Source organism: Phoca vitulina, unplaced genomic scaffold (assembly GCF_004348235.1).
Source record: "Phoca vitulina isolate PV1807 unplaced genomic scaffold, GSC_HSeal_1.0 scaffold6, whole genome shotgun sequence".
In the NCBI taxonomy this organism is placed as follows: Eukaryota; Metazoa; Chordata; class Mammalia; order Carnivora; family Phocidae; genus Phoca; species Phoca vitulina.
In genome coordinates, this window is record NW_022589709.1 from 68,219,723 (window position 1) to 68,291,811 (window position 72,089).

The window sequence follows — 72,089 nt, forward strand, 5'->3', positions numbered from 1 at the left end:
TGCACACATACACACATAACCATCAAGGACTACTGTTTTCACTCACTTGTTCAACAAATGTTTATCGATCATCCTCTGTGTGTCAGGAACTAAAATTGGAGCAGTAAGCCAGACAAGCAAATTTCTTGCCTTCCTGGATGTGACAGTGTAATGGGATAAAGGGAGAATGAACAGGTAAGCAAAGAAAAGAACAAGTGGTAGGTAAGTGGTAAGAAGCAAACAGGGTTTGTGATAGGGAACAAGGGGATTGGGAGTATAGTCAGACTTGGAAAGAAACTTGGACTTGGCTACTTCCGTGATTCATGAGTTCAGAGCTACTGCATTCATCAGGTCTTTTTATTCCATATTTTTGATGCTTTGAGATCGTGGGACCTTGCTGACCTTAGAGGTACAGCCTTTCCCAGGCTTAGCTAATTCCTAGAGATAGCACATAATTTACTTGGGAGTGCCCCTTTCATATGCAAACCAACTAACCTAGAGCCCATATGCCAACCACCTCCTTTATGGAACACATACTCTGAGCCACTATACCCCTACCCTAATCACCCAGGGCCAGGTACCAGACAACTAGAGACAGCCCCTACATCCCAGAACCAACAGAGATTATTCAAACTAGCCAATCCTAAACCTGCTTACCCTGACTCATCCATCCCTTCCAAAAGAAGCAGTAAAGGCTCATGCCCACTTCACCCACAACACACACACCCCACCCCATCACCCTTCTGACAGATCTCATTCTTCCCTTGTGCTCCTACCCCCTGTGATGTGGCAAGGGGAATCTGTGAATGTAACAAACTGTCTTTCCAATGGCAGTCATCTCCTGATCTGTTGGCCTGAAAAATAATAAAACCTATATTTTAGAAGAGGAATCAAGTCTTTTCTTATGCCTTTGTGATGTTAATGTTACTGTCTTTCTTGCAGTGTAATTATTCAATTAATGTTTTCTCTGCCAGTACTAATTTGTAAACATCCTGAGGGGCTTTATTTTGTTCACATTTGTATCCTAACACAGAGGCTTATGCACTTGATAATATTATTGGGAACTGCTAATCAATGCCAGGCAGTACACTTTGCATATAGTATCTACTTCATCCTCACAAAACCCCTGACCCTAAGAGCTTTTATCCCACTTTACAAATGAGAAGTCTGAAGCCAGAAGCAATGAATTAATTGCCAAGATTACTTAGATAATAAATAATGCAACCAGAATTTAAGTCCTTCCTCTTCTGATTTGTATTTCTTTACTTTTAAACACTTAATATGCATTTCCAGTAAGCATTGGTAAAATGAATTAATTCAATAAGATAAATAAAATGAAAAAGGAGTAAGTGCCAGTGTTTCTAAGTTAATTTGGGATGTGCTTTTTGAATGAATTTTTTGTGTGGAGATTAAATTTATAATCAGGAATGGAAATTCCATTAGTCATTCAACAATGATTTACTAAGCATGTTTAGTATTTCTGGCTCTGTGGTAGATGTTAGGAATACAGCAGGAGCAAAAACAGGAATGACTCTTGCCTCATTTTAATTATATCAAAGAAAACTGTTAGAAGCAAGTCAGTGAGTCTTTTTTTTTTTTTCCTCTATAAGAGGAAGTTATAAGGAAGGCAACTGAATGGCAATGCAAGACACTGATCAGGAAAAAGAAAAGAATCAGCGTGATATTTCATTTAACACGCTTCCTTCTAGCTGCAGAGGAGACTGTCATTGGGAAGTTACGCTGGAAATGTCAGACTAGAGCTTGTTATTTTCTCTCTTCTACTTGCAACGATAGGATGGTCAAACGTACCCTAAACTGAAGGCCACATAAGAGGGGGAAATAGTCTTAAAATTTGTCTTTAAAAACACAACCACTCTTAGGGACGCCTGGGTGGCTCAGTCAGTTAAGTGTCTGCCTTTGGCTCAGGTCATGATCTTGGGGTCCTGGGATCAAGCTCTGTGCTAGGCTCCTTGCTTGGTGGGGAGTCTGCTTCTCCCTCTGCCCCTCCCCCCTGCTCAGGCTCTCTCTTTCTCTCTCTCAAATAAATAAATAAAATCTTTAAAAAGCACACACATACACAACCACATAAAATGTAATCAAATGTCACAGCCCAGTATGTCAACCTCGTAAAGACTGGAGAAAAGCAAAAAATCTGTTCCTGGCTCCCTTCCATATTGATTTGAATCAGATTCAGTGAAAATCAGTCAGTCCCTTGTCATTTGAGGCTAACTTTTAGCTCCTTTCTAGGCACTGCAGGGAACCCCAAATGGAATGTGAGCTCAGGATGATGAAACACAGGAAGTAATGGGTAAACCAAGACCAACTTGAAGCAAAATGCGGGGAGCATCAGAAGGGGAGAGAAGTAATGGGTCCAGGGGTTGATTTTTCAATGGAGACTTCATGAATTTAAGTGGTTCTTAAATTCAAAGATATGAATAAACAGAGAAGATAAGAAATAAAACTATAATTTGCAATGTTTTATTTTAGAAAGCAACAAAGACAATTAGATGGGCCAAAAAGAATGAAGTGTGGACAGTGTCTCTTTTACCTTTCCACACCTAGCACTGTTCATTCACAGTGCCTGACCAAGGCAGATTTCAAACAAAAGTTTAGTTTGCAATCAAACAATGAGTTGGGTCATGAGTTCGATGAGAAGGTATGGCTAGAAAAGACTAAATGCTGATTGCCTGAATGAGACTAGCACTTGATCCAGCAAGACTTTTTTTTTTTTCTTTCGAAGTATAATTGACATACGACATATATTAACTTCATGTGTACAACATAATCATTCAGTATTTGTATATACTGCAAAATGATCAGCACAATTAAGTGTAGTTAACATCCATCACCATACAGTGATAGAATTTTTCTCTTGTGATGAAAACTTGTAATATTTATTCTCTTAGCAAATTTAAATATGCAATAGAATATTATTACTATAGCAGCCATGCTGTACATGACATGTGCATGCCTTACTTTATAGCTGGAAGTTTGTACCTGTTGACTCTCTTCACCCATTTTGCCCACCCTCATCCCACACCTCTGGCAACCACCAATCTGTCAATCTGTTCTCTATATCAATGAGCTTGGTTTTGTTTCTTTTTTAAAAAGATTGCATATAGAACTGGGATCATACAGAATTTGTCTTTCTCTGTCTGGGTTACTTCATTTAGCCTAATGCCCTCAATCTGTCTATGTTGCTGCAAATGGCAGGATTTCCTTCTTTTTATGGCTGAATAATATTCCATTCTATCTACACACCATATTTTCTTTATCCATTCATCTGATGGGCACTTAGGTTGTTTTCAAATTTTGGTTATTGTAAATAATGCCGCTATGAACATGGGGGTATATACATCTTTTTGAGTTAGTGCCTTCATTTTCCTTGGATAAATACCCATAAGTGGAATTGCTGGATCATATGGTGGTTCTATTTTCAATTTTTTAAGGAAGCTTCGTACTGTTTTACATAGTGGCTGCACCAATTTACATTCCCACCAACAGTGCTCCAGGGTGGGTGCCCTTCTCTCCACATTCTCACCAATACTTGTTATTTCTCATCTTTTTGATAGTAGCCAGATGTGAGGTGGTATGTCTTTGTGGTTTGGATTTGCATTTCTCTGATGATTAATGATGTTGAGCATCTTTTCATGTACTTGTTGGCCATCTGTATGTCTTCTTTGGAAAAATGTCTAATCAAATCCTCTGCCCATTTTTTAATTGGATTGTTTGGGGGTGTTTTTGGTATCACGTTGAATGAGTTCTTTATATATTTTTGATATTAACCATTTATCAGATAAATGATTTGTAAATATCTTCTCTCATTCAGTAGGCTGCCCCTTCTTTTTGTTGTTGGTTTCCTTTGCTGTACAAAAAGCTTTTCATCTGATGCAGTCCCACTTGTTTATTTTTGCTTTTGTTGCTTATCTGGCAAGACTTGATCAATAGTGAGAAATATGGATTCTTATGCAGAGGGAAATCTGGTCATAAGAGTTAATAAGCAGATTAGTGGAAAGGGAGGCAGAAAGATCTCTTAGTGACCAGGAGGACTCTGGGCTCAGATGACCACATACTCCCAATCTATGGCCCACTCCCACATTCATAGTTAATGTCACTCTCTTTTTAGAGGACCAGGAGAGCATCTGCTACACTTTACTTCCAGCAAAAATGTCAAGCCCTCACAGAAGATAGCTCTTCAATGTCCAGCATGCATTTCCACACCATGATCTTATCCTAAATCTTGCCTTCCAAAAAAAAAGTCTTGCCTTTCAACTGCTCTTTATAGAAGAATGACTTCACCATGGTACCCCGGCAACCTTGCAGAGATCCACTCAGGCAAAGGGTCAAACTGTAGCTTATGTGAGTCTTGGGAACACCTGTGATTCTCTTAGAACCTGAACCTGAGAGGTGGGGGCCTGCTGGAGCTACTATGAGGTCATCTCCCACTCACCCTTCCATCTCCCCTGGAAGGCTGTCTTAAGACATTCCTCATCACCTCCCAGGTTCCGTGAGGTCTAAGACTTCCTGTTCTACACCACTCAGAAAAGAGCTGCAGAATACAAAACCAAAACCTCTTTGCTATAGTCTAGAATGGACACTCAAGCAAGAGGATACCTCACAAATCATGAGGTAGTCATCCAACCCCTTCTTGTCTGGTGTCATCCTTTTTGCTGTATGGGACAAAGAGGACAGGGAGCTGACACTTTTGGTTTATTCTTCTCTTTGCTCTCTATGTAAGTGACAAACTGCCTGATCTAAAAGCGGTTCCTGTCTCTTTAGCAGTTGAATCAATCAGGCTTAGCCTTGGGCCACCTGGGTGGCTCAGTGGGTTAAGTGTCTGACTTTTGATCTCAGCTTAGGTCTTGATCTCAGGCTTGTGAGCTCAAGCCCTGCATCAGGCTCTACTTAAAACAAAACAGGCTTAGCCTTGCCTTGTCTTAAATGTGTGTGCTTGACACCCTTCCAAAACACAGCCAAATAGCATGTACACCGTGTGGGTGCGACTTGGAGAGGAACAGGAAAATTTCACGGTGCACTGCCAAGTTTAGGTCCTCACTCAGCATCTCAGCTATTAAACTATGACTCTACTGACCAGCAGTACAGTTTGAAGTGGCATTTTTACTAAGGTGTGTGGGCCCCTGGCAAGTCTCATACAAATGTGCACAATAGATGATGTTTTCTCAACAGTGTCTCCACCTTCTCCAAATCTTTCCAGTGTTGCAACTGCTCTTTTGTTCCTTGAATGCCCTTATTCTTCCTTTAGTGATTAAGAGCACAGGTCCTGGGGCTAGCTGTTTTTGGATTCCTGTCCTAGCTCCTCCATTGAGGAAGTTATGTTATCTCTCTAGGTGTCAGTTTTATCAACTTAGGAAATGAAGCCAACAAAATGAGTTCCTTATGGGATTGTTAAAAAGAGTAATAAGTTAACGCATACAAAATGCTTATAAAAATTAGTACTTCAGAATGGGCACTCAATATATGTTAGATATTACTATTAACATCACCACCACCCCCCCCCACCATCATCCTCACCACCTCTCCATGTCTTTTAGTTTTCCAGCCTCTTAACCATAACCTCAAACACAGCAGCCACCATGACCAACAACTTCATGAACAATACTCATGTATTTAATTTTGAGTGATGTTTAGAAGATTTACAATCTTCTTTAAGGAATTCCATATTTCTTTAGCTTGCTACAAAGAATAGAAGGGGGAGGAGAATAGATAATCACTGTATCTTGTAAACAAATGAGGGAGGTTTTTTTGGTATACGGTTTTGAATTTGAGACAATTTCAGACTTGCAGAAAAGATCTGAGTACAGTAAAAAAAAATTTTTTTCAGAACCATTTGAGAGTAAACTGTTGACCTGATGCTCTCTCACTTACAAATATTAGTGCATACAAGCAAAGACATTCTCCAACATGACCATAATCAGGAATTTAACATTTATACCTTGCCACCATCTAAGAGTTAGATCCAATTCAAATTTCATCAGTTGTCTGAGTGTGTCCCCAACATTCCTTTGGGTGTGTCCCCAACATTCCTTGTGCACTGCCTTGCTTTCTGGCACTACTTTATTTATTTATTTTAAGATTTTATTTATTTATTTGACAGAACAAGCAGGGGGAGTGGCAGGCAGAGGGAGAGGGAGAAGCAGGCTCCCCACAGAGCAAGGGAAGCCCAATGCGGACTTGATCCCAGGACCCTGGGATCATGACCTTAGCCAAAGGCAGTCGCTTAACCAACTAAGCCACCCAGGTGCCTGAAAAAGGACCATTTTAAAATATGCCAGAGCAATTTGTTCTTAACAAGGCATGCCCTTCGGGGAAACTATTTAACCAGAGCCTAACCAACTGGGGTATTATCAGAGCCTAACTGATGTGGGGAAGAGAAATACCCAGCTACAGGCCATTTAGCCATCCCGTCCCATCTAAGTGGGGAGAACAAAAACCAAGAAACATTTGTGAAGTTCACAGTCCAGAGGCATAGGCTCACTAGGACTGAGACCTAATCATAGGGCAGAGAACACTTTCCCTCCCTGACTCCTCACCACCCACATTACTGAAGGCCAATTTACAACAGTCCCTTTTACCTAGTACATCATATCTGGGTATCAAAAAAAAAAAAAAAAAGAAAAATTATAAGGCAGCCAAAGGCAAAAAACACAATGGGAAGAGATGGAGCAAGCATCAGAACCAGACATGGAAGTGATGTTGGAATTATTAGACCAGGAATTTAAAACAAGTATGATTAATATGCTCAGAGCTCTAATAGATAAGGCAGACAGCATGCAAGAAGGGCAATATAAGCAGAGAGGTGGAACTCCTAAGAAAGAACCAAAAAGAAATACGAGAGATAAAAAAAAAAACCCACTATAACAAAAATGAAGAATGCTTTTGATAGGCTTATGAGTAGACTGCCCATGGCTTAGGATAGACACTCTGAACTAATGGATATAGTAATACAATCCCTGAAAACTGAAAAGAAAGAGAATGAAGACTGAAAAACAACACAGAATATCCCAGGTATAACATGCATGTAATGGGAATACCAGAAGGAGAAGAAAGAGGAAGAAACAGAAGAAATATTTGAAACAATGACTAAGAATGTCCCCAAATTAATGTCAGACACCAAACCATGGATCCAGAATGCTCAGAGGACACCATGTAGGATGAATGCCAAAAAACCCCTACATCTATGCATAACATTTTAAAGAAAGAAAGAAAATCAAAGATAAAGAAAAAATCCTGAAAGAAGCCAGAGGAAAAATACCACCTTCCCTATAGAGAAACAAAGATAAAAATTACATCCGACTTCTCAGAAACCATGCAAGCAAGAAGAGAGTGGAATGCAATAATTAAAGTGTTGGGAGAAAAATCCCACCAACCTAAAATTCTGTACTTTGTGAAATATCCTTCATGAGTGAAAGAAAAAGACTTCTTTAGATAAACAAAAATTGAGGAAATTTGTTGCCAGTAGACCTGCCTTGTAAAAAGTGTTTTCAAATAGTACTTTGGAGAGAAGGAAAATAATATAGGTCAGGAACTTGGCCTTCCTTACATAAAGTAAGGAGGAGTATCAAGGGATAGGTGAAGGCAAAATAAAAACCTGTATTATTTTTATTCTTAATTATCTAACAAGTAACAGTTCAAAATAATAATAGCAACCATGTATTTGATTATGCATATTTATGTACATGTATATATTATACATGTATTTATTTATGCTTATATATGAGTGGAATGAATGACAGCAATGACACAAGGAACGGGAGGGAGGAGTTGGGATTATTTTGTTATTATAAGGTATTCACACTACCCATGAAGTCATGAAGTGGTGTAGTGTTATTTGAAAGTGGACTTAATCTTAAATGTATATTGCAAACTCTTAAGACAACCACTAAAAAAAGTTTTAAAAGTGTAACTGATATGCTAAGAAATGAGAGAAAACAGAGTCATACAAAATGTTCAGTTAAAATCCCAAAAAGCAGGAAAGAGTAGAAGACAAAAATAAGAACAAAGAACACGGCCAAAAAACAGAAAACAGCAATGAATGTGGTATATGTTAATCCAACTATATCAATAATTACTTTGAATGTCAGTGGTCTAAATGCACCAATTAAAAGATAAAGGATTGTCAGGGTGCCTGAGTGTCTCAATTCGTTAAGCATATGACTCTTGATTTTGGTTCAGGTCATAATCTCAGGGTCATGGGATCTAGCCCCGCAACAAGCCCTGAGTTGGGTTCCACGCTCAGTGTGGAGTCCACTTGTCCTCCCCCTCTACCCCTCCCCCTGCTCGTACTTGCTCTCTCTCTCTCTCAAAAATACATTACATATATGCACACAGATAAACAAAAAGATAAGAGATTGTCATAATGGATTAAAAAAACATGACCCAGCTGTATGTTTTCTACAAAACAAACAAAAAAACAAAAACCCTCTTTAAATACAAAGACACAGATTAAACGTAAATGGATGGAGAAAAATATACCATGTTAACAGTAATCAAAGTAGCTATATTAATTTCAGAAAGAACTGACTTCAAAGGAAAGTTATAAGAAATAAAGAAGAGTATTACATAATGATAAAGGGGTCAATGCTTTAAGAACACTGCCTTAAAAATAATGAAACTTATTTCCTTCCTCACCTCTATCTGCTAGCATAACTTATATCTGGAAGTTGATTAAAATTCACATAGAATTTTCACAAACCTACTTCACTGCATTCAAACTATTAATCTGTAAGGATTACAGATGCCCATTTTTCAAATGAGGACGCTATGGTTAGTTGCCATTGTAAAGATCAGAATATTATTCATTCAGTGTAGTTTATTCAGAGTCTACTACCAGGTGGTCAGAGCACTAAGAAAATGCATAGAAAGGATTCTAAACCTATGTCTGGAGAGTTGGGGGGTGAGTGGAAGATGGCTTCCTGGAAGAAGTGAAATCTAAGCTAAGATGAAAGTAAACTGGTTCCTAGGCAAGGGACAAATCACAAATGAGCAATTATGCATTTTATTATAACTACAAAGAGGGGTCAATGAAAATGTTTAATTAAGAGAGTTACATGACCTGCAGCCACTCTGGAAAACAGTACAGAGGTTCCTCAAAAAGTTGAAAATAGAGCTACCTTACGACTCAGCAATTGCACTACTGGGTATTTACCCCAAAGATACAAATGTAGTGATCCGAAGGGGCACCTGCACCCCAATGGTTATAGCAGCAATGTCCACAATAGCCAAACTATGGAAAGAGCCTAAATGTCCATCGACAGATGAATGGATAAAGAAGATGTGGTATATACATACAATGGAATATTATGCAGCTATCAAAAAATGAAATCTTGCCATTTGCAATGATGTAGATGGAACTAGAGAGTATTATGCTAAGTGAAATAAGTCAATCACAGAAAGACAAGTATCATATGATCTCACTGATATGTGGAATTTGAGAAAAAAGACAGAGGATCATAGGGGAAGAGAGGAAAAAATGAAACAAGATGAAACCAGAGAGGGAGACAAACCATAAGAGACTCCTAATCTCAGGAAACAAACTGAGGGTTGCTGGAGTGGAGGGGGGTGGGAGGAATGGGGTGGCTGGGTGATGGACATCGGGGAGGGTATGTACTATGGTGAGCGCTGTGAATTGTGTAAGACTGATGAATCACAGACCTGTACCCCTCAAACAAATAATACATTATATGTTAACAAAAAAACGTAAAAAAAAAAAAGAAAGAGTTACATGACCATTCTGCTTCCAAGTGAAGAACAGATTAGAGGATTAAAAAGCTGACCAGAGAGAAATGGCTGATTCTAGGGCTGAGGCAGGCAAAATACAAGATGGCTCGCAAGCATCTTACAGTGCCTGAAACTAAGGAACTGAGCAGAAAACAAAAGAATTGGAGCTTGCCACATGGCTACAGAAGTGGAAAGCACTCCCCCCTGGCAAAAGCTGGAACAATGTGACTAAAAAAATAAATAACCAAAATAAATAAATATCCATGAAACTTTGTCCTTCTATATTGATATAAATAAATTATTGGATACATGAATAAATAAGTACAGGAGAAGAGATCATTCTTCCTTAGAGAGGACTTCGAAATAATTTATATAGATTCTCCACTCTTGAGGAGATGGAGCTTAACTTCCCTCCTCCCCTGTGTGGGCCACATTTACTGACTTTGTGCTAAATAACAGACTATGAAAAGGGATAGAAGCTAACTCTGCAGTTAAGGAAACTGGCAAGTGCTATCTCCGCCAAGTAACCGAGTTTAACCCTATCATGGCAAGTCGTATGGACAGCACACACCCATGGTCTATGGCAAGAAGGGTGCCTCATTTTTGTTATGCTATCCCTGCCCAAATCCTCAGCTTCAGTCTAACCATGAGAAAAATACTGAACAAACCCAAATTGAGGGATATTCTAAAAATGGCTAGAGCTCCGTAAAGTGTGTCCAGGAATAAGCAGGATATATTAATAAGGAATAAATGAGAAAGTGTGACCAGAGGAGACTAAGGAAGCATGACTAGTAAATTTAATATAGTATCCTGGATTAGAGACTGGGACAGGAAAAGGACATTGGTGGAAAAAATAGTGAAATTGGAATCAAGTCTGAAGTTTAGTTAATAGTAACGTGTCAGTGTTGCTTCCTTAGCCATGATAAATGTACCAGGTAATGTAAAATGTTAACAATAGGGTAAACTGGATGAGGGGTATACATGGACTCTCTGTATTATCTTTTTAACGTTTCTATAATCTAAAACTATCCAAAAATCCAAAGTTTGCTTAAAAGATAGCAAGATGTAGTGAGAGCAGTTAGGAAACTGTTTCAAGGAGTAAATAATGGTCTGAATTAGGGAAGTAGAGAGACACTGTATCAGAAAGAGAACAGAGTCAATATGTTGAAAGTGGCTCAACATGACTTGGTGACTGTGTCGGGGTCAAAGGTAACTGATGAGGTATAGAGAAGGGACAGAGAATACATTGTTGGTGAGTGGTCAAGCCAACTCATAAATCCAGGTCCTCTGCCTCTTTATGACAATTCGATGCACACTGTAGCACATAGGAGAGCCCATCTGAAAGAACACAGGGAAATAATCCAGGCACGGGGCAGAGTGGTGGAAGAGAGATAGAAACAGGATGTGGATTACAAGATGAACTAAGAAAACTGGTGGCTGATTAGATCTAGGGCCACAGAAAAGTAGCCACCAAAGATGCCTTTAAGCCTAAGATCCGAAATGATGATGATGCTCTCAAGAAAACAGGAGAAGTCTGGAAAAGAAGGATTGACAGGAGAGATAATCAGATTTGTTTTATAAAGTATGTTTGAAAAGATTTCAAGGCCTCAGTGGAAATGCCCCATAGTAGAATGAAAGCAGGTAGAGTCTGGTGACATATATTGTGTATCTAGAGATGTGAGAAAGACTAACAAAGGATCATTAGAATCAGCAGGAATGAATTCATTAATAAAATGTGAGTTTAAGAGCAATAGGGCCAGGGGCGCCTGGGTGGCTCAGCTGTAAATTAAGCGTCTGCCCTCAGTGAGGGTCATGATCCCCGAGTCCTAGGATCGAGTCCCGCATCGGGCTCCCTGCTCAGTGGGAAGCCTGCTTCTCCCTCTCCCCACACCGCCCCCCCGCTCTTGCTCTTTCTCTCACTATCTCTCTTTCTCTCAAATAAATAAAATCTTTTTTTTTTTTTAAGATTTTATTTATTTATTTTACAGAGAGAGAGACAGTGAGAAAGGGAACAGAAGCAAGGGGAGTGGGAGAGGGAGAAGCAGGCTCCCCGGCGAGCAGGGAGCCCGATGCGGGGCTCGATCCTAGCATCCTGGGATTATGACCTGAGCCGAAGGCAGATGCTTAACGACTGAGCCACCCAGGCGCCCCTCTCAAATAAATAAAATCTTTAAAAAAAAATTTAAAGAAGGGCAGTAGGGCCAGAAATCAAAATCTGTTCCATTTATTTTAACTTTCTTGACATCCTCTTCCTCTTGCTATGTTTGTTCCATACCCACCCTATATTTCCTTATTTGAAATGTGGTTAGTTGCATATTGACCTTTTGTGCCCAAATACAGGCTTCTACCTTTGGCTATAAAAATTTTTTCTTTGTTCCCATATGTCATAAAAATATTTTTTCTTCTTTCAGTAAACATTTATATTTGTCAACTGGAATGCTTTCTTCTTCCCTGTTTGAACTTAGTTAATCATTCCTGGAAAGAAACCAGTGCCAGTCTGGGAGAAGGTAAAGCTGCTGGAAGGGGAGACTCAGGGCTCTGTCAACAAGGAAGAGAGAACGGTAGGTGTTCACAACCGTGCTGGGTCTAACAGAGGTTGTCTGCAACACTGAAGCCTTACTCGTTTAAAAAAAAACAACTTAGTATTAACAGCAGTTTGGAAGTTTCCTATAAATTAAATACACAATATGGAAAGATTTTACCAATAAGAGGAAAGAGAAAGGACAGGAACTTGATCCTAGGTTTAACACGTGCTGAAGTAGGGCAGCAGTAGTAATAATAACCATGTATTAAGTAAGCCTTTAGTGTCGTGGTCTGAGCTATGAGCTTGACATGCATTATCCTCTTTATGCCTCGTGACAAGCCCATGAAGTAGATACAGATCCACAGTCCCTAATTCATCATTCCAAACCCCACAGAGTTCTGAGAACCAGAGGTTTTTGTTTGTTTATTTTGTAATCCATTTGACAGCTAAACCTATCAGGAGTCGACTTAAGGCTATTTCTTTTCTTTTCTTTTTTTAATGGATTTTTTTAAAGATTTTATTAATTTATTTGACAGTGAGAGAGACAGCAAGAGAGGGAACGCAAGCAGGGGCAGAAGGAGAAGGAGGCTCTCTGCCGAGCAGGAAGCCCGATGCAGGACTCGATCCCAGGACCCTGGGATCGTGACCTGAGCCAAAGGCAGACGCTTAGCGACTGAGCCACCCAGGCCCCCCCCTTTTTTTTAAATGGATTTTTTTAAGATTTTATTAATTTATCAACAGAAGGCTATTTATTTTCTTTATATTATTTATTTTGCTGCAGAATTACTAGTGTGTTTGACCAGACGATGCTACCCGAGACACCACGGAGCTTTCTGTAACAAACAGTATGAGCATCACACGACCTTTCTAAAGTTAAAAACTGCAGGTCATAAATGTGAAGTTTCACTCAAAGTCACACAGGTAGATTTGAGATTAGGTGTGTTGTTCTCCAAAAGACTAGGCTTTCAATTATTATGTAATGTGCTGGAAATATTAATAACTTAACAAGTGGCACCAGAACTTATCTTGGGGAAAGTTTTGTCTTTGTTGGGCAAAGACCCTGAAAAAAAGGTTCTGGGTGTGGTATTGAGGACCTACGTGTCATTTGGCTCTGCTCTAGTTAAGGAAAGAAACTGATTGTTTTATTCTTGAGTGGAGGGGGTAGAAAAGAGGAAGAAGGAAAAGGAGCAGCCAAATATTTGCTGGCTTTTCTTCAGCTTGGGGGGAAACTGACTAAGGAAGACTCTGTAAGAGTGGCTCTAAAGACTAAGGTTGCTGAAGATTCTGAGGTGCGGTGTTAGAGTATTTTGTCGTCTGGTATGTGATGTTATCTCTTACACCATTTCTTTGTAAATTTATTAAAGTCTACTCTGCCCTCAAATGCTTGAGGTGAATGGATTTTTCCCATTTTACCAGGTACCTTTTTTTTTGTTTCAAGTTTTTATTTAAATTCTAGTTAGTTAACATATAGTGTAATATTGGCTCAGGAATAGAATTTAGTGGTTATCAGGTACCTTTAGATTGAACAGTGTGCTTGACTCTGGAGATGAAAAACAAAAGGTCATGACCTCTAGTAGTTTAGTAGAAGAGAGAGATAAAAAAGTGAAAAAATTAGAATTCCCAGTTTAACATTCTGTAATAGAAGCATGCATAAGTGCAGGGTTTGCAGAGATAAAGGAGCAGCGCCATCTGCCCAGCAGAGTTGCATTATTCTCCCTGTGGTTCCACAAGTACAGCCAAGGCAGGGAAGACCATCTTCACATGATACTGACAAGTGCTTCTTTAGTAACTGTTATTTGGAAATTCACTACTAGGATCCCTAATGCTGGAAGAAATTTCCCTCTTGAGCTCCACAGTTGCTTTTGATATTTCTTAGCAGTCCTGTATTCAAAAATACATTTTCTTAAGCTATTTTCTTCCTTAATTACCCCAACAGTGGACACTCACCACCTGTTTTTTCTGTGTTGAATACTAGAAAGCTCTAAAGAGGTTCTATGACATTATTTCCTTGCCACTCTGATGAATGATTAAAGGAACTCAGAATTTTGAGCCTGCAGGGAAAAAAAAAGTATTTAGAATGGGCCTGACAGTTTGTCTTCATAAACCTTTGTTTGAAGTACGTCACTTCCCACCTTAAAACTCCTTTTAACTCCATGTCCACTTCCAGCAATGACTCTTATTTCTCACTCTCTTCAGAGAAAAACTTCTTGAAATAGATGTTCTTTGTTTCCATCTCTTCACATTCTGTTCATTTCTAACCTACGCATCCCTTCTGCCAACACCTAACACATAATAAGTCTATTCACGTATTTGTTGAATGAAAAAGTACATCAGTTATAAAATTTCAATGTGCTCTGAAAGCAGTGAGGTCGAGGTGCTTTCCCATCTGGCTTATCCTGATGAAGTAATAGGCTGAGTGTCAACAAAAGGACAGATGCAAGAAAAGAAACCTGGCAGCATCATATGAGGCATGGAAAGAAGTACTTAACATTTTGTGTGATGAAGTGCAAGTACAGCTTTGAGTCAGAAGATAATTAACGAGATCTTAGACATAATTATTAGAGTTTTGTGCATTGAGTGAGTGGGGGTGGGAAGGTGTGGGGGAGGGTAGCAGACCTTAGACCACTGTGGTCATCATACTGCCCTAGAGCAGCCTTCAAGGTAGTTCCCTTTCAAAAGCACAAAGACAAAATGGAAACATGCTGAGGGGGGACAACTTGAAGCACTGTCAAATGAGAAGTAGTTGATGGACTGGATTATTTCACAGAAAGAAAATTTAAAGTGGACTATAGTTGTTATTAACAAACATCTGTTAAGGAGGATCATGGAGATAATAAAGTAGAATTTTTCTGAAGTCAAGAATTAGGATAAATAAATCAAAATTCCAAGAGAGGTTTCAGCACCATATAAGCAACTGCTGATCCTAATCTGTCACATGAAGAATTTAAGCATTGACTAGATGCCCACTAACAGGTGAGATTTAAACACAAGAGTTGAAGTTGGAACAGATGAATGTTCTTCCTAGTCCTGTGAGGAACATAGTTATTCTAGAGAACAATTGCTAATCTTGGAAAGGCATGTTACCACCTGACATTTATTTTGCCTTAAAGCTGTGTTGATAATAAAATAGTATTTACATTCCCTAAGGTTAACTATGAGGTGTTTGTGATGATGATGTTATTGGAAGCATGAGGAACCTCTGATCTCAGTACCTCACTGACACCTAAACTACAAGTGCTCACGTCCACTATTTTCAACACTGACTACCAAAAAAGGAAGCCCAAGAAAGAGAAGAATATTTCAACTCCAGTTAGATTCTTAGCAGTATTATAAAGACCTACTTCAATGAGACCAAAGTGGTCTGAGAGACAGGTCAGGGTGGATTTTCCAAAGCCACAGGGTGGGCCTCTACAAAGTCAAGAAACATCCTCCAATAGCAAGACAAGAATCATACAGGGGAAGGCTGCATATACTGTGCGTAACAGTACACAAACGTAGTGCATCTGTGAGGTCCAAATAGGTGTTTTATATAGAGAGAAAAACAGGGGATATAGCTCAGGAGTAGAGCATTTGATTGCATATATATAGAAAAACCCATTAGATGAAAAGTTCAGTATGCAGTCTTTTCAAAAAATGGTGCTGCAATAATTGGATATTCACATGTAAAAGAATGAAACTGGGCCCACTGGATCTTAGATCACTCACAAAAATTAACTCAAAATAGATTAAAGACTTAAATGTAAGATTGAAACCATGAAACTCCTAGAACAAAACATAGGAACATAGTTTCTTGACATGGCTCTTGGTAATGAGTTTTTGGATGTGATACCTAAGGCACAAGCAACAAAATAAAAATAAATAAATAAATGGAACCACATCAAACTAAAAAGCTTCTGCAGAGTGAAAAGACAATTTTTCTTTTTACAAATACTTACAATATTACAAATCTTTACAAACCATGTATCTAATAAAGGATTAATACTCAAAATGTACAAAAAATTCATGCAACTCAATAGCAAAAAACCCAGATAACCCAGTTAAAAAATGCACAAAGACATTTCTTGGTGAATAGACATTTCTGCAAATGTCCATGAAAAGATGCTCAACATCACTTGTCATTAGGGAAATGCAAATGAAAACCACAATGCAATATTACCTCATGCCTAGTATAACAGCCATCCACACAAAAACAAGAGATACTGAATGCTGGCAGGGATGTGGAGAAAAGGGAACCTTTGGGCACTGTTGGTGGGATGGTAAATTGGTGCAGCCACCGTGGAAAATAGTATGGAGGATCTTCAAAAAATTAAAAATAGAGCTCCCATATGATCCAGCAATTCCACTTCTTCCAAAGACTTATGCAACACTAACTTGAAAAGATATCTGCACCTTCATGTTCACAGCAGTATTATTTACAATAGCCAAGACACAGAAACAACCTAAGTGTCCACTGAAGGATGAACGGATAAAGAAGTGGTATATACATGTGGTATATATATGTGTATATATACACACACACCATGGAATAGTACTCAGCCATAGAAAATGAGGAAATCCTACCATTTGCAACAAAACAAATGGACCTTGAAGGCTTTATGCTAAGTGAAATCAGTCAGACACAGGACAAATACCATATGATGTCACTCACATGTGGAACCAAACAAACAAACTGAAAAACAAGAAAAACTCACAGAGAAAGAGGTCAGACTTGTGGTTACCACAGGCAGGGGACGCGGGTAGGGGGAACTGGAGAAAGATGGTCAAAAGGTACAAACTTCCAGTTATAGAGGGAAGGTGTTAGAATAAATCCTGAGAGTTCTCATCACAAGGAGAACATTTTTTTCCCTTTATTCTTTTCTTCTTTCTTTTCTTTTTCTTGTATCTATATGAGGAAATGGTTGCTAACTGAATCTACTGTGGTAATTATTTCACAATATATGTAAATCAAACCATCATGCCGTGTGCCTTAAACTTATACAGTGACATATGTCAATTATTTCTCAATAAAACTGGGGAAAAAACAGGGTGCCTGGGTGGCTCAGTCAATTAAGCGTCTGCCTTCGGCTGGCTCAGGCCCTGATCCCAGGGCTCTTGGGATTGAGCCCCACTTTGGGCTCCCTCTCCCTCTGCACCCGCACCGCCTGCCCCCTGCTCATGAGCTTGCTCTCTCTCTCTCAAATAAATAAATGAAATCTTTAAAAAAAAATGGGAAAAATATCCCATAAGGTATATGAACAAGCATACAGAAACTTACCCACAATTATGTGACCTACTGGTTTCTGACAAGAATAAGATTGCAGAGTGATAAAGAAAAATGGTAGTTTCGGGCACCTGGGTGGCTCAGTTGGTTAAGCGACTGCCTTCGGCTCCGGTCATGATCCTGGAGTCCCGGGATCGAGTCCCACATCGGGCTCCCTGCTCAGCAGGGAGTCTGCTTCTCCCTCTGACCCTCCTCCCTCTCATGCTCTCTGTCTCTCATTCTCTCTCTCACAAATAAATAAAATCTTAAAAAAAAAAAGAAAAGAAAAATGGTAGTTTCAATAAATAAAATTGGGTTGACCATCCACAAATCCATGTTAAAAAAATTGAATTTTGCAACCTACTTACATCAGCCACAAAAATTAATTACAATGGATTGTAGAGCTTCCAGGATTACATAAAATATCCTCACAATCTTGGGGTGGGAAAAATTTTCTTAAATAATGATACAAGAAAGACTAACAGTAAAGGAAAAGATTGCTAAATTGGACTCAATTAAAATTAAGGACACTTTTCCATCAAAAGATATTATTAAGAGGGTGAAAATGTAAGCTACTCAATATAAGTTAATTATAACATATATATCTAAGGAAACTGAAGCTGGTAGAGTAAAGAGACCTTGCAAAAACTTCAGACAGATTTTCAGTGGTGGGCGCCTGGGTAGCTCAGTCGGTTAAACATCTGCCTTCGGCTCAGGTCCTGATCCCAGGGTCTTGGGATGGAGCCCTGCATAGGGCTCCCTGCTCAGCGGGGAGTCTGCTTCTCCCTCTCCCCCTCCCCCAAATAAATAAAATCTCTGGAAAAAATTTAAAAACAGTTGGTAAAAGTCATGTGTCACCACCTGACCTTCTTCAAAATAACTGGACTAGGATTCAGATCAAGTGGTCTATCAGCAAAGCAAGGGAACCTGATTAAGAAGAGACCACCAGGGGCATCTGGGTGGCTTAGTCAGTTGGGCGTCTGCCTTCAGCTCAGGTAGTGATCTCAGGATCCTGGGATGGAGCCCTGCGTTGGGCTCCTTGCTCAGCAGGGAGTCTGCTTCTCTCTCTCCCTCTGCCCCTCCCCCGCTCATGCTCTCTCTCTCAAATGAATGAATAAAGTCTTTAAAAACAAACAAACAAACAAACAAGAGACCACTAGAGAGTTGACAGAACTCAACAGCACATAGGGGCGCCTGGATGGCTCAGCTGGTTAAGCATCCATCTCTTGATTCTGGCTCAGGTCATGATCTCAGCATCTTGAGATGGAGCCAGAAGTTGGGCTCTGTGCTGGGGGCTTGGAGCATGCTTAATATTCACTCTCTCCCTCCCCCTCTTCCCTCCCCCCACCCTGCCCATGTGCTCTCTATCTCTCCAAAAAAAATAAGTCATGACGTTCCACGAATAATGAAAAATAAGATGGAAGAGTTAAGATACAGCTAAGTCAGAGGTCTTCACATATCAGGCTAAATGTATTAGGCTCCATGTCACTAGTTCCTGTCATTTTTCTTACCAGTCAAACCTTGGGCACAGGATGTGAAAATCAACAGGTGCTCAAGCAACATCCCATTCCAGCAAGTATTATCAGCAACCGTTAGAACAGTTCTCTTAAGTTTTGTCATCACTCTTTATTCAGGTGAATAATTAGTCCTTGAAACAGAGGGGAGTAGGTCATAGAATGTTTGCTGAGTTCCTGAAGACATGCACACATAAATATGTACACACAGAAGAAAAGAAGACAGACAGAGAGATTTACACAAGGCTAGGCCATGTAGACACACTAATTATGACTAACAGCCTAGCAGGGTAGCAGAGTTGTTCCAGCCAATGCCTATCCCATCTCATCCCTTAAGGCAAACAATATTTATTCTATCAAGATAGTGATCATATAAAGCCTTAATATATAACCCATTTATTTCCAATCAGTGGAAGGCTCATGTTATTACCCGCTAGTAATGATCATTCCAGGGGAAATGGAGGATAGTATTTTTGCACAGTATTTATTTGCTTTTCTATGTTTATTTTTCACACCAAATGTATATATCATGACACACACTTTGGTAGCTGAGGATTTACCCAGAGTCACATCGCAGTTGCAAGGGCAGACCTGTAATTGCCGCCCGGTGTGCTTCTTCATGTGCTCTTCAACTTGCCGCCTCCAAAGAGCCACTTCCCACCACAGTTTTAGGACTAGTCTCTAACTAGAATTTTATCCTATTTTTATAGCAATTAAGAAAACAAGATTGTATGAGGGCACAGGATATTACTGTATGTAAGTGTTTTTCAAAATGCAAGTCAGAACTGGTGAATTATGAGATAGAATAGAATAAAAGGCACCAAGAGTCATCCCATATAATAAGGCTATGTTTTGTTTCTTAACAATTTAATTTGTCTACACATATGTAGGCTGTAACACAAAATTTATTTCTTGCTTTGGATACACAGTCAAAATGTTTAAAAATCAAGGTTCGGTGCAAAGAGCCCAGTGTTTGGCATGAGACAGGTATTACTGCTGGTATCATTACCTAAAGAATTCCTGCAATGAGATCCCAGCCAATTCCCTTCTCCTCAGACTGCTTATGAAACCAAAGAAAAATACCTTCTCTCAAGTATTAACTCCCATTACAGTGGCTCTTAGAACCTTCTTATTGTCAACCAAACTGCTATTTAAATTATGAAAAGAGGGGCGCCTGGATGGCTCAGTCGTTGGGCGTCTGCCTTCGGCTCGGGTCATGGTCCCAGGGACCTGGGATCGAGCCCCGCATCGGGCTCCCTGCTCGGCGGGAAGCCTGCTTCTCCCTCTCCCACTCCCTCTGCTTGTGTTCCCTCTCTTGCTGTCTCTCTCTCTGTCAAATAAATAAATAAAAAATCTTTAAAAAATAAAATAAAATAAATTATGAAAAGAAAAAAAACTTACTCACCCAACCTGTATCTATCAATGCTTAGCCTAAACTCCATAAACACAGAAATCAAAATCTATTTCCCTAGCAGTCAGGCCAGGGCTTTTAAATATGAGGAACTCAGTGGGCATCTGAATTATAATGACGGCTGAATAAATAAAAGACTGAGTGAGCCAATAAGTGACTATCTGTGGCAGGCAAGAGACACAGAAATGAACAAGGCATAGATCTGGGTCATCCAGAAAAGAAGCATACGCATGTATTACTTTATTCATGTTTTCAGCAAATATTTATTCAGAACTTTCTATTTAACCAGGCACTTGGTGAGGTACTGCAGTTACAAAACAACCATATTTGCTCCCTAAAGGGAAAGGGATATTACATAATAATCATATAAACAGCCATAGAAAAAATTTAAGTGATGCAGGGTATCAGGAAATAATATAACAACAAGCCCTAGCATACATGCAGAACAGAGTAAGGAGCTAATTGGAAAAGCAGCTCCATGAGAAAATTATATTTGCCTGAGTCTTGAAGGTTAAAACCTAAAATCTTTTTTTTTTTTTCCTGTGGAGAGTAGCTTTGAGGAAGAAATAACAGTAGATACTGTCTTGAAGGAAATTTCAGAAAGCCAAAGGGGACTTCAAAAGTTAATCAACACCTCTCAAGGCCAGATTTACCCTCGGGGAGGGACACAGACAATGATGCCATTATCTTTGCTATGTTGGTATAAAATTATGAGAAACATTCAGCATTGAGGTTATTTTGGATACAGATTCAAGAAGAGAACATGGTAACAAATTAAGCTTGGGAGGTGGTACAAGGTAAGGGCAAAAAGAGGCAGTAAGGGGAACGCTTAGGTTTTGGCTTAACCAACCTGTTGGAAGGTAGAGAAGCAAAGGGGAGACTGAAGAGAAAAGTATTCGTGGTGAGTGATCAAAGTAGTATTATGGGACATGTCACATTTGAAGTGCCCATAGGATGTCCAAACAGTCAAGAAGGCTCTTAATATCTGGTCTGAAGATCCAAAGGCAGGTCTAGGAAAGAGATACATATCTGGGGATTTTATAAAGATATAATTTAAATGATGTGAATCAATGAGTTTACCTAAGGAAAATGAAAAGTGAGACATGAATAGGGCACAGGACCAATACTTGAGAAACTCCAAGTCTTCGCTCATTAGAAGAAGAGGAGTCAATAAGGAGGACGAAGATGATATGAGAATGGAGAAGGAATGAAGAAATGCAGAGGACTGTGCAGTCATGAAACACAAGAAAAGAAATTATATCTTGGGGCGCCTGGGTGGAGCAGTAGGTTAAGCATCTGACTCTTGACTTCCGCTCAGGTCATGATCTCGGCAGCCTGGATCAAGCCCCACATTGGGCTCTGCACTCAGCGGGGAGTCTGTTTGTCCCTCTCCCTCTCCCCCCCTCACAACCTCCTTCTCTCTCCCTCCCTCTCTCTCTCTCTCACAAATAAGTAAAAAAAATCTAAAAAAAGAAAAAAGAAAAAAAGAAAAGAAATGATATTGAGTGTGATCAAGTGTGAAGAATTAGAGACCATGTGTTCTGAAAAATTGTCCATGGAATTAATTGATTTGAATTAGTGACCAAAACAAGAGCAAGTTCAGTGGCAGTAGAGAGGCAGGAGGAAGCTAGGATGGTGAAGGTTGACATAAATGGAAGATGGGGGAACCATTATACACAGTTTCAACAGTGTGTTATGTGTTGCATTCAACCACCATGGCAGCCCAGAAAGAGCAGAAGTTTTCCAATAAGAAACAACATTTGAAGTGAACCCTAAAGACAGAGGAAGAATTCATCGATGCATACGGGTAAAGAAGAACATTCTGGTTAGATGGAACGGCATTATAAATCCTGAAAAAATAATGACAATGAAATTATAGTGATGGGCAATGTTTCTAAGTGTTTACCATGTGCCAGAAACTGTTGCAAACGCTTTACATGTATGAAGTTCACCTGAACTATAGAGTCAACCTCTTCCTTCCTCTTCCACCATCAGCTCTTGGTTGGACTAGTACAGGAGCCCAGCAGCTGGTTTTCCTGCTGCTGCCCTTGTCTTCAAGTTTAAATCTTAAGCAGGTAAAATAACCTTTTAGGATGACCACCATATCATGTCATTCCTGTGCCACAGCTCTAAGGGCTTTCCCTCAGGTTCCAAACCAAAGTCCTTACTCCAGCCTACCCAGCCCTTCACCGTCCAGGCCTCCCTGCTTCCTTTACCGCACTGCCTAGGTGTCCTTCCATCACTGTGCTCCAGCCAGATTATCCATCACCCTGGATGTTTGTCAAACGGGTCAGGCAAGTTTTTGCCTAAGAGCCTGGGCCCTCGCTGTTCTCTCTGTCTGGAGTGCCTGTTCTTGGATATCTGCATGGTTCAGTTCTTCACTTCCTTCACGTTTCTGTTCAGACGTCACTTAATGACCAATCTATAACAACTATCTCCTGATCCTCCAGCACCCTTATTATCCTTTTTATCCTTTTTCTCCATAATATTTATCATAATCTGATATGCTTTATAATTATCAGATGACTTTCTTACTGCCTGTCTCCCCCAGCTAAAATGCAATGGAGGCTCCTTGAGGGCAGGGACTGTCATTTTTACTCACTGATGTATCCACAGACATGAGCACAGTTCAAGACCAGGGAGGATCTGAGATTTTACCCTATTGGAAGCTAACAAGTTAGCTTGCCACGGTTAAGGGGATGCTGGCAGAAGACACAGGCTGCTGAGTCAGAGACAAGGGACTTAATTATTCAATAGCAATAACCAGAGTGCCAGTGTCATCCGGTTTCCCAAGCTGCAGTTTTTACAGGGTGACATGACAAGGACCAAGTGGTACCTACAGAGAAAGTGCATTGTGCTCCATAAGAAGGATGCCATGCTTTTTAAAAATCCCTAATCTTTTTTAAGGGGCACCACGCCCACCTAATCTTTGCACAGGTGAGAGATACTATCTTTATTATAATGAACAGGAAACAAACCTCGCCTTTGCTCCAGAGAGAAACACTATTCCACTTTCCACGTCCATTTGTTGTACAAACTCTTGAAAACAGCAACTGAGGCACAGGCAGGCAGTCAGTGCCTCTCCTCAGAAGACAGGCAGAAACACAAGACAGAATCGAGAACTGTCTCCCAATAACACGTGGTAGAACAATACTTATGCTTGAATGAAAGATAAACACTCTGAGTTAAATGCTATTATTATTTCAGATCTCAGATGAATAAAGTGAGGCACAGCATGAATGAACTACCTGTATAAGAACACAGAGCTAGTAAGTGTCTGGTGAGCACAATCTAGCCCTGGAGCACACATACACACCTTAGGGACCTGACCCCTCTCTAACTCTAACCTGTCTCTCTGTCAGCTACCTTGGGCTTTGTGGATGAGTGACAGAACAAAAGAAAAGAGAAAGAATAAAAAAAGGGAAAAGCTGGAGGAAAAGAAGAAAGAATAGAGAGCAATTTTTGGATATCCATACCCATTTATATATCCAGAGCTAGAGTACAGGGGACCTTTGAGTTCACCTTATGGATGAGGCCACAGGGGCTCCCCATAGTCACAGAGGAAGTTAGGGGGAGAACCAACTAACCGACCACCAGAACTTTTCTGACAGTCTTGGCCTTGCATATGGCAGGCCTGTGCTGTTTCTTTCATCTTTCTTACGCAAGTGACATTCCCAAAACTTGGGGCCAGGCTATGTTACAGAGTCAATCAATAACCAAAGATCCGTGACAGGGCAGGAGGTGGCGCCTGGACGGCCAACCTAACTATATAACCCTTCCAGTCCCAGGGTTCTGAAGAGAAGTGGTAAGTTCAGTGCAGTTTTCCACTGAGGTCTGGATACCGAACTTTCAGCCATGAAGGTAACGAGCATCTTTCTTCTTAGTGCCTTGGCCCTGTTGAGCTTATCTGGTAGGTGCCTTTGCATATTTTTCTGATTGAGTAAAACCTTTTTGACGTGTTGCATTACTGAGCTCATTACGTTCTAGACTTAGAGTCTAGTCTTGGACAGATCTTTTGGTCCCAATGAAATGAAATAAGGTCAGGGACCTATTCCAGGGGGCTTCTTCAAACCCAGAGATGCCTTGCTGCTTCTCATAAAATTTAGCTAGGAGGAGCTACCTCCTTACCTAGATCACCTCAGAAATTGTCAATATCAAAATCAAATCTCACCAACATTTCTTCCTTTGGATACTATCAAGCTACTTCCTCTTCCCTTCAATAAGCTCATTCAAGATCACCAACCCCTACATAATGTCAACAAACCTGTTATTTTCTAGGGAATGCAGCATGGCAATTTTAAGTACCTATCTGTAAATTCAAGAAATGTGAATTAGACTAATAAACAGTGTAATGTAATAGAGGGAAAGAGCTCTTTGGGGACTGATGGTGAGATGTCAAAAGAGTTCTATTTTTAACATTACTTACTAAAGAAGACTTACATGTAATTGCAAGTTAGTTTTGTGTCACAAGATCTGGCTGGTGCTAGTGGTAACTGTTTCACAAATTTTCATATAAACTCTCCACATCTTCGTTTATACACTGACACTTCTTACATCACTAATTATAAGATCAAAGGTCTAGTAACCAGTTGTGAGAAGGCAGTGAAGATTCAGAAGATATTTGCTCTGCACCTGACACATTTCAAGCAGTAAGTAAATCACTTCTATTTTCAAAAGACATGGGTCAACTTTCATGAAATGCCCAATTGAGATACTTTGGTCATAATCAAACTTCTGCTTCATTTTCTTAAAGCTTCAGTAGGCAGGGAGTGATGGGGCACCAGTCAGATGTCCTTGAGAGAAGGCAGAAATAAGAAAGGGTTGGGTGGGGCACCTGGGTGGCCCAGTCGGTTGAACATCCGACTCTTGATTTTGGCTCAGGTCATAATCTTGCCCTGCATCAGGCTCAGTGCTCAGCAGGGAGTGTACTTGAGGATTCTCTCCATCTCCCTTTGTCCTTCCCCCTGTTCATGCGTTCATGCGCTCTCTTCTTCCCTCTCAAATAAATAAATCTTAAAAAAAGAAGAAGAAGAAGAAGAAGAAGAAGAAGAAGAAGAAGAAGAAGAAGAAGAAGAAGAAGAAGGAGAGGAAGAAGAAGAAGAAGGAGAAGAAGAAGGAGAAGAAGAAGAAGAAGGAGAAGAAGAAAGGTGGGGAGCAGAAGAGGCGAGCAGAGAAGTCTTCAATGGAAGTGGAAGATTGCAAATAAGAGCAGATCCGGCTTCTCCCATTTAGTACCTGACCTCACATGTCTCATTTATGTTTTCTAGGTACCACTAGAGCTGGCTTGATGGGAAGAGAGGTAAAGACAATTTTGTACTTTTTTATCTCTCAGGCTAGAACTATTTACTCCACTCAACTCACGGCCAAGCTGTGACATTTCAGTTCCCCTGAAGTCAGGATGGGTGTGTGGTACTAGTGAGGCTTCACCTGCTAAGTGTGGATCGTGACAGCAGTGCCCCACAGGGTCTTATGCTGAAGGACAAATGCACCGACACACAGGCAGTTTCCATGTTGTCATGTAATGCTTGCTGTGAAGGCATTCTGAACGTTTTGAGGTTATCTGGTACGGCAAGGATTTGGGGGGGGGCATTCTTCTTAACTTCCCCCCAAGCAGCCTTCCTCCTTACAGCCAGTTTGACCATGTTGGCATAAAGTTCTCCCAATCCCCAAGGTGAAGCTCTAATTTATAATGAGCAAAAGAAAATAATAAACTAGGTTCTTCCTCTAGAAAAATATTCTACACCTAACTTTTCTTTTTTTGTTCTGAGTTTATAAATTTATTAACTGCGGTAAATTTGAAGACCAGGGAAGAGAAGTGTCCCTTTTCATTTATATCTAGTGAGGAGATAGACGGCAAACCAAAAGGGCATGAGTAAATAAATTATTACACTAATGATAAGGGTTTAAAGAAATTCAGGTACCATCTGGAACCTAGCCTGGTTAGATCACAGAATGTGCCCCTAAGTGAGATATATTTTGAGCCATGAAGGATAAGAGAATGTTAGCAAAATATAACTGATGGGTAAAAGTAGTAGACTGAAGTGGTGAAGAGCCAAAGCTCAGGACCTAGACCAACTGGGTTTGAATCCTGGATCTGGAATTACCAGCTGCGTAGCCTTGGGTGATTTAATCTCTTTGTGCTTCACTGTCTTCACTGGAAGAAGAGTGTAATAAAAAAGTCATAGGATAGTTGTAAGATTTAAATAGAGTAATACATGAAAGCACATGCCTATGACAGCCATCCCATAACTACGCATTCTTACTGATGTCCAGGAAACAGACTGTGCAAGGGCTCCCAGGGCAGAAAGCACCTGAAGTCGTCACATGACTAAGAGAAGGGCAGTGTGACTGGATCACAGTGGGCAAGGAAGACATGCCCACGGTGTGGCTGACCTGACAGGAACCAGCACCAGCCATCATTGCAAACTGGAACATGATCTCACTCACCTTATTCAAACCTCACAACGCCACCATGAGATAGGTGTGGAAGCGATAATATCCTTCCCATCGTGCAGATGAAGTGACTGAGGCTCGGAGCCACCAGAAGATTTGCCACATAGTATAGCTTGTAAACAGCAGAGGTATTACATGCAATCAGGTATTCTGATTCGAAACCTTGGATTCTTCCTCTCAGACACTCAGTATCACTCCCCCCATCACCGCCGGGCTTCCATCTTTAAGCTAACCAACTTAAGGAAGTGAAAACCCTTTTAGAGATTTTGCTATAAACTCAAAGAACGCTAAATGATGGAAAATAATTCTGTTTAATTCCATTTTTAGGCTAAATGTAACACTGAAACGACTGCATGTACCAAGATCTATAATCCTGTCTGTGGGACTGATGGAGAAACTTATTCTAATGAATGTGTGTTATGTGTTCAAAATAAGTGAGTACAAACTTGAATGTCTTTTAAAACATATTTTTAAGCTAGTTGTCTTCAAATTTTCATATATCTTATCCCTCTAAGTTCCAATCAATATACCAATAACATTAATCTTACCATGAGAGAAACAAAACATCTTGACTTTCCAAAAATAATTCCCAATCCCTTTTTCTCATTACATATCTGGTATGATTATCTACAGAGATGTGCATGTGTTTATGTGTGTGTGTGTGTTGTTATACAAAACAATACTTGTTGTGTCAGGCATTGGGCAAGGCACTGAATACTCACAAATCTATGAGGCAGAGAATACTAAACCCATTATACACATGAAGAAATTGAGACTGAGCTTAAGTAACTTGCTCAAGATCAACCAGCAGTAAGTGACAGACGTGGGTCCAAATCCTTGCTCTTTCAACTATGCTTTAAAGTCAGGTACCAGACTAAGTATTTGTGAGATACAGAAGGAAGTCCAACATGTTTCAAGTCTCAGTTTGGTTACACTCAATGCTAATACAGTGTAGTCAGTGGAAATAAGAGCAAAGTACTCTGAGAGCACAATATTAAAAACAACTAATTATGCCTGCTACAATTCGGAAAAGTTTGGAGGCTTTGTTTAGGCCATAAAGGAGAGAGAGGCACTCCAATAAGAAGAAAAATCTGAACAAAAGGGAGGAAGGTATTAATAACATGGTACAAGATAAATGTGTTAAGGAAAGGATAGTGGAATAGAGGAAAGTGTTTGAATGGTTCTCTGAATTAATTTTTCAAAAATCACTTGTATAACAAAAACCCATGCTTTACAGCAAATCAACAGATAGTCTAGATTTTTAAAAAGCTAATACACCCAAAATACCTTTAAGTTTAAAAGATCACAGGGGCGTCTGGCTGGCTCAGTTGCTAGAACATGTGACTCTTGATCTTGCGGTTGTGAGTTTGAGCCCCATGTCAGGTGTAGAGACTACTTAAAAATAAAATCTTGAAAAAAAATCATACTTGGTGATGGTAATGATTGTGTTTATGAAAGCCCTCAAAAATGCAAATATGAATTATATGGATCAGGTGACCAAAAACATACTTTTGTAACATTCTTTTATGGAGATGAGAGCCAGCCTCAGTGAATCTCATTTTCTGAAGTGATCATAGGTAGGTGCTGGGAATCAAACCTGGCCCTGAGAGAAGCAGATCTGCCACAAATTTTCTATTTTACTCAGCTCCTGAACACCTAACATGTGCCCAGCATTGTGCCGGTTTCCTCTGCTTTCCTTGTGCTTATGAGTGAAAGAAAATAGGTCTTAAGTGCAAATAAGAAAGCTTCTGGTAACTTGGGACAAGTGCCATCAAATGAGGTGTGAGGAAAGTACCACAGGAGTGAAGGAGAGACACAGATTCCTTAGTACCAAAAGGGTCAAGAAAGGATTCATGAAAAGGATGTCATTTAAACAGGGCTCTGAATTTTGGCAGCACCGCAAAGGCATTCCAGGTTAAATAAAGGTGTAGAATGAGCAAAACAAATAAAAGAGATTCCACAAGTAGCCCAGAAAACTGTTATTCTTAGAACTGATTTAGCATTAACAACTTTGACTTAGACTCAAATGACTGCATGCATTTCCATTATTCCGTAGTATAAATTCCCAATAACATGACCTCTCTTCTTGGTCTGCTTTAAATCACTTCAGAAAATCCTCAGTGTTAGCAAGGATTGTTGAAATAGGGCCCCAGGGAGAGAGATCTAATATCCTCAAGTTTTAGAACCAAAATATTAGGTGTTCTGCTTTGTGGTGAATTTATTTCCACACTAAAGATTTGTAAAAGGACTGGAAAACACTTGTTAATTTTCTCACGACCTAGGCTGTTGACATAAAGGTCAAACATCATATTTCCATCCAAGGGGAGGAGAAAGCAACATAACAGCCTTGAGATTTAGAAAACTCCCAAGTGCCAAGACCAAAATGCCCAATGTTTAGAATGAAATATTGCAAAAATATGAGCATACAGCTGAGACACCCCACTCCCTTAGCCTTTAAAACTTACCTGTACTGCTTACTCATTCTATTTTCTCAAAAATATTTAAATATGGGAAGAACATTTGAATGCCAGAAAATGTAACTTCTCTTCCTGTATTTCTCAGATAAGAAAACAGGTCTAAGGGTGCTTGGGTGCCTCAGTGAGTTGAGTGTCCAGCTCTTGGTTTTGGCTCAGGTCATGATCTCGTGAGTCATGGGACTGAGCCCAAGTCGGTCTGCTTGAAGATCCTCTCCCTCTGCCTCTTCTCACTCTCTCTCAAATAAATTAATTGATTTAAAAAAGAAAAAGAAAACAGGTCTAGAGAGAAAATGTGGCTTTTCCTAGTGTAACTAAAATACTTACAATGTACCATACCACCTTTCTCTCTACTGCCCGTTAAAAGCCCCCCAAAAATACTTTGTTGAGTTAACTAGAACCAGGCTCTGACCCTAGTTGTTGGGTTTTGAGATGGGTAGACAAAGGCTTGCATCTCCTTGATCATTACGTGCTTGTCAGATATAATCGGTAAGGACTTTTTTCTCTGTCTTCTCAGGGAATTTGTACTGGCAAATTCTCTTCTAGAGACCAGCACTCTCTAGTAGAACTGTCTGCAAAGACGGAAATGTTCTGTAACTGTGTTGTCCAGTATGGAAGCCACTAGCCTTGCCACCAGTACTTAAAGTGTGGCTCGTACAACTGAGAAACTGAATTTTTAATATTACATAACTTTAACTGATGTGAATTTAAATAGCTAAATAGGGATGGTGTCTTCTATATTGGACAACACAGCTATAGAAGGGAAGTCAACCTGTGTACTGTGTTTAGATGTTTGTGCTATGTATGCTAAACAACTCAGACAAGTATTATGCATGGATAATATTCATGGAACAAGAAAACAATAAAAACTCTTAAAATGAAGAATCATCAAGGTCCAGATAAATACATGCATAGATATATGGAAGTCAGATGTCCTCAAGTAACAGAGAAATAGAAGAATTTTTATGAACCAGTAGTATATTCAAAGAAAGGATGGTTAAAAAAGAGAGAGAGAGAGAGCTCTGAAAACAACCTCATGAGGCACAATTACAGGATTTAGGAATATTTAGCTGACAGAAAAGAAAACTGGTTTGGGAAAGGTAGTGTCCTGGGGAGCAGAGAGGTTTTTATCTGGAGGGGAGGATGCTCAGACCTGGCAGGTATCAGATAGGATATAGATATGATTTCCTTCTGTGAGATCTCACAGGTATTAAACCCCAGAGTTCTAAGGCAAAAGATCAGTCAATTAGAACATCCTGTAGTAGCCCAGGCACCAGCTAAGCTGGATACCTTGTGGCTAGAACAATGATATTAGGAGAAAAAGAAGCAACGATGAATTAGAGATTGATTTCAGAGGTTTACTGTAATGCCACAGTAGATCTGTAAACTGTGTAAGGACATTTTTCCTTTCTGTTGTATCCCTAGTGGATATAAGAAAGAGTGTCAATATTTGATGGATTAATGAATAAGTGAATGAATACATGAATGAAAGGCAGGGAAATGGGAATAAAAATTTGAAACCTTTCTATTTTAAATAAAGCTGATGTTTTTTCATTGTTTTTCTCCCATAGTCACTTTTTTGTCAGCAAAGTTCAAGCTGATTTTTTTTTTCATTCTCTTCTACAGGAAGCGCCAGATCCCTGTCCTCATTAAAAAATCTGGACCTTGCTGAGAACCAAGGTTCTAAAATCTCCTGTGGTCCCCACAATGCCTAGCGGACCTGACTGTTGAATAAAATGCATCTAAATACTTCCTGTTGTTCCTGTATGCTTTTTCCTCAAAGGCATGTTTGATTACACTGGGGTCAGGGGACTGAGACAAACTCAGAATAGACCAGATTTTACAAAATACAGCAATTCTGAAATCTTGGACAAGGTTTCCATCATGATGCTTTTTCCTTCTCCATTCCCTTCCTCACATACTGACTACTGTCTCAGGAAAATGTGATTACAGTTATTAACTGACAGGACCCAGTTGATCCTGAGGACAATAATCCCACAGAGAATTAAACTAGCTTCAGAAGGAATACTTGGAAAACTTTCAGTCCAGAAACATGTTATCTGTTAGCTTTCGTGACTGAAATAATTTCTTTAGGTTTCCTTGGGATTTAATAGAGCATCTATTGTACGAGGACTCTGTGTAGCTGACTTGGCTTTATATGTGAGCCACAATAACCCTGTAAGGTTATCCTTATCTTGTGAGTCAATGTAGAAAAGTTAAGTAAGCTGACTAATAGCACTGGCAAATAAGGTAGCAGAGTTAGGTTTTTAATCCAGGGTGGACTCAAAAATCGAATGCTTCGTCTAAACCACAATCACCCCAGGTGGATTATTCCTTGCCTATTTCTTCTATAGGAACTTTAGGTAGCTTCCTCATATTAAAAGACCTATGTGCGTAGGGACAGCAAATAAGGTAGAAATAAGAAGTACCTCAAAAGAAAAAGTATCTATAATCACTAAAAAAGAGATGGAAAAGTAGCTTGAATTCTTGAGCCCTTATGAAGAACTAGCCGAGAAGGGAGAAGCGGATGGAGGCCTAAAAAAACCTGAGATGTATCAGGTGCATCAAAATCTTTCCCAACACAGTTGCCTGACACTCTTAAGGTTTAGGATAATTTCTTGTCATGTTCAGAATATTCACGTCTTGAAGCTTAAATCTGACCACTAGAGGATGCTGTGGTCTCCCGCGTGACAGCCAAACCAGAGCCTAAAGCTCGCCAGATACCATGCTAACAGAAGTTATGGATGCAAGATGGCTTCCTGCATCTCGTCTGTGATGCTAGAGGACACTTGAAGGGCACCCTTAATAGTAAACAACTTTGCCACAGTAAACGGAATTTAAATAATTGAATGTTAGAAATTGTCACGTCTAATTGGACCATTTTACAGGTCTGGAGAGAAGAGGTTTGAAAGTTATAGGTAGAAGGAATACATAAACCCAGATTGTTTACCTTCAATGGTTCTGCTCCCTCTCTCTGACCTGTTAAAAGGTAAACAGAGGCAACCCACATCTCCACCTGGCCATATTTTTTGGAGCTGCCAACCTGACAGATGCCAGGCCAAGTTCTCAAGACACAAAACAAGACAAACAAGAAGGGAAAGGATCAACAACTAATGGTATCTAAAAGCAAATTCACGAGTCACAATTCGAAGATCTAATGTTGGTTTTTTTGTTTGGGGGGGGGAGTTGTTTGTTTGCCTGCCAATCTGTACTTGGAAAGGAAGGGACAAAGAGAAATTTTACCTTCCTCTATGGACCAGGCGCTACAGACAGAGATAGAAGAGCTTCTTTGGTAAGAATTCTTACCCTTTGTCCGCTTTGGCCAGTTTCCCCGGGATCCCTTCTGCAGGCTCCGGAGTGAGCGCGACGCCCCAGCGTTCTCGTCCTGGTCACCAGGTACTTTAGAGGAGGAAAAAATAATTTTCCCTCCACCCTCAACGGTGAGTGCGTGGCTGAGATGCCTTTTTCTGTAGGGCACCTCATAAATGGATAGGCTTATCTACGATGAAAGTTTACTGTGGCCACTGTAACTCAAGATTATCTTTGGTGAGGTTCACCTGCTCGTTCAGCCTTCAAACAAAAATTCTCACCGGAGGCCTCACACGGGACCCATTCCGGCCCTGGAACCAGCGGGTTTTGAAAGCTGACACAGTCCCACCCTGAATTCAGTCCGGTCTCCAAGTCGGACCCAGTCCCACGCCGAACTGCGTCCCCTTTCCAAGCTGGACCCAGTCCTTCCCTGGACCCAGCTCAGTTTCCAAGTCGGACCGGGTCTGACGTGGGACCCAGTCAGGTTTCCAAATAGGAACCAGTGTGACCCCGAACTTCGTCCGGTTTTGAAGTCGTACCCAGTCGGACTGCGGCCAGTTTCCAGATTGAGTTGGGAGAAAGAAGTGCGCGGGTAAAGCTGAGAGCTTTAACGTAAAAGCTGCAGGGCTGGGATCCCACAGGGATGTACCCCGACCTCCAGAGGCCGCGAGAAGCCGCGAGAAGCCGCGAGAAGCCGCGAGAAGCCACGAGCTCGAGGGGCTCCACAGGTACCTGCGTCTGGTTGCTCGTCGCTCCTGGGCTCCTTGGGTTCCCTCTTCTGTCTCCATAACCATGAAAAGATAAACTTGAGGCATATTACAGTTTCAAGAGTTTATGTGGACAAAAATTGAATCGAATGGAGCAACCTCCAATCTAGCAGACAGAAAGGAGCTCCGAGGGGCACAAAGACGTTACTTTACAAGCAAAAAAGCTGGTTGGTTATTGCAAGGTCGCTTTCCTTTAGGGCACAGCAGAGGTCTGTCAGGCAGATGACGTAACTAGTGCTGATCAGGGGATTCCTGACTGACTGATTTAAGATTCCATTTCTGGGAGAGCAGAAACTGCACTTAAGTCTTGGTTTGGTGGTGTGGGGCTTAGCCTAACAGACTCCATTCTGGGCCTGTTGCCTTGCTTTTATCTTTTTTTTTTTTTTTTTTTTTTAATTTTTTTATTGTTATGTTAATCCCCATACATTGCATCATTAGTTTTAGATACAGTGTTCCATGATTCATTGTTTGTGCATAACACCCAGTGCTCCATGCAGAACGTGCCCTCCTCAATACCCATCACCAGGCTAACCCATCCCCTCACCCCCCTCCCCTCTAGAACCCTCAGTTTGTTTTTCAGAGTCCATTGTCTCTCATGGTTCTTCTCCCCCTCCGATTTCCCCCCCTTCATTCTTCCCCTCCTGCTACATTCTTCTTCTTCTTTTTTTCTTTCTTAACATATATTGCATTATTTGTTTCAGAGGTACAGATCTGAGATTCAACAGTCTTGCACAATTCACAGCGCTTACCAGAACACATACCCTCCCCAGTGTCCATCACCCAGTCACCCCATCCCTCCCATCCCACCCCCCACTCCAGCAACCCTCAGTTTGTTTCCTGAGATTAAGAATTCCTCATATCAGTGAGGTCATATGATACATGTCTTTCTCTGTTTGACTTATTTCGCTCAGCATAATACCCTCCAGTTCCATCCACGTCGTTGCAAATGGCAAGATCTCATTCCTTTTGATGGCTGCATAATATTCCATTGTATATATATACCACCTCTTCTTTATCCATTCATCTGTTGATGGACATCTTGGCTCTTTCCACAGTTTGGCTATTGTGGACATTGCTGCTATAAACATCAGGGTGCACGTAGCCTTTCGGGTCCCTACTTTTGTATCTTTGGGGTAAATACCCAGTAGTGCAATTGCTGGATCGTATGGTAGCTCTATTTTCAACTTTTTGAGGAACCTCCACACTGTTTTCCAGAGTGGCTGCACCAGCTTGCATTCCCACCAACAGTGTAGGAGGGTTCCCCTTTCTCCGCATCCCCGCCAATATCTGTCATTTCCTGACTTGTTAATTTTAGCCATTCTGACTGGTGTGAGGTGGTATCTCATTGAGGTTTTGATTTGGATTTCCCTGATGCCGAGCGATATTGAACACTTTTTCATGTGTCTGTTGGCCGTTTGGATGTCTTCTTTGGAAAAATGTCTGTTCATGTCTTCTGCCCATTTCTTGATTGGATTCTTTGTTCTTTTGGTGTTGAGTTTGATGAGTTCTTTATAGATTTTGGATACTAGCCCTTTATCTGATATGTCATTTGCAAATATCTTCTCCCATTCTGTCAGTTGTCTTTTGGTTTTGTTGACTGTTTCCTTTGCTTTGCAAAAGCTTTTTATCTTGATGAAGTCCCAATAGTTCATTTTTGCCCTTGCTTCCCTTGCCTTTGGCGATGTTTCTAGGAAGAAGTTGCTGCGGCTGAGGTCGAAGAGGTTGCTGCCTGTGTTCTCCTTTAGGATTTTGATGGACTCCTGTCTCACATTGAGGTCTTTCAACCATTTGGAGTCTATTTTTGTGTGTGGTGTAAGGAAATGGTCCAGTTTCATTCTTCTGCATGTGGCTGTCCAATTTTCCCAACACCATTTGTTGAAGAGACTGTCTTTTTTCCATTGGACATTCTTTCCTGCTTTGTCAAAGATTAGTTGACCATAGAGTTGAGGGTCCATTTCTGGGCTCTCTATTCTGTTCCATTGATCTATGTGTCTGTTTTTGTGCCAGTACCATACTGTCTTGATGATGACAGCTTTGTAGTAGAGCTGGAAGTCCGGAATTGTGATGCCGCCAGCTTTGCTTTTCTTTTTCAACATTCCTCTGGCTATGCGGGGTCTTTTCTGGTTCCATACAAATTTGAGGATTATTTGTTCCATTTCTTTGAAGAAAGTGGATGGTATTTTGATGGGGATTGCATTGAATGTGTAGATTGCTCTAGGTAGGATTGACATCTTCACAATATTTGTTCTTCCAATCCATGAGCATGGAACGTTTTTCCATTTCTTTGTGTCTTCCTCAATTTCTTTCATGAGTATTTTATAGTTTTCTGAGTACAGATCCTTTGCCTCTTTGGTTAGATTTATTCCTAGGTATCTTATGGTTTTGGGTGCAATTGTAAATGGGATCGACTCCTTAATTTCTCTTTCTTCTGACTTGTTGTTGGTGTATAGGAATGCCACTGACTTCTGTGCATTGATTTTATATCCTGCCACTTGACTGAATTCCTGTATGAGTTCTAGCAGTTTTGGGGTGGAGTCTTTGGGATTTTCCACATAAAGTATCATATCATCTGCAAAGAGTGAGAGTTTGACTTCTTCTTTGCCAATTTGGATGCCTTTGATTTCTTTTTGTTGTCTGATTGCTGTGGCTAGGACTTCCAATACTATGTTGAATAGCAGTGGCGATAGTGGACATCCCTGCCGCGTTCCTGACCTTAGGGGGAAAGCTCTCAGTTTTTCCCCATTGAGAATGATATTTGCTGTAGGTTTTTCATAGATGGCTTTTATGATATTGAGGTATGTACCCTCTATGCCTATACTCTGAAGAGTTTTGATCAAGAAAGGATGCTGTACTTTGTCAAATGCTTTTTCTGCATCTATTGAGAGGATCATATGATTCTTGTTCTTTCTTTTGTTAATGTATTGTATCACGTTGATTGATTTGCGGATGTTGAACCAACCTTGCAGCCCAGGGATAAATCCCACTTGGTCGTGGTGAATAATCCTTTGAATGTACTGTTGGATCCTATTGGCTAGTATTTTGGTGAGAATTTTTGCATCCATGTTCATCAGGGATATTGGTCTGTAATTCTCCTTTTTGATGGGGTCTTTGTCTGGTTTTGGGATCAAGGTAATGCTGGCCTCATAAAATGAGTTTGGAAGTTTTCCTTCCATTTCTATTTTTTGGAACAGTTTCAGAAGGAGAGGTATTAATTCTTCTTGAAATGTTTGGTAGAATTCCCCTGGGAAGCCATCTGGCCCTGGGCTTTTGTGTTTTGGGAGATTTTTGATGACTGCTTCTATTTCCTTAGTGGTTATAGGTCTGTTCAGGTTTTCTATTTCTTCCTGGTTCAGTTTTGGTAGTTGATACATCTCTAGGAATGCATCCATTACTTCCAGGTTATCTAATTTGCTGGCATAGAGTTGCTCATAATATGTTCTTATAATTGTTTGTATTTCTTTGGTGTTGGTTGTGATTTCTCCTCTTTCATTCATGATTTTGTTGATTTGGGTCATTTCTCTTTTCTTTTTGATAAGTCTGGCCAGGGGCTTATCAATCTTGTTAATTCTTTCAAAGAACCAGCTCCTAGTTTTGTTGATCTGTTCTACTGTTCTTTTGGTTTCTATTTCATTGATTTCTGCTCTGATCTTTATTATTTCTCTTCTCCTGCTGGGTTTAGGCTTTATTTGCTGTTCTTTCTCCAGCTCCTTTAGGTGTAGGGTTAGGTTGTGTACTTGAGACCTTTCTTGTTTCTTGAGAAAGGCTTGTATTGCTATATACTTTCCTCTTAGGACTGCCTTTGCTGTATCCCAAAGATTTTGAATAGTTGTGTTTTCATTTTCATTGGTTTCCATGAATTTTTTTAATTCTTCTTTAATTTCCTGGTTGACCCATTCATTCTTCAGTAGGATGCTCTTTAGCCTCCATGTATTTGAGTTCTTTCCGACTTTCCTCTTGTGATTGAGTTCTAGTTTCAAAGCATTGTGGTCTGAAAATATGCAGGGGATGATCCCAATCTTCTGGTACCAGTTGAGACCTGATTTATGACCTAGGATGTGATCTATTCTGGAGAATGTTCCATGGGCACTAGAGAAGAATGTGTATTCCGTTGCTTTGGGATGGAATGTTCTGAATATGTCTGTGAAGTCCATTTGGTCCAGTGTGTCATTTAAAGTCTTTATTTCCTTGTTGATCTTTTGCTTAGACGATCTGTCCATTTCAGTGAGAGGGGTGTTAAAGTCCCCCACTATTATTGTATTGTTGTTGATGTGTTTCTTTGCTTTTGTTATTAATTGCCTTATATAATTGGCTGCTCCCATGTTAGGGGCATAGATATTTACAATTGTTAGATCTTCTTGTTGGATAGACCCTTTAAGTATGATATAGTGTCCTTCCTCATCTCTTATTACAGTCTTTGGTTTAAAATCTAATTTGTCTGATATAAGGATTGCCACCCCAGCTTTCTTTTGGTGTCCATTAGCATGGTAAATGGTTTTCCACCCCCTCACTTTCAATCTGGGGGTGTCTTTGGGTCTAAAATGAGTCTCTTGCAGACAGCATATCGATGGGTCTTGTTTTTTAATCCAATCTGATAGCCTGTGTCTTTTGATTGGGGCATTTAGCCCATTTACATTCAGGGTAACTATTGAAAGATATGAATTTAGTGCCATTGTATTGCTTGTAAAGTGACTGTTACTGTATATTGTTTGTGTTCCTTTCTGGTCTATGTTGCTTTTAGGCTCTCTCTTTGCTTAGAGGACCCCTTTTAATATTTGTTGTAGGGCTGGTTTCGTGTTTGCAAATTCCTTTAGTTTTTGTTTGTCCTGGAAGCTTTTTATCTCTCCTTCAATTTTCAATGACAGCCTAGCTGGATATAGTATTCTTGGCTGCATATTTTTCTCATTTAGTGCTCTGAATATGTCCTGCCAGTCCTTTCTGGCCTGCCAGGTCTCTGTGGATAAGTCTGTTGCCAATCTAATGTTTCTACCATTGTAGGTTACATATCTCTTCTCCCGAGCTGCTTTCAGGATTTTCTCTTTGTCTCTGAGACTCGTAAGTTTTACTATTAGATGTCGGGGTGTTGACCTATTTTTATTGATTTTGAGAGGGGTTCTCTGTGCTTCCTGGATTTTGATGCCTGTTTCCTTCCCCAAATTAGGGAAGTTCTCTGCTATAATTTGCTCCATTATACCTTCTGCCCCTCTCTCTCTTTCTTCTTCTTCTGGGATCCCAATTATTCTAATGTTGTTTCGTCTTATGGTATCGTTTATCTCTCGAATTCTGCCCTCGTGATCCAGTAGTTGTTTATCTCTCTTTTTCTCAGCTTCTTTATTTTCCATCATTTGGTCTTCTATCTCACTGATTCTTTCTTCTGCCTCATTTATCCTAGCAGTTAGCGCCCCCATATTTGATTGCACCTCATTGATAGCCTTTTTGATTTCTACTTGGTTAGATTTTAGTTCTTTTACTTCTCCAGAAAGGGTTTCTCTAATAACTTCCATGTTTTTTTCAAGCCCAGCTAGTATCTTTAAAGTGATGATTCTGAACTCTAGATCTGACATCGTACTAATGTCCGTATTGAGTAGGTCCCTGGCAGTCGGTACTACCTCTTGTTCTTTTTGTTGAGGTGATTTTTTCCGTCTTGTCATTTTGTGCAGAGGAGAATAGATTAATGAGAGAACAAAATGCTAGCAGGGTAACAACGTCCCCAGAAAATATACTCTAAACAAATCAGAAAAGACCTGAAGCAGTGGGAAAAGAAAGGGAAAGAGAGAAAAAAGAAAAAGAAAGAAAAAAAGAAAAAAGAAAAAGATAAAGATAAAAACAAACAAAAGCAGGACAAAACAAAACAAAACAAAAACAGAATGTGATCAAATATGATCAGGCTGGATTATAGATCAGTGCCACACACTAGATTTTGGGTGTATTTTGGTCTGTTAAAAGAAAGTCCCTCCCAAAATTTTAAAGAAAGAAAAACTTATATATGTACAAAAATAAGGGTTGATATGATGAAGGGATGGAATATGACTGTAAAGATGGAAATTATAAAAAATTTTAAAAAAGGATTTGATAAGTTGTTTGAAAAAAGAAAGAATAGGATTAAAAAAAAAGAAAGAAAGAAAGAAAAAAGGGAGAGAATGTGATCAGGCAGGGGAGTAGAAAAAAACCATACACTAGAGATTTAGAGTATATTTTGATCTGTTAGAAGAAACTATCTCAAGATTTTAAAGAGAGAACAACTTATATATATATGCCAAAAATACGGGTAACTACTATGAAGGGATAGAATATGACTTTAAAAATGAAAAATAAAAATGTTTTTTTTTAAAAAAGGGATTGATAAGATGTTGGTTGAAAAAGGGAAAAAGAAAAATTCAAAAAAAAAGAAAAAAAGACAGTTAAAAAAAATAATTAACTTTGAAAGACTAAAGAATCATGGTAAAAAAGCCATGAATTCTATGTGCAGTATTCCCCTAGCGCTGCAGTTCTGCCGTTTCATTGATCGGTAAACTTGGTCTTGGCTGGCTGTTCTCGCTGATCTTCTGGGGGAGGGGCCTGTTGCCGTGGTTCCCAAATGTCTTTGCCGGAGGCAAAATTGCCCCGCCCTTGCCGGTCCGGGCTAAGTAATCTGCTCGGGTTTGCTCTCCGGAGCTTTTGTTCCCTGCAAGCTTTCCGTACAGCTTTGGAGGCGGAGAGTGAAAATGGCAGCCTCCCAGTCTCCGCCCCGGCGGAGCCGAGAACTCGGGGTCCCGCTCCTCAGCGAGCCCCCAGAGAAAAGCAGTCAGTCACTCCCGTCTCCCCGGTCTCCGGCCGCACTCCACGCTCACCCGGCCTGTGACCGCGCCTTTCTATCTGGCACCCGACCCCGTGTGGAGTCTCCAAACCCAGCAGATCCCCGCGGTGCGCTCCCGCACCTCTCCTCCTGGGGGAAGAAGGTGAGTCTCCCCGGATCTGCCGCTTGTTGGGTCCCTGCTGGAGGAGCAGTGGCCCGACTGTGCCGCGGATCACGGTTTATGGCAACCCCAGGGTGAGAGCCCGCGCCTGGGCTCCGTCTCTGCAGCCGGCTTCCCTGCTCCGATACCTGGGAGCTCTGCCACACTCAGGCACCCCCGGTCTTTCTGTGACCCCGAGGGTCCTGAGACCACACTGTCCCGCGAGGGTTCCACCCCCCACTTCGCCACCAGAGTGACGTCCCTCAGCGGAGCTGACTTCTAAAAGTTCCGATTTTGTGCTCCGTGGCTCTATCACTTGCCAGAAGCGGCTGACGGAGGCCCCTCCCCCGCCGTCTATCCTCCCGAATATCGCCTCGGATTCACTTCTCTGCACGTCCTACCTTCCAGAAAGTGGTCGCTTTTCTGTTCAGAGAGTTGTTGCTATTCTTTTCTTCGATCTCCTGTTGAGTTTGTAGGTGTTCAGAATGGTTTGATCCCTATCCAGCTGAATTCCTGAGAGGAGACGAAATCCAGGTCTCCTACTCCTCCGCCATCTTGCTCCGCCCCCCCCCCCCCCCCCCGTGCCTCGCTTTTAACAGACCTATCAGAAAGCATGTGGATTACTGTGTTTACGTCTGATGGTTACATTTTAAAAGACATGTTTGCAAGCGGAAATGTGTTTAGAAGAGAGAGACTGCTGGGATTAATAAGAATTTGAAACTTTGTCCTATGATAAATGGTTGAAGAAAGTAGGAAAATTTGGTCTGAAGAAAGGAAAACCCTTAGGTATCTGGTAGGTCTTTTCAAACCATTTAAGAGAGTGTTAACACCATGAAAGCAGAGACTTCCTTCCTTTTTTGATTGCTGTATTATAAACTGGAGGACAGTAACATCTAGGAGGTTCTCGATTAATATTCTTTTTGTTACCTCAATGAATGGGGAAAAGGTGTGAACATGTTCTGGTTGGCCACAAAGGGAGAATTTAGACTAATTGGCTGGGGATTTAAGAAGGCTGATTTGGGCTCAGTAGGAAAGCATGCACTAGGATGGTTAAGATCAGAGACTCTGGTTTCTAGCACTTGGGCCGGAATCCAGCTTTCCTACCGTCTAACCACATGACCTTGGAGAACCCAGAGAATTTCCTCATCTCTTTTTTTTTTTCCCTCATCTCTAATATGGGATGAATAATAACAGTTTCCCAACAATTAGCACCATGTCTGCCATACAGTAAGTGCTCAGAATTATCAGCTGTTTATTATTGTTACTACTATTATTTTTCATCTTGTAACAATTTGAACCCACTAAAAAGGTCTCCTGGTGCATTAACATTTCCCTGATAGGAGGAATTTTGCTTCTTCAGGTACTAATTCATTGCATTATTGAATTATTAGTGGTTTTGTGGAAGAGATTCCTCAGCTGGGTACAAGATCACACTAAAATCTCTCTGCTTTTAACTCTAAAAAAATTTTAGAATTATAAACCACACCCCTCCAAATACGAACGTGACTGACAACAAGTATTATGGATGGAGTTTTATTTCTGGGTTTTGTGGTCCCTTTCTTAGGTCTCCATCTTGGGGTAAACCTAAGAACTGTAGCCCTCTTTAAATGCAAAAACACAATTACAGCTAAACTCCAAGAAGACATGGTCACAGGGCCAATAGATTTTTGTAGTTTCCTTTACTAGTTTCAGAGTATTTGAAATGTGAAGCTATCAGAGGGGAATAGTATATAAAAAAGATTTTTGTCTCATTGGAGAAGTACATGTGTTTCAAATGAAACATTTAAAAAAAAACTGTACAGACCTCCTGAGAAATAGGGACATGACTGATACTGTAATTTTATTTCCCTTTCTTTGACCCAATTTATGCCCTATAGGCCCTAGTTTAATCCAACTAAGTAAAAATGCAATTGATTTGCATAATACAGGAAGTAATTACATAAAAAGATACAAAGCTCTTACCTTTCAAAGCCTTAGCACTGCCAACAATTTCCTTTGCTTTTTTTTTCATTGTTTAAGTGGTAGCTAACTTTGAGCTAAAACTATGGAATATATAGATAATAAAATAATGTTCAGGAAAAAGGAATAACATAAATCTGCTTTTCAGCAAATCAGTATCCACTGAAAAGTTCTGAACAACAAGCAAATAAGGCTGGTTGGAGATCAAAGCAAAAACCTAAAAAGAAATAAGACATCCTTATAGGAAAAATAATGCCTTCATTAATTAGGTGGTTAACTTTTTATTTTCTACTTGATTGAATATTGTATATTTATATTTTTGTGACCTTCAAAACCCAATTTAGGTTTTGTTTTAAATTACATATATAATATCCAACATTGATTCTGCAGTTACAATTACAGTTTTACTGTGCTACAATAATTAATGAACTATTTGTTTTGCTTTCATTGAAAGATACTCCCGCTATCAGGGCATCAGAATCTTTCCTTGCCATAATCCAAAGGACCCTAAAAAAAACCCCTAGCACCCCTCTCCACACCATCATGTCCAATGCAGTATTATCTACAATAGTCATGATATGGAAATAACTTCTGTCCACTGATGGATGAATGGATAAAGAAAATGTGGAACACACACACACACAAATATTATGTAGCCATAAAAAATGAAATTTTGCCATTTGTGACAACATGTATGGACCTTGAGGGCATTATGCTAAGTGAAATAAGTCAGACAGAGAAGGACAAATACTATATGATCTCACTTATATGTGGAATCTAAAAAACAAAACAAAACACAAGCTTATAGATACAGAGAACAGACTGATGGTTGTCAGGGGTTGGGGGAAGGAAGGAGTTGGGCTGAGTTTGCCAGGAATTATCTGTTCATGGAGTTATTTCTTAGGTATTTCCAGGAATGAAGACCAATTAGAAATTTTTTCTGAATTGTTACATGTGGAATAAAGGATATTAATCACTATAATATTATGATTAGGGGAAAATGTAAAATTTTCTCCAGTCTACTTCCTTAAACTGAATGGGACTCTGGTACTGTCCTTCCAACACCTCTTACCTTCATTAGCCTTAGGTGAATAATGTATGTGTTTTTGCCTCTGTTCTCAGTGGAAGAAAGGAGAGGAAAAAGGCAAAGGGTAGTTAGTAGCTGAAGAGATTGGAGTATTTTGTAGAAGGACCTTTCTTAACCTCCATAACACCTGGTAGTTGTTGATGAGAAACTGGAACTTAAAATGGAGCCCATTTATTTGCCTCCTATTATGACACGTGACCTGTAATACCAATAAAACTACCAATATTTTAATATATTGTCAAAATGCTCTAATTTGTCAGGGTTTTTTTGTTGTTGTTGATAAAGTATATGATAAACATGACAGTAATGCTCAGGCACTATTTTTACATTGTCTGTCTTCCTTCATCCTTCCTCTTCTGGAACTTAGAAAATAGGCTCCCGTACTCCTATCTCTACTCCTATTATGCTCTAACTTGCTAAGTAAGTGAAGTTCGCTTTTGATAGGGAGTGGGTATTCACTATCATCAAATAAGCAACCCAATCCTTCTGACCCCTCAGGGACTAGACCTTTCTTTCATTCTCTCCCAGTGACTCAACCATCCCCTTAGTCATCATCCTGTAACCTGGGATTCACACTGCCTTCTCCTGTCTCTCTTATAAGGACACTCTTTCTTCCTAATCTCTCCCTTCCCCTTATATCACAAGGTCATTTATATCTACTCCTTTAAAAATCAATCTAGGTAAGACCTTTTAGTCCATTTTCCAGGTGAGGATACTGAACTTCAAGAAGTTCAATAATTGCCTACTGCCAAAGAAGAGCAGGATGAGAATGCCTAACTAGTTGACTCCCGTGACACCATGCTGCTTCCTCCATACATTAAATATTGTCTCTCAATGTGAATGACAATAAAAGAGATCAGTTAATCTCTACATGTACCATGCATTTGGTAGACAAAGGAAACAGCTCCCACAAAGTAGTAGCAAAAGTGTTCGTATGTATTTATCTGAGGTTTTGATTCTTAAAAAATAACTTAAAAGCACTATTATATTTTTTAACTTTAAAAACAAAGTTTTTGTCTGAGTGTTTTCTCAGTTAACAGATAATAAGCATTCCAGTTTTTGACATTAAAAAGAATTCCCTTAAATGCAAAGATGATAGGAACCTGTGGCCTTCAGGATAGAAGAAGAGCTTTTACTTCCTCATATACCTGCTGGGATTCAGCCTTTGCCTAGGTGCTAGCTTAAACTGCAGTTACCTTGCCCTTTCTCCCTCACACATTAAATCTACTTCTATTTACTTGGAAAACATTTTTCTTCGGTTCATTCACTACCCCTCTGCCACTACTTTATTCTTGTATGGGTGGAGGAAGTGGGTCAGTACCCTTCTTTTGCGCTCTGGTGGCCCTGTGTGCATACCACTCAGCATGCACTGCATGCACAATGTTCTAGTTACCCGTTTGTGTGATTTGTATTTCTCATTAAAGTTCCGTAAGAGCAGAGGACATGTCTTATCCATATCTTTGTCTTCAGGAGGCTCAGTAAATGCTTATTAACCTGAACTTTCCCAAATAACTCTTACTATTAGAGTCTCCCCAAAACTACACATCCATAAATTAAATGAAATCTTACTTTTTCAGACTGAAAACAAATTCCAGTTAAATGCAAGGGATAGATGGATTCTGTTATTCCAGATATATTATGGTGATAAAATATGTACATAAAATAAAATTTATTTTCAATTAATAAATAATAAAATTTATTAATTGAAAATAAAATTTATTAATTGAAAATAATTTTTGTATATTTTCTCGGTTCCTTCTTAAAATGATGTGAAGTTATTTTTAGTTGACAGTAACTCAATGTGGTCAGGTTAAAGCTGCCTCTGGCTGTAGGAGTGAAAATTACACTTTGGCTCAACATCATAGATTCCACAGGGCATGATCTGGCTAATTCCTCTGCTGAGAATCCACTTTACTGTAGAAGTTGATGCTGAGTCCCTGTAATAACATTATTCCAGGGGGAACCAGACTGCTACTTGGTGGCAGGTTGGTTTCATTGGACTCTTTCCCTAATATAGAAGGGTAAGTGATTCGTCCTCATTAGAAGAGATAGGTATTTTGAGACTGGATTTCTCACTCCTGTATGTAGTGCTTCTATAGGTATCGTTGTGAATGCTTTATTTGACATCTTAATATTCCACATAACATTGCTGCTGTATTTGTTTCCTTTTATTGCTATAACACATTACCACCCACTAAAGGCTTAAAGCAACACAAATTTATTCTCTTACTATTCTGGAGGTGTCAGCTGGACTGGTCCCTTCTGGAATCTCTGTTAACTTTGCCTTAGGAGCCAACATTTAATGGCCTGTCTGCATTGTTTGCCTTATGGCTTCTTTTTCCATCTTTGAAGTATACCACTCCAATCTTTTCTTCCATCATTACATCACCTCTTCTCTCCTATACCAGTATGTCCCCCTTATAAGGACACTTGTGGTCACATCATTGGGACCACCCAGAAAATCTAAGATAAGCACCCTACCGCAAGATCTGTAACTTAGTCACATGAGTAAAATTCCTTTAGCCATATAACATAACACATTAATAAATTCCAGGGATTAGTAGGTACACATCTTGGGGTGCCATTATTCAGCCTACTACAACTACTAGTGAATTTATGCCACAGGAAACAAAGTCATTGGGGCCACACTGATGGAATTCATTGATATTCTGATACACTTCATCACCTAGAAACAGTCCTATAGATCATTAGATGACCTTCTGAAGACTTAGTTACAGTACTTCCTAGCAGATAATATTAAGGATGTGACATATACTTTGAACCAGCAGTCAAAATATGTTGCTTCAATCATAACAAGAATAGACACCTTTGGAAAGCAAGGGACAAAAGTATGTTAATGACCAACTTAACTAATTTTGGTTTTTCTGGGGGCGCCTGGGTGGCTCAGTTGGTTAAGTGTCTGCCTTTGGCTCAGGTCATGATCTCAGGGCCCTAGGATCTAGTCCTGCTTTGGGCTCCCTGTTCATCAGGGAGTCTGCTTTTCCCTTGCCCTTTGCCCTTCCCCCCACTCTTGTGCACTCTCTCTCTCTGTCTCTCTCTCTCAGATAAATAAATAAAATCTTCAAAAAATTTTTTTGGTTTTTCTGTCCCTATAAATTTAAACTGTGATTTTTTAAAAAGGTTTTAATTCCCAAGGGACATTGTTTCCATCACATGACATAATGGTTTCATTGAACTGGAAGATTACACTGTCACTTGGCCATTTGAGGATCCTCATGCCACTGAGACAACAAGCAAAGCAGGGGCCTTGATTTCTATTATTAAGGGAAAGCAGGATGCTACTCCACACTGGGGACAGGGTGGATTATGTCTAGACCCCAGTGGATTCTCCAGGGTACCTCTTATTTCTTCTAAGTTCAGTAACACAGCTAATGGAAAACTAAAGCAACCCAACAAAAAGGATGACTAAGAACTTGAAGTACGGAAGTTTGAATTACCCCACCAGGTAGAGAATCTTAACCAGCTGAAGTGCTGCTTGAGGTCAAAGGGAACCTGGAGTGAGGAGAAGAGTGAATTACAATTATTACCATAGACTCAAGACCAGCTGACAATCATTTATAGAAATGATGACTTGTGGCAGTTACATACTGTTTCTTTCTTACATTCTTTCTTTCTACATAGTTTAGTATTTAGATTACAGGATATCCAGGGTGAGAACATTCCTGTTTGTATACAAAGTAGCTAACTGTGTTAGGTAAGAGTACCATATTGTTGTGATTGTTGTTGAGTGAAGTGTGAGGGTGGAAGAGAAGTGAATGAACACTGAATAACCAAGGGGTAGGGGTAGCCCATGGTGATTCTTTGTCTACTAATTGTCAGCTCTATCCCCACTCTTCAGTGCTCTTTTCTATAAAACTGGAAAAAATGGCAGCCCCCAAACTATATTTCCCAGGTTCCCTTGACACAAAAGGAGGTAAGAGGAAAGCCATTTTATTTTCTGTTACTGATGGCACATCAAGAAGTGTCTGCAACATCAGTAGGAGTGTAATCTGAGTTCCTGCTTAGCTCGGAGGTGTGTAGGCAAATGGAAGCAGGAGCCGTGCATTCAGCAGCAGCAGCAGGAGGATTATAAGCTTTTGCATTACTGCTCAACTGCGGGGGCCAGTTTCAGCATCGGGGGCAGCACCTCTGGCTCGTGCTGCAAGAGCAAGCTAGGCTCCAGGCCAGGTTCAATAGCAACTTGTAGTTTCTAGGTAACCCTCTTCTCTCTTCTGTTCCTTCAACCCTTTTGAGAGCATTGCAACCAATTCCCTGCATTAAATACCTCTCTTAAATATTTAGAGTAGTCTCTGGCGTCTGGGCATGACACTGACTGATACAGATATGAACCTCCAGTTTGTAAAATTTGTGAGAAAACTATTTTCCAAAGGTGTCTGCTCTTTCTAGCCACTATTTCCTACCCTAAGTTGGAATATCGTTTGGGAAATTCGGCTGATCGTCTCAGCCAGGGGAAAAGCATGGCATGGCTGAAGAGGATGGCTAAGCAAGATATTGGTCCATGCTGAGGGTGAAGGATCAGGATCCTATCCAGAGATGAAGCTGCTATGTTGTTGGATCCTAGAATAGAACTACCACTTGCTCTCCTTCTTTTCTCTGCTAATGGAAAGAAGGAAACAGCAAAGGGGTAAAAAGTCAAAAAATATGCTGGGTCTGTGAGCCAATACAAAGAGGAGATATCAATCTGGAGAAGGAAGAAGTATGCAGGAGATGCTCCCTTCTCCTCATCCAAAGAGCCCCTACCCCTACTCCTACCCCTACCTGTTCCCCTGACAGCTACTGCTAATGGGAAGCCTCTTGTGAGTCCAAAGGTGAAAGTGCCCAGACACTCAACCTCCCAAGGCTCCTCCATGGACTGCTGCTGATCACAGGCGTAATCAAGCAAAATGTCCTGAGTCTGGAGGATTCCTGGATGAGCTACTCCTTATGTCCGATAGATAAAATTCTCAACACCCTAGGATAGGAGAAAAGGTCACTGTCCGTGGAAAAAGAAAGCACAGCCATCAAAGGAGACAAGGTCTAGGGATGGAGGATTGATGCCAATTAGCCCCCTGCCTTCTGTGTAGACAGCAGTGAGAACAAGGCTTCTTAGAGGTCAGAGGAGAGAAACATGTACGGCCTGGGGAAACATACCTAGGCATCAGGGCAAGTTGTCTGCAAGGAAAAGATTATCACTGTTCTCAGATATCCCTGTGATAGATTTCTCACCTGCTTCATGCCCCTACTACCAAATCCTACCCCAGTGTAACGGATGCCCTTACTTCTCTCATTTCTACCTTCCTCTGATCTTGCCTTTGTTTTTATCATGTGTAGCTAGAGTTCTCTTGCAAGACAGTGAAGCATATCATCTCTACCAATTGTATCTTTGAGAACCAAAAGGGGTATTTTGCCCACCTAACAAGGAAGGAGGCTTGTTAATAATTATGATTTCAGAAAGCTAGACAGAGTTTTCCTTTCAGACATTCAAATAGTTAATGGCCAGAGGTTACTTACCTGCTACAAAATACTTTCAACCAAGCATAACAGAGAGGCTGGTATCAATGATGTAAGTTTTAAAAGAGAGAAGAGGTAAAATTTGGCCTATTTTAAGGAATTTGTGTGAAATACTCTGTCACTGGAGCAGGCAGAGACCAAGGCTGGGACAGAGAACAAGGCTCCCTAACACTCAGCATCTGCTTTTTCATGACAACACTGTCTGGAGGTCATTTTCAGGTGCTAGGCAAGGAAGTAAGGAAAATTTCGGCACTATAACAGTATCCTTTCAGCAATGAGAAGGTCTGTGCTTTGGTCCTAGGAGAAGAAATTGTGAACTTCCCTAGAATGGATGGAAAGAGAAAGCAGGAGTAGACCTTTCCAATCTGACCTATGCACCCTTGAGAGTCCTATATTGTCTGACATGAAGTTTCTCTTAGAACCCAGAAAAGCCACGTGGGAAGACTTGATGCTCTTTATGATGCCTGGCACAGCCCTGACACCAGCCACTGAGGTTACGTGTAATTATCCACCCATCCTTTCAGGATAAAGTAAATTTCAGAGCTCACTTATTTTTCATTCCCTGGAAAGGAAAACCAAGAGTTGGGCGACAGATAGAAATATCTGCCTGTGGGGCACCTGGGTGGCTCAGTCGGTAAGCATCTTCCTTTTGGCTCAGGTCATGATCCCAGTGTCCTGGGATCGCCCCGCATCGGGCCCCCGCATCGGGCCCCTGCATCGGGCTCCTGCTCGGCGGGAAGCCTGCTTCTCCCTCCCCCACTCCCCCTGCTTGTTTCCCTCTCTCGCTGTGTCTCTCTCTGTCAAATAAATAAATAAAATCTTTTTAAAAAAAAAAAGGAAGAAAGAAATATCTGCCTGTATCTTCCTGGACTTCTGATTTCTCCCCTTTGACAGTCACAAAATTACCACCTGTCTAATTCCCCCTTGGAAATGAAGGAGTAGAGAGGTGTGTATACTTTAGTTTCTCCCCCTGATTGCCTCTACATCCCAGAAACCAGTTAAGCATACTTCAAGATAATCATTTGAAATTAGCTTCGAGTGGGCAAGTTTTGCTAGGATGAGTTGGTTCCCCTGAACTGGGAAAGAACACTTTAAGTGTGAGAAAAGGAAAACCACAGGTGTAAGGGGTGTTGAGGACGAGACTGGCTAGGGTAGGATTTCCCAGGGCTCAGATCATACCAATATTATACCCACATGACGGACCACTTTCAGTGTTCCCCTCCCTCCATCCCAACTAACTCTCCAATTCTCTTTGCCAAGTCTTTGGTTAACCTAGGCACTCACCTGACCCAGCTTGTAAATCTTATCTTACCGTTTAACCTGCTGTTTTCTCAACATTTCTGGCTGCATGTATCTTTTGCCCCAGGCAGGCCAGGTTTTAGACATGTCCATCTGTCTCCCCAGATCAACTTAATTTAAGTGGGTACATCCTCTTGCTGTGAACAAGAGGGTTTTTTTATTGATGTTTCAGGAAAACTGGAATGGAGTCACTTCCCCTAAGATAGAGTGCTGCATTTCTTTACTCAAAGCCCCTGGGAAAGAATAATTGATGAGCCAAGGTTTGCATTTCACCATATGTAACCAAAGGAGTCTATACTCAGTGTGTACTGTGTCTTTCAGTATGTAGTCAATGGAAAATATTTTTTTCCAGCTTTTTCTTTTGGAAAATATATTTGGTTGAAATAAAAAAGAGCTATTTAAGTGGCCTCTTTTAGTATTAATACTAGACCACAAATGAATCAATTTTCAATATGAAAACTGATATTTTTAAAAGTCATTAGGTAAATACAAAATCACTAACTTTCAGCACTTACAGCAAGGATGATCCATATATTGAAGCATATGAGAATTTTAAAAATCAGAAATACTGACTCTCAGGCCTAAAAGACTATTATAAAAATGAATAGGAGTTTCCGACTAAAAGACTTCTTTCTACAGATTAGTGTAGCATGTTCTATACGATTATCTGGATCCTGCAGTAAACCTGCCCTAGTGGTAAACTTGTTTTTGCCACGTTTGCTTACCTTGACTATCCGATTAGTCTTCTCACTGTCCTTTTTATGGAGGCTACTTTCCTAAATGACTAATTTCAGGGAACTCTCTCCCATTCCAGAGAACGTATTCCTGATGCTCTTTAGTGTACCATACTTGAGGTATTTCCTTTTAGCAAGGATGGGCAGAGAATCACATCAGTGCCCAAGCAGTCAGATTTGTGAGAGGCGGGGATGGAAAAGGCAGGGTCTGGTCTGTTTCTAAACTCCCCTACGTAAGCAATCTCTATAGGGCATTTGAAATGTACTTCCTTGAAGAATAACTACATCATAAAATTTATCAACAATGAAAATTGGTACTGGACTGGGTACAGGGCTAAGAAAATCCCCCAGCCATTCAGCTCAACTGAGCCCTTGTGTCATGCGAGAGCCATGGAGCAGGACCTCAGGAGTCCAGCGGAGGAGACAGTATTTCATTTCCTACCTCTTCTAGCTCCTGCTTTACTCATTTCCTGTAAACTAAGTGTGCATTTTCTTTATTCAGTCTTTTACTGGCTGGCTTTATCATTTCGGGAGAGTCAACACATAAGAGGAAAGAAACTCTGAAGGAGAAGGGGCTTTTCCATAATATTTAGGGCCCTGTTTATTCCAGAGCCTTAGAAAGCGAATTAAAGAAATTTCTCCTGATGATACCAAACCCTGGGCTGATTTAAGCAAGATAAATAGTTACACATAAAGCTTTCAGGCGTCCCCATATTTAATATTAGTCCAGTCTTTGGGCAGAGGAGGGGATAATAGATGCCTATAAAGGCACCTCCTGATTAAACATTTTGTGATTTCAGTGTAGTTAGAGTATATCCCTGAGTGCAACCAAGAGGTCTGGTAGAAATTCTTGGGGAAATAGGAACTCAACTCGGGGCACAGCATTAAATCTAAATATTCCACTAGGCATTGACATGGGAATAGGGTTTACAATGCATTTCAAAGCTTAAGAAAACATGAGCTAGACTACAAGGGTCCAGAGAAGAGGAGAGAAAGGACAAGGAATACATTGTCATGTCATGATAGAAATTAAATGAATTATAAATGTCTGGATTCAGAGACATATTGTGAAATGTTAGTTTTCTAAGAGAGGAAGAACAGAAGGAAATGAAGCGTAAACATGTTTTCAGTGTCAGCTTCTCAGGATTTCTCCTTGATGCAGGGAGGCTATTCAGGGCGGGTCTATAAAGGGGACATTTGATTGGCCCAGAAGGACTGCTGGGAGGAGGGGCCCAGGGCACTGTTATAGATTACCTCCCCGGAGAACCCTGAACTCCAGCCTCTAGTGCAAGTGATGCTTCAAGTGGTTTAGCTGTGAAGACTGAGAGGAAAAAAGATAACCAATAACAGCAACTGATTTTAGGGATTCAGCTTGAATTTTCGGTGTATATTGATTGATTTGTTTTACATCTCACTTTCCTGACAAATAGTAGCCCTCCCTAAATTAATGAAGAAATAACTAGAAGGGGGCACCTGGCTGGCTCAATCGGTGAAGCATGAGACTCTTGATGTCAGGGTCATGAGTTCAAGCCCCACAGTGGGTGTAGAGCTTTCTTAAGAAAGAAAGGAGGGGGGGCGCCTGGGTGGCTCAGTCGTTAAGCGTCTGCCTTCGGCTCAGGTCATAACCCCAGGGTCCTGGGATCGAGCCCCACATCGGGCTCCCTGCTCCGTGGGAAGCCTGCTTCTCCCTCTCCCACTCCCCCTGCTTGTGTTCCTTCTCTCGCTGTGTCTCTCTCTGTCAAATAAATAAATAAAATCTTTAAAAAAAAAAAAAAGAAAGAAAGGAGGGAAGGAAGGAAAGAAGGAAGGAGAGAGGGAGGGAGGGAGAGAGGGAGAGAGGAAGGACTAGAAGACTCATTCCTTGAAGGAATACCAGGGACATAAGTGAGAGGGGCATAGAAATGAGTGTCCCACTGGACTCAAGTCTCACCCTCCATCCTGGTTTCTCAGATATGCTCTGGGCCCCACAGACAACACCCAACAGTGCTGGAGAGCTCCTAAGTGGCTTTATGAGGCTTCTCCTTTCCTTGTTCTCCTAGGCCTACCTATACCAGATCCCCACCACAAAGGAAGGACAGAAATAACAGAGTAAAGGGGTCTGACATAAAACCCAGCCTTCTATTATACTTCTCTGATTCCATCCATGCTGAAACTAAGAGCCGAGGGAGAATGGAGAGTATGCACTGGGAGTACACAGAAAACTTCATTCCTGCTACTTTCACTTGAGTTGATTTGTTGCCCACACAAGGCTATGACCTACAGGAACCTCCAGGAGTTGAGGCCCTTCGAAGGGACAATAGAGCAGAGACCCTGGAGAGTTCACTTATTTGTGGGTGACAGAAGATAAAGTCCCTTTCCAGAATAATTTTTTTTTTTTTTTACTGGCCTATAAAGACCCTTCTTAGACAGCCATTGAGGAATAAGAAAAAGCTGCATGAAACCATCCTTGTTTGACATCCTCTCAGTCCATGAAGCCAAAGTACAGGAAATTCTGGGAAATGAAAATGATCCTTCCCTTGCCCCTTCTTGTTCACTAAGATGCAGCACTATAGCCAGAGTGAAGTAGTCTGGGAGAATGCAGAATAGTTTAGGATATAGAGTATGAATCTTCATTTCTCCGACATTCAGTTAATCCCTTCCCATCATTCTGACTGTTAAAGCATTTCCAAGGTTTCATCGTAAAAGACTTTGTGTTCATTCTAAGGAGTTAAATTTAGCCCATCCCAGGAGGAAGGGGTAGAATTAGACAATCTCTAAGTGTCCCTGTCTAACTTTGGGGACTCCGACTTGTCATGGCTACCCATGGTGCAGTGACGAAACCTGAATGAAAACCTGGCAGACAACGGCAACCACAATAATGGGGTATCAGGCTCTGACAGGATAATTTGCTTTCTTTTAATTGAGCAACAGAAAACCTGGACATGTATACCTTCTTAAAGTATTCACAGACTGGGTCTCTCATGCTAATAACTGGGGCATGAAGACCCCTCCTAGACAGATCTGACAGACTTAGCAGAGGTTGCAAGAAGCAATCCCTTCCCCTGATGTCTCCTGACTGCATTTCTCTGCCATTAAGCATGGCTATAAAGTAGGTGAGAATCTCAAGGAATAAGGACATTACCTGAGGCACAGAATCCTATTCTTTCTTGCCACTCTTCTCTACACATCAGGGCTTGAGACAATGGGGAAAATCCGTGGGAAATAAGGGAGCACAATAGAAGATGCAATATGAAGCTTTATCCCTCTCAATTCTGCATTGCTGAATTTGCTGTCAAACTGTACCTATAAAAGCCCACCTCAATTCTTTGGTATTAAACAGAGCACACCACACAGTTTGCTGATTTATAACTTGATGATATTCTTCCAGAAGGCATCATTTATTTAAAAAATAATAAATAAACATCTCAGCCTTGAAGGTCAAATTTGGAGAGACTTGGTTATGCTATTGGGAGGGAGAGACACTCAATATGCAATGGAAGGATCTTACATCTAATACAGTCTGGAGAAAAGAAGTAGATGATTTCTAAACAGTCTTCCCTGGAGAAGGAGCTTATGATACTTGATTCTCAAGTAAAGTCCCAACACTAGTGCTGTGAAAAACTTGAGAATTTTATAGAAACTTCTCACCACAAGAATAAAGCATATAGCTCACTTCCTATGGGATGAAAGTGTCCCTTCTAAGAAAGGACACTAGGAATTTTGAGGGCTTATAAGTGAGAGTTCTGCCTACTTAAGCAGCAACATGAAGGTCCCCCTCCAAGACTGTCTCTCATACTGAAGTATAAATCATGAAGACACCTCCCACAAAGCTCTGAAAGCTTAAGAGACAAGGAAGCACTGTCTCTCACACCTTGTCTTCACCCTTCAATACTTTTGATTTGTGATATTAGGGCTGGGACTATGCAAATCCCATTGCTGCTTGACCAATCAGCCAATTCTGCCAATTCTGCCAACTGGAAAGTGCTAGAGGGAGACTAGGAGATTGTAGGAGAGAGAAGGGACTTGTTCTTTTCCATTTGCATCCTGTGTACTTGAGGTTCTTGTGAGCATCACTCCAGCAACACTGGGAGGAAGAGAAGAGGAAGGGGGGGGAGGAGAAGGGTAGAAAGAATCAGAGGAGAAAGAGGGGGAGGAAAAAGAAAACTTACAGAGATAAGTTCCAAACATCATGTTCTTTCCCCTAAATACTTCTGTGCATATTTTCTAAAAATAAGGACAATTTCTTTCATAACAAGAGTTCAATTATCAAAATCAGGAAATTAACATTAATAGAATTCTTTCTAATCTATATACCTCATTCAGATATTGCCAATTATTCCATTAATGTCTTTTATGGCAATTGTTTTATTTTGTTTTGGTTCCCCAGGATCCAGTCCAAGATTCCACAGCATTTAATAATTATCATGTCTCTGGTCTTCTTTAATCTAGAAGATTTTCTCAGTTCTATTACCTTGTCTATTACCTTGACATTTTTGAAGAGTGCAAGTCAGTTATTTTGTGGAATATCTCTCAGTTTGGGTTTGTCTGCTGTTTCTTAATGGATTAGAATTGCTACATAATGTATTTGAGCAGAAATACCATCATAAAGTGATGCTGCATTCTTTTCAGTGAGTCATGTTAAAGAGGCACGTGATTTCTGTTTGTCCTCCTCTTGGGACTTTTAACTGTAATCACTTGATTAAAGAGATGTGAACCAGCTTAGCTTTCTTCACTGTAAAGTTACTATTTTGCCTTTTGTAATTAATAGGGATCTTGTGGGGAGATAGTTGGAGACTCTGTAAATATCCTCTTCCTCATCAAACTTGCACTTATTAATTTTAGGATCCATTGATGGTTCATGCCTAAACATATTGTTATGATGTTTGCTAAATGGCAATTTGCCAAATGATGGTTCAATCATTCTCTGTATAGTTATCAGTTGGCATTCTACTGTAAGAAAGAGCTTTCCCTACTTCCCTATTATTCCACTTTATTTATATGTTTATAATAGTATGGAGTCATGGATTCTAATTTTATTGTATGGATTGTATTCCATTATTACTATTATTCACTTTTATGCTCCAACTTTCCCATATTGTGCTAATGGCAGCCCTTTCAAATTGTCTCCTTTGACTTTTGAAGTGTCCCATCATTCTTTGAGTACTTCTTTATTTTCTGGGATGGCAAGATGTTCCAGCTCATTTTGTACTTTACCGCCCCAGCCCCAGAATCAGCCACTTCCCCAAGGATCCCTGGCTTTTTTTCTTTTAATGATATTTAGAAATCATGATTTGGATACTGGTGTGTCATTACTGCTAGGCCCTCTCCACCCCCCCCCCCCCCCCACATCTCACTATCAATTTGCATTCACACAAGCAATCTATGAGTGTCTGTTTCACCACAACCTCATCAACAGAAGTTGTTTTTATAATAATCTGATTTCATAAGATAGTTTCCAGTGGTGTGTTCTGGTCATAAAGGCCAGACTCACAAAGATCTAAGAAGGGGCAGTGGTCATTATGCCACTTAAAAGTGTATGCCTTGGGGACACCTGGCTGTCCTGATCTGTGGAGCATGTGCCTCTTGATCTTGGGGTTATGAATTCGAACCCTACGTTGGGTGTAGAGATTACTTAAAAATAAAAATCTTAAAAAAAAAAAAAGTGCATGCTCTGTCCCAGCCTGGAGGCACAGGGTGGCTACATGTCTCCAAAGGACTCCCCTTGTTGTAGCTGTCTATGACTGAAGTTCTGCTTGCAGCTTTTAGGACAAGACAGGCTAGGTAATCTCTTTCCCAGTAATCTCTGTCTACCTATATCCCCTTGTATATGGGAGACATAAGAAGGGCCAATGTAAATCAGAGCACAAATAACAGGAGGTTTATGAAGCCCTGTCTGAAAGGCTTTCCCTGATATTAGACTTGGATTATTAAGACTTCTGCTGATTCTGGAGTCCTCAGGAATACCTCAGTGAAAAAAAAATCCTCTCTTTTGGCTTTAAAGGCAGCACATAAAAACAAAGACAATTGAGAGTAGAAAGGAATATTGGGAAGATGAGTATTTGACATAAAGCAAAGGGTTGTATTACTCCTCTTTGTCTGCCCTCAATGCTAAGATTCTTGGCCAGAGTACGGTGACTGAAAGGAGAAATAGGATAAGACAGTTAGCACGAGGGATGCCTGGGTGCCTCAGTCAGTTAAGCATTTGCCTTCAGCTCAGGTCATGATCCCAGGGTCTTGGGATCGAGCCCAGCATTGGGCTCCCTGCTCAGTGGGGAGCCTGCTTCTCCCTCAGCTGCTCCCCCTGCTTGTGCTCTATCCCTTCCCCACCTCTCTCAAGTAAATAAATAAAATAAAATAAAATAAAATAAAATCTTTTTAAAAAGACAGCATGAAGCTATATTCCACTTGATTCTGCCATGGCAAATTTGTTCACCAGAGTGTATGTGTGAAAACCAATCCCAGGCTGTTTAGTGGCGTAGGACACAGGATAGATCCATGACTGCTCCATAGTTCATATGAGGTCCTGCCAGAAGGCATGACTGAAAAGATCCTGGTCTTTATGGTTAGACTGAACAAGTTCTGGAGATCATCCTGGGGCAGGGTGAGATTCAATATTTTATTGATGAATTTCTAATCAAGCCAAGACTGGAGGAAGAGTTAATCAAGATGTGTTTCAGTGAAGAAGGCTTTTCACTGGAGAAGGAAAGGTACATTTCTGGTTTCCAACTGCAGCTGCCATGCACAGCCAGAAAGACTAAGGGTCTTGCAGGGACCTTGATAACAGCTATGGAGTCACTTCTCTATTGAGCAGTGAAGGTGGAGGGGAGATGCCCTACTACAGGACACTAGGAATGCTGGTGGCTCTTCACTCCAATATGTCTTGGAAGAAAAGAAGAGAAACAGCATCAGGAATCCTCTCCAAGTTTGGTCTCCCAGACCAAGCTCTGGACTAAAAAATTGCCATCATGTACTTGGAGTTTTCAGTCTCAACCATTTTCTCATCTGCCATTTTATACATGAATCTGTCTGACCTGAGAATAGGGAGCAGAATGGAAGAAGGGATGGAAGAGAATTGAGGACAATGGATGAAACAGTTATTTGGTGCTCTGTTAGCTAAAGCTTAGATTAAAGAAATCTGGGGAGCCCAGGAGATGTTTGTAGCCAAGTATGAAGCTCTTTTTTCTTGGTCTCATATCACTTGCTCCTAAAATCCTGATTATAGAGACTCACCCAGGTTGATCTGAGGAACTGAGGCTCACAAACTAATACTCATTCCAACCTTTGGCTCAAGAGATAACAAAGATTGTCATGATGACCTACAAAAGGCCAGGCCTTTGACTTAGTCTAATTTAGGTCACAGGGGCCACAGTTAGACATAAAATATTCTTTCTGGCATTATATCCCATACTGAGGTCTGGGAAATGAAGACTTCTCCTTCAGGGAAGATATAGGAAACAAACCTACACTTGTTCTACAATATCTCTGTACAGATCTCTGCATAAGTCAGACCCAGGTCATTTTCCAGAAAATTCTGGGAAATTAGGGCATTACATGACATAAAACACTTTGCTCTTCCTCTTTGACTTCTTCATGCTATTATGTCTTAGGGCCAAAGTAAAAGTGGTTGGAAAGTGGAGAAAATATTAGGAGCTTCATCACCTCTGATTCACAGTAGGTGTTTTAATCCGAAGTAATTAAGTATTAAAACCAGATAGTCACTAGTCATTCCACTGTATCAAAAGAAAGTATAAAGTTCTACTCTCAATTATGAAGGCTAGACAAATCTTAAGAATTACAGAGGAGGACTCCTGCGTGGCTCAGTTGGCTAAGCGACTGTCTTCAGCTTAGGTCATGATCCTGGGGTCCTGGGATCGAGTCCTACATTGGGCTCCCTGCTCAGTGGGGAGTCTGCTTCTCCCTCTCCCTCTGCTGTGCCCCCTGCTTGTGCGCCCTCTCTCTCTCAAATAAATAAATAAAATCTTAAAAAAAAAAGTTACAGTGGAATTTGTATGAAGTTCAATATGCCACATCTCCTTTTGCTCTTGTATTTAAAAATTGTCCCATGTTACAAAGGCAGATTAAAGCTTGCTGGGAATCTAGCAAAAATAATCATGAAGCAGTGTGATCTATTCCTCCTGTCCGGGTCTCCACTGTTACTCAGTGACTATGGATAAAATAAAGAAGGCTTGGAAATTGAGCTGTTTGGAGATGTAGAAAGAGGGACATTTTTCTCACTCAGTTTTAATTTTCTCCTTCTATAATGACTTTTAAAGCCTCATCTCAGACGATACAGTAGCCTGAAATTCACTATTCATGGCATTCTAATGCATAACCCTTTCACAAGATATGAGGATGGTCTAACAGTAATACAGTCTTGATTCTACCACTGATCCTCTGCTCTCATATTGAAGGCCAAACACCCGAAACTTGGGAAAAGGGTCTGGCCCAATTTTCCATAATATTAATGTAAAATCTAAATCTACCTAGAATTGGGATGATGTAAGTGACCCTCAGGGGTTCTCTGAGGTGTAAAACCCATGGGCTGTCTGTAATGCCCCCAAGCGTGGCTATCAGAACTCTGTAGGGAACTGGGGTTGCATTTGTGGCAGGCTTCCTAAGAGGACCTTCCATTGGAAGGGGCGCTAGAGAAGTAGGGGCCACAGAACTTACAGTTCTATGGAACAGGAGAGGCGTGATGTCCTTTCTTTTGGCTTGGTTTCTCACATTGACTCTGGGCTATGAAGGCCTCTGCCAGACCACACTAGACAAATCAAGGGAAACTCATGAAGCAAAAATCCTTCTCTTCTTCCTGTGCCTTCAAGAAATTCTTTTTTATGAAGACAAACAGTGAAATTAATAGGTGGTTTGGGCATGAGCAACTTCTCTGAGTAAAAATCTGTGTTTTTCTACCCTTGTCCTACCGCACTGTATTATGGAGGTGAGGAAGCATGAAAAATCAGACAAATGATGGGGACATAGCATGATGCTGCACTGCATGTCTGTAGCTCACTCTCAGTTTACCTGACTGCAAGGAGGATATGAGGGGTTGGAAATGAAACCTAAAAATAGCTGCTTGTTGTATAACCAAGAGATCCTGAACCCTGACTTGCCTGGGTGAATGAATGAGCCCTGACATACTCACACTGAAAGGTAGGTCACATTCCTGCCAAATACACTCCCTAAGCCCTCCACATCTTCTGTTTCAATATTTCTCTCTAAGTCACCAAAAGGATTAGTATGTGAGCTTAAGAATCAAGCAGCTTCTGGTCTTCCCTTCTCACAACTAGGTCTTCCTTGGTGTCACTAAACACACAGACCCTGCTGCTTCTAGATGCTTCTAGCATGTGGTCTGCTATGCTTCCCACTGCTCTGCACAAGGCCACGTCTCCTCCATGGAGTGGTAGTGGACCAGTTCACCCTGCCCACCGATGCCCACCGTCCTTGTCAGGCAGACATGCTTAGCAGTTCCTTTCAAAGTAGGGAGGGTTCACTCGTACCTCTGCCTTATGCTCTTTTAGGGAAGGGGAAAGCTCTTTTCTCTCCATGTAAAGCTCTTTCAGTGAGGTTAGAACAATTTTCTCTGCCTCCTTTAGAAGAGTTAGCAAAGCAAGACTAGTTGGGCCCCAGTGTGCGGAAGTGTTGAGTAGGATGGATCTTCCAGTTTCCACACAAAATACAGAAGAGCTGACACCACCCCCCTCCAACCCTAATGCACCCCTAACCCCCATTGTGGTGAGGGTCCAGGCTGATGTAAGGCCCAGGGCTATGTTCCACCTGGAAACATTGTTTTCACCCATTCTCCTTTTTCATCCTATACTTTCTGTTATTTATCTCTCTGCCATAAATATGGTTATAAAATGGGAGGATTTTGTGAGAGATGAAGACATTGCATGAAATGAGAACCCCCAAATTTAACTTTGCCAGGAGGAGGCAGTGGGCAGACACAAGACATCTCGAAGATTTCCTTAAAAGGCTTTGTTGTCCTTGGCATGTTGTGATCCAGTTGATGAAGTTAAAAAATCATCTGATAAGACCTAGAAAGGTTAGGGGAAAGGGTATGACATTCCATTTCTTTGACTTTAGTATCAGACCACTGTGCCCTTAACATCCTGTGTGAAGTCTCTCCCCGGGACAAGAGATTAATATTCATTTCATCTGTTGATTCAGGTGGTACACGGCTGGCTAGTATGACCTACAAAAGATTGACCAGAAGCATAGTTTATTCAGGGTCATAAAGATTAATCCTGTGGATAAATTTGTATCTCAAGGCTTAAAGTTCACATGAGACTGCATAAGTAAAACCACTCTTGTCCTCTCATTTCTGTTTTACCTATAAATATCTAGCTTTTCAAATGCTCTTTGGGCCAGTTTTAGCATCTTATAGGCCCTCTGATTAATTAGCTATTTAAAATAAAATCATTGATGTGTACATTTTACATTTGCCTGAGGGTCCCAATTTTATCATTTTAAAACTAGACATCAACAAGAGTTAAGCGATTTACAGATTTATTTGAGAGATGGTTTGGGTTTTGTTAAAGACAAAAGTTTATTATAAGGAGAAACAGATGCTGAGAAAAGTGAAGGAATTTGGAATTAAGATAAAAGAAAAGAGGCTTAAAAGAGTTAAAAGTAGGAAAGTGGCTTTCCCAAAATTGAGCTCCCCCTCTCTGGGTTTGACCTAGCCTCCCGTCCAACATCCCTATTCTAGAATCAAGCCCACTTGGTCCATAATGGGAGTCTTTGGCTCTTCAGCTTTGAAGCCCCTTAGCTTGTACCATGGGCTAGAACTAGGGGCCTGTTAAGCAAGAGTGCCTCAGGAGGAAGCAGTGGGCAGACACAGACATCTCGAAGATTTCCTCACAAGGTTTTGTTGTCCTCAGTGTGGGAGTGCGGGAAACCCACAGAACTCAAATTCCTTCCCTGTGCATTTTTCTAACATGGAAGTGTTAGCAAGCTCCAGGCTCCCAATTTCACACTTCAGATCAACTGTAAGAAACAAATCGAATAGTAATAAAATGTAAATATTTAAAGAAAGTTGGCTCATAAATATGAGACAGACCAGGCAGTCTGTAAACTCCACTTATAGACCACCCTTTTCTCTTTTCAGTGCCTCTGCCCCTAGCATACCTGCCAGATGAAAGTAAGTTCTGTTTGAGGTATCTAAAAGATAATTTGGGGGGGTTGGAGGTGGGAGGAAACATTTTCTAAAATTTGAGATCTGTAGGCAAATGTTTGGGGCTATGAAGGCTTTCATAAGAAAGGTTCAGATATGGGGTTGGGTATAACAGAACAGCTAGAACTCACAGAGACCTGTCTACATGCCAGTCATGTGCTAAGGTTTTTATAAACATAATTCATTTAGATCTTCATTTAGTAGGCAAAGGCGATTTCTACCCTGGCTTCGTAGAGGAGGACATTGAGGCTGAGGGAGGATATGGTTACAGGGTCTCACGGTTAGAAGGTGGCAGGCTTGGGACTGTAACCCAGGAAGAAGCCAAACTAGTTGTGGTAGAGAATATGGTTTAGATGTTCAGGAGGCTCAGAGTAGAGGAAGGCCATTTCTTTTCTTTTTTTTTTTAAGTTTTTGTTTATTTTTTTATCAGAGAGAGAGAGAATGTGGGCATGCACAAGCAGGGGGAGTGGCAGGTAGAGGGAGAAGCGGGCTCCCTGCTGAGCAAGGAGCCAGATGCAGGACTTGATCCCTGAGCCAAAGGCAGATGTTTAAACGTTTAACCGACTGAGCCACCCAGGCATCAGAGGAAGGCCATTTCTTTCTTTCTTTCTTTTTTTTTTTTAATTCAGATTTCTTTTTTTTTTTAATTAACATATAATGTATTATTTGTATCAGGGGTACAGGTTTGTGATTCATCACTCTTACACAATTCACAGTGCTCACCATAGCACATACCCTCCCCAGTGTCCATCACCCAGCCACCCCATCCTTCCCACCCCTCCTCCCCTCCAGCAACCCTTAGTTTGTTTCCTGAGATTAAGAGTCTCTTATGGTTTGTTTCCCTCTCTGGTTTTGTCTTGTTTCATTTTCTCCTCCCTTCCCCTATGATCCTCTGTCTTGTTTTTCAAATTCCTCATATCAGTGAGATCATATGATCAGTGAATCAGTGAGTTCCATCCACATTGTTGCAAATGGCAAGATTTCAAATTTTTTGATGGCTGAGTAGTATTCCATTGTATATATATACCACATCTTCTTTATCCATTCATCTGTTGATGGACATCCAGGCTCTTTCCAGAGTTTGGCCATTGTGGTGGACATTGCTGCTATAAACACTGGGGTGCAGATGCCCCTTCGGATCCCTACATTTGTATCTTTGGGGTAAATACCCAGTAGTGCAATTGCTGGGTTGTAGGGTAGCTCTGTTTTCAGCTTTTTGAGGAACCTCCATACTGTTCCAGAGTGGCTGCACCAGCTTGCATTCCCATCAACAGTGTAGGAGGGTTCCCCAGGAAGGCTGTTTCTTTTTTTTATTTTTTTTTTATTTTTTAAAGATTTTATTTATTTATTTGACAGAGAGAGACACAGCGAGAACACAAGCAGGGGGAGTGGGAGAGGGAGAAGCAGGCTTCTGGCAGAGCAGGGAGCCCGATGCGGGGCTCGATCCCAGGACCCTGGGATCATGACCTGAGCCGAAGGCAGACACTTAATGACTGAGCCACCCAGGCGCCGAGGAAGGCCGTTTCTTGATGGCAATCCACTTCTCCAGATCTGGGGATTTTCTGAATCAAAATTATGGTATTCTTCCAGGCCTCATCTACCCTTCTCAGCCAAGTTGCTTCCATTGCCATGAGCTCATTAGTGACTTGTCCAGCGCATGGACTGGTGGTTAATGCCTAATTCTCCAGAGCGCTAGGCCTGGGGAGGAAGGGAGGAAAGGCCCCTGAAAGTGGGGCACTTAGAACCCTTCATGTTTCCCCACAGTTTCCCAGAGTGAGAATGCTGAGGCCTTTCCTCCCTATAGAAGGGACCAGCGTGACCTCTGAAATGGAAGAGTTGGCTGTCTACTTAGAAACGATCTTGCTATCTCCCTCTCCTTCAGCTCCAGCATCCAGTCCACCAGCAAGTCCTCACAGTGCCACCTCTCAAATGTATTCATTCAAAATAGTTTAATTTTTTCTATATCCACTGATACTACCTCATATAACCAATATCACCTCCAGCCTAGATGTCCACAGCACCCTAATGGCATCCACTTTTACCCACTACCAATTCCTTCCCCACAATACTTTAAACCGAATTTAAAATCTTCAATGGCTCTTCACTACATTTACAAAAAAACTCCAATTACCTGACAGTGGGCTACAAGGTGCTGCATAATTTGGTTCCTGTCCACCTTCCCAGCTTCCCTTCTTGCCACTTTCTATCACGCTCACCATTTCCAGCTATACTGACCTTCAAAAGTATTTCTTATTCCTGACTTTCTCTCTCCTCAGAGCTCATCCTTCCATGTGAACCTCTCTTTTCTCAGCTCCTACATAACTGCCATAATCCATACTTCATTTCTCAGTTTAAATGCCGCCTCCATAGTGAGTCATGCCCATTCTCCCCACCCCCATTCCTTATCTTCTTCTCTGGTTCATTGCTTCATAGCACTTGTGAAAATTTGCTATTTTTTAAAAAGATTTTATTTATTTATTTTGAGAGAGAGAGAGTGTGTGCCCACGAGTGGGGGGAGGGGCAGAGGGAGAGAGAGAATCTCAAGTAGACTCCACACTGAGTGCAGAGCCTGAGGTGGGAGTTGATCCCAGGACCCTGAGATCATGACCTGAGCAAAATCAAAAGCTGGATGCTTAATCGCCTGAGCCACCCAGGAACCCCATGAAAATTTCCTATTATTTTAGTGGTTTGTTTTCTTGTTCTTTGGCTGCCCCACCCACTAGACTGTAAGCTCCATCATGACAGTTCACTCTGGGATGCATGTGCTTTTTGTGTTACGTAGCTCATGTTCTCCACTCCTAGTGCTGTGTGTAATAAGATGTTTTGAGTTACTAGGCACTGTAAGAATTACAGAAATTATGGTGCCTCCCATAGACAACTAAAAGTAAAAACTATGCTAAAATTAAAATGAAACTTGCATATATTCTGAAATCAAACCAGCTTATTTGTAAATTTTCTGATTGCAAAATCTTGGAAAAGGCCACTGAAATGGAACTTTTCTCATTTCTTTGGTGTCCCTGATTTGCTGGTAACCTAAGTCCATGTGTTGTCTGCCACTGGGTAATATACAACTGCCCTGGACCTGAAAGGGAAAAACTATCTTACGTTTCAATATCAGAGCAAAGGTTTGTATTATCATGTAAATCTTACTTAATAAATCTGTACTGGAACAGTGGTCACTATTAGCATTACACCTCTTTTTCTACAGTAGAAACAGTTAATCCTTCGGCCTCCCATCATTCCTTCTCATCCCACACAGCCTGTCAGCTCCTTAGCTATTGACAAACTCTAACTCTTCAAATAAATTAACAGAAAAAAAACATGATGGAAAGAAGTTGTGTGCTTATGTGTGTGAGTGGTTGGGGGGGAAGGAGGCAAATTCTTTCAACAAACACCTAAGTGCCCATACTATGCACAGATACTGTGCTAGTTACCAACATTAAATAAAACGTGAGTAACTTGCAAGTTCTTGCACATTTCAGCGCCTGTGTACATTTCCTTCCCTTCTTCCAAAACCAACTGCCCCTACCCTACCCTATTATCCCTCCGGTAATATCTTCCTTGGGCTCCTAAACTCAGTTATATCTTCCCTTTATATGCTATCAGAACTTCTGATGGTTCTCTGTTTAACCCTCAACATAATTTAATTACATTTAATTACGTAGTCTGTCATTCCTTTTAGATTATTAGCTCCATGGAGAGCGTGTTCATGCTGTCTTAGTCACAGCTGTATCTGTAGCACCTAGGACAGCACACAGTAGCAGCTAGCAATAAATATTTGTTAGGTTGGCATAGCAATAAATGAATGAATGAACAGTATATTCCTGACCTCAAAGTGCTTACAGTCAAATAGGAAAGAAAGACAAAGAAAAAACTATTTGCCATTCAACATCATGAGGGCAGCAATAAAGATGTGACAGGGGACAATGGGAACGTCACTTCTAGTCCTAATCCTGGTATCGTTGTTGAAGACTACCCAAAGGAGGTGATGGAGAAATCATTAAGATTGAAGAATTGGGGCAGGGAACAGGGTGAGCAAAGGCCGATGTGTCCACCTACTATGCAGGCAGTCATTCATAAGATGGTTGGCTTTGGGAGTATGGAGTTCATGGGAGGGTTCTAATATTTTTGCTTACTGGTAGCATTTTTTTTAAGATTTTATTTTCTTTTAAGTAATCTCTACACCCAGACTTACAACCCCGAGATCAAGAGTCATATGCTCTACCGACTGAGCTAGCCAGGTGCCCCATTACTGGTAGTATTGATAAAGGATATGCAGTGAGGTCCAAATGATGTGTTTTTTTCTTAACGAACTCAGAAAGATCCTGACAGCTTACATTTAATGTTCTCTGTAAATACATAATATGTTAATAACCTCTTACAGAGTAGACAAAGAATAAACATTCACTTCTAACTGTGACTTCTCCCTTTTTGTCCCCTTTTTGGGGAAATCAAGACATTGGCCTATCTCTGAGATAAACATCTGTAGAAATCCTCATGGTCTGCTGAAAGCAGGTCTGCAGTCATAACAAGTTCTTAGAATAACCTTGAGTGATCTGAGTGTTTTGGAAACATCCAGAATAATATGCTTTGCATAACCATAGTTATTTAAAATGATATTTATAATGGTGTGAGCTACATATTATCTATTGTTTATTATATGCCAGGTACTTGTTAGCTTTTTGCAACAATAACTTGGATCTTCAGAACAACCCAATGAAGTAGGTACTCCGAGCATGTCATATAACGAAGGAACTGAGGCATACAGAAATTAAGCAGCTTGCCCAAGGTCATTCAGAAAACAAATGGTGAAGCATGAACTCATTCCAAAAAGTCTGTCTTCAGAGCCTACACTTTGCAGCTTCCTCCCATTATGCTGTGGTTTCTCCTGAAAATTTAATGCCACTTTGGAGCCAAGACCCACACCCTGTACTTTTTCAGACATCTCATAGAATCCAGAAGTCAAAATTGGAAAGGTCCCAGGAGAGGTAGACAGTTTGCTCACTGTTAGTACTACTGGAGAAGACATTCTTAGAACAAAATCAGTATTTCTCAACACCATGCATACTACCGGCGATATGCTAGATGACTTTGAATATGCATGAGCAAACGTTTCCATTTTCATAACTATGTATATTTAAAATATGTATCAGATAGACATTATGCTAATATGCATTATGCTAATAAGATAATTTGTGTAATTATCTTAGTTTTAATTTTGAGAAATATCAAAAATATGTAACTGGACAAATAATATTCTAACAATAGCTTATATAGCCATGATTCAATGCAGAAGTTGTTGGTATTTTATTTATTTACTGCTTTATTCATTCAACAAATATTTACGGAGCACCTAATAAAGGTCAGGGACTGTTCAAAAACATAAGCAATCAAAAATCCCTGCCCTTTCGTAGCTTACATTCTAGTGGAGAGAAACAGATAACAAAATATGTAGAAGCACAAATAAATAATATAGTATAATAGAAGATGACAAATACCATGGAAAAATAGAGCATGATTAGAGAGGAGATGGCAATGGAGAGAAGGAATGAGATTTTAAAATTATAAAAAAATATTACAAAAAAAGTTAGTGTCTGTTTCAGCCCCCCAAAATGTATGATTTTGCTTTAAGTTCCTTTCTCTGAGGACACTCTCTTTACCATGCTTATTTTTATTTATATTCTACTGAAGGCAGAGATAAATTTCATTTTAAAATAACAAATAAAGTAGATAAAATAGTAAATAATTAAGTATTTTTTAAAAACTATTATAAAATAATAAATACAGTGCTTCATGGATATGGTAAAAGGTGGGAGAGCATTTGAATGACTAAATTGTTTGAACACCAAACACTGTTTTCTCCCCCAGTTGATTCTGCCTTTGTTAATGGGAGGAGAGAAAACTGGAATGGCTCACCCCAACCAAGTCAGCTCTTGACGTGAAAGATGAAATGCTCCCTCACAAGGCTGGTGGGGAGGGTTGTGTCTCTCAGACATGCCTGAGCTTCTATAACCTGCAGATTTCCTTTCTGCTTACTTACAGGACCATCTCTGTGGAGACAACAGAAGGTGAAATACAGAGAAGAACACACACAAAAAAGCAAAACAACCCATTCCTTTCTGTTGCATGACTACACTTACGTGATGCTCGTGTGGAAGTATGTGCAGACTGCGTAGTGGCTCAGTCTCTGACGGGAGGCAGGAGCCACCAGCTGCACAGAGTAGGATGCAGGCCTCCCTTGGGAGAGGACCAAGAGGTAAGGCCAAGGATGGTAATGAGGATGACTGCAGCCCTTTCCTTGACCACCTAATTATCTTCAAGTTAGTTTTGTTAGAATAAGGCCCTGGCATCAAGAGTGACCCCATCTAGGAAAAAAAATCTTACATTTTAATATTAGTTACTTAAGAACGAGTAACAAATAATCATAGCTACCATTTATTGAACAGTTACTATGTGCTAGACACTGTGTTAATGCTCTACATACATCATTCTGTTCAGTTCTCATGATGACTCCATGAGGTTCTATGATTATTTCCAAAAACATCGGTTCAGGGAAGTTAATTATTGTGTGTCAAGTCATATCTATAGTAAATACTGGCACCAGAAATGGATCCCAGGCTGTCTGACTCTGAAAATTACCTTAATCCTATTTGAACTTATAAATAACCCTATAGGTTAAGAACAAAGGGTATCTCCATTCCATGGAGTAGTGGCAGAAAATTGTGATCATTAGGGGGGGAGCAAATGTTAGTATTAGAAGGGTCAGAGTTTTCATTGTGGCCGTATCATTAATTAGCTGTGTCAATTTGGGAAATTTATCTAAGTCCTTTAAGACTTAGAATATCCTCGACTGTCACATTTTAGAGAATTTTTCTTCTTTCAGGATCTCTCTGTCTTTGCCATCATCATCACCAACACATCTATCGTGTATTGTTTTCTCGCCTTGTCTGAATTTGCCATGCTATTCCCTCGAGCCCTTGAATTAAGAGGCAGTTACAGTATACTACTACTACTACTACTACTACTACTAGTAAACATTTATTTACACACTTACTACATGCCAAGGGCTATTAATGCATTATTTCATTTACTCTTTACAACTACTGCATGAGATAAATACTAGTGTCATCTATAATTTATAGTTAGAAACAGAACTAAACAGAACTCAAAGAACTCAGAACACTGCTGATTTCACTTTCTTTTTTCTACCTACCATCCTGACTACCAGCTGGCTTGGGAACTCCAAGGCATCCATGAAAATGGCATCCATGAAAATGGCTTAGAATTTTCTGCAGGAAACAACACTCCAGGAGTTTGACATTCCAAAGGTTTGGAACTATCCACCAACTGGTTGGTGTTCCTGAGAACCATGTGGTTGCTCAAGAAATTTCTGTTCCCTCTGTTCCAACTTCCTTTTCCACAGGGGAGTGCCATATACCTCCAAGTCCTGTTCAGGGATAGAACTGGAGAAACAGTGAGACCAAGTGACTCACTTGAGAAGAACAAGCAGAGGGTAGTGCTAAGGAATCAGACTCTTACTTTATTGTAAAGTCCAGCCACTTACTTTGCTTTTTAAGTCTTGAGTGACATTGAATAAAAGATACCATCAAGGACAAACATATTTGGAGTAATTATAATCTCCCAGTACACGATATGATTTTCCCCATTTGTTATTATTTTTTTCTGATGGCAAATTTTAATAGGTTTTGTTGGAAAACCATAGTAAGTGCAACAAATAGCTAAGTTATTTTGTATGTTTCAGTCTTGATTTGGACTACATTTAAATGATTCTCTTCCTGTGCCTATACACCTTTGCCCCATTTTTAAAGACCCAGAGTCCCGGTAGGAGAGACCAAAAGCATCCCAGAGGGCAGCAGCACAAAATTCACTCCCCTCCAGCCCCTGCAGCTCATTTCACCCATCTCCCCTCCCCCTTAGTCTGGTGGCTCACCATTGGTCGTTGCCATGACAACCAGCAGCGGCCGGGACCGGCAGCCTCTACCGCAGCAGGGGTGGGGCTTTGGGGGAGGGGGCAGGAGAGGAGGAGCCAGAGGAGGTGTCTGCTGCAAGTTCCTGGCTGCTTCTGAGCTCACCCCATCCTCCAAGAGGGAGGAGGCAGGTGGTGATGCCGCTGCTCCCGCCGCCTCGACTGCTGATGCTCTAGTGAGGCTGGAAGGGTGGTTCCTGTTCGCACCATCGCCAACCAGAGAGCGAGGGAACAAAATCCCAGCAGCAGCTGCCGATGTTGGGTTCGGAGGCTGCATCCGACTCGGTCACAAGGAAAATGGATTCAGTTTGCATCTTTCCCTCCTTTCAGCAGCTTCTCCGGGTCTCAGCATGGTGAGTAGGAGACTGTGGGGCTATCTTCTTGGTTTAGCTGCCGGTTAAAGGACCTGAGTGTACATTTGTGGCCAGCACTTGAACAATGACTCCCTCGGAGTAGGAGAGGAAGATGTGGAGACAGAGATGGGGATGGAGAGAGAGGAAGGTTGCCAGGAAGAGAGAAGTAAGAAAACATCCGCGGTGTTTAAAAAAGAAAAAATGGTGTTCTGATTTTATCTTGAACTGGCTCAGAATGCAGACTGAGCCACTTGGTTCCTTTCCTTCCAAGCTTAGCAGCAGAATTAGGGGGTGGAAAAAGAGCTAACAAGAAATGGGTGTTATTGAAAGGACTCGTTTAATTTGCAGCTCTCACATACAGGGTTGGGCCTTCCTCAGAAACCCATTTGGTGCCTCTTAAGCTTCCCGGCCTAATTATGAGGTGATTTTGCTTATTTCCTTTATCGCTAAGAAAAGGTGGCCTCAGAATTTAGCATTCTATTTCATATTCTAATGTACTCTTGTTGAGAAACCATTTGCTGGATGGAGTTTGATTTTTAGTAGGTAGATGTGATTGTAAACATACAAATGTATATCCTATGGATTTGCATATCATATATACACATGTTTCTTAGCATAAGTAGTGCATTTATGAAATATATTTATATGCATACTGTGCTCTGCAATCATATTTATGGGTTATAAATGCCCTTGCATGCTTGGAGGTAATTGCATATTTTTGAAACTGTGCTTCTGGTTTGTATTATTCATTGGCTTCATTTGGATTAATGTGAGATTTATTCTTGTTATTGTCCCTTAGTTTCATTGTGACCAATTAGGACAGATGCCTATCATTTAATCTGTATCTTAGTACCAGATGCAAATTCATAGCCTCCCTCTTTTCTTTATTTTTAATTGGTTTTGCTGGGGTGTGGGGGGGGGTGACTTGAGAGCCCTGAATTTACAATGATGGGAAAGGGAGGTGCCTTGAGGTGTTATTTTGTGTTCAGCATCTTGCCAAGTCAATGTTGAAACAAATCAGTTTTCTCGAAATTCTGCTCCATCCCTTTCATGTTTGTGCCTTGTGTCCCAGGAAGCACACATGAGCTGGAAGGTGAAATGCATTCATTTTATGTGATAGTGCTGCTTGCTATTTGGTCTTCATTCCTTCAGTATCCAGGCACCATTTTACAGTTCTCTCAAATGTTGTATTATGGGTCACTTCTTTAGGTGGTTAAGTAGGAAAGTGGGATTTTTTTGAAAATCTAGGTGTTCCCAAGTACCCTAGCTATTCCCAAATTAGCCTACTTATACAATGAAATGAAACAAGAGAGTGAGCCCAAAATGGGGGGCTGTTGTAGTTTACAAATGCTTACTAGGATCTGCTTGACCTTTTATTATGTCAAGGCTTTAAGGCAGCTTAGGAGACTGAAGATGCCTGAGATGAGTAGGGTACAGGACTCCATTACTACCCAGGAGAATGGATTTAATTAAATTAAAGCCAGAAAAATCCTTGCAGGTAAAAGTGTATTTATTACATTCATCATATGGACTAGTTTTATCCATCGATCTCTTCTCAAACATCATTGTCAGTGCAAACATTTTTTATAATGTTAAGTAACATTTTTTATCTTAATCTTGCATTTTATTTTACACACTGCTGCCCCTTCTTCATTTTAAATTTTTAC

At 40.6% G+C, this 72,089-nt stretch overlaps 2 protein-coding genes across 6 annotated transcripts in view; both read left to right on the forward strand.

Moving 5' to 3' along the window:
- Positions 1 to 24,260: 24,260 nt before the first annotated feature.
- On the forward strand, positions 24,261 to 31,004 carry SPINK1 (serine peptidase inhibitor Kazal type 1). Its single transcript, XM_032403520.1, has 4 exons — positions 24,261 to 24,315; positions 25,673 to 25,704; positions 27,186 to 27,292; positions 30,959 to 31,004. Exons 1-4 carry the CDS (start codon positions 24,261 to 24,263, stop codon positions 31,002 to 31,004), a joined length of 240 nt encoding a protein of 79 aa, XP_032259411.1.
- A 39,113-nt stretch (positions 31,005 to 70,117) lies between these two features.
- Positions 70,118 to 72,089, forward strand: part of JAKMIP2 (janus kinase and microtubule interacting protein 2) — a 157,351-nt gene continuing 155,379 nt past the window's right edge. For all 5 annotated transcript variants that reach the window (XM_032404420.1, XM_032404419.1, XM_032404422.1 and 2 more), the window contains exon 1: positions 70,118 to 70,422. Coding sequence is in view for 1 of the 5 variants with exons in the window: in XM_032404424.1 (XP_032260315.1) it covers positions 70,420 to 70,422 (3 nt within the window). In the remaining 4 variants the exon portion in view is untranslated. The remainder of the gene's footprint in view (positions 70,423 to 72,089) is intronic.

Bases quoted from the DNA above. Each gene is read 5' to 3' on its own strand.
- SPINK1 (XM_032403520.1), top strand. From the start codon at position 24,261: ATGAAGGTAACGAGCATCTTTCTTCTTAGTGCCTTGGCCCTGTTGAGC. The intron at 24,316-25,672 runs GTAGGTGCCTTT...TATGTTTTCTAG, and splicing joins GGCCCTGTTGAGCTTATCTG to GTACCACTAGAGCTGGCTTG. The intron at 27,293-30,958 runs GTGAGTACAAAC...TCTCTTCTACAG, and splicing joins GTGTTATGTGTTCAAAATAA to GAAGCGCCAGATCCCTGTCC.